The sequence below is a fragment of the Xiphophorus maculatus genome, chromosome 22, assembly GCF_002775205.1.
Source record: "Xiphophorus maculatus strain JP 163 A chromosome 22, X_maculatus-5.0-male, whole genome shotgun sequence".
Taxonomy (NCBI): domain Eukaryota; kingdom Metazoa; phylum Chordata; class Actinopteri; order Cyprinodontiformes; family Poeciliidae; genus Xiphophorus; species Xiphophorus maculatus.
The window spans coordinates 21,428,532-21,489,479 of NC_036464.1; the positions used below are offsets into that span (position 1 = coordinate 21,428,532).

At 40.2% G+C, this 60,948-nt stretch overlaps 4 protein-coding genes across 9 annotated transcripts; 3 read left to right on the plus strand and 1 right to left on the minus strand.

The window, feature by feature from the left end:
* Window positions 1-9,581: 9,581 nt before the first annotated feature.
* LOC102221593 (arylsulfatase I-like) lies at window positions 9,582-12,913 on the minus strand. Its single transcript, XM_014472046.2, has 3 exons — window positions 12,381-12,913; window positions 11,771-12,103; window positions 9,582-10,792 (listed from the first exon to the last, which is right to left on the minus strand). The coding sequence occupies exons 1-3, from the start codon at window positions 12,674-12,676 to the stop codon at window positions 9,709-9,711; spliced, it is 1,713 nt and encodes a 570-aa protein (XP_014327532.1). The 5' UTR covers window positions 12,677-12,913; the 3' UTR covers window positions 9,582-9,708.
* A 7,925-nt stretch (window positions 12,914-20,838) lies between these two features.
* Window positions 20,839-30,329, plus strand: synpo2l (synaptopodin 2 like). Its single transcript, XM_014472045.2, has 4 exons — window positions 20,839-21,459; window positions 23,936-24,087; window positions 24,532-25,250; window positions 26,318-30,329. Exons 1-4 carry the CDS (start codon window positions 21,358-21,360, stop codon window positions 28,912-28,914), a joined length of 3,570 nt encoding a protein of 1,189 aa, XP_014327531.1. The 5' UTR covers window positions 20,839-21,357; the 3' UTR covers window positions 28,915-30,329.
* Window positions 30,330-33,650: 3,321 nt separating this feature from the next.
* Window positions 33,651-38,795, plus strand: myoz1 (myozenin 1). Of its 3 annotated transcripts, none has more exons than XM_005807849.2 (6): window positions 33,651-33,845; window positions 35,109-35,195; window positions 36,333-36,520; window positions 36,897-37,167; window positions 37,919-38,084; window positions 38,204-38,438. In XM_005807849.2, exons 2-6 carry the CDS (start codon window positions 35,111-35,113, stop codon window positions 38,436-38,438), a joined length of 945 nt encoding a protein of 314 aa, XP_005807906.1. In that variant the 5' UTR covers window positions 33,651-33,845; window positions 35,109-35,110. The 3 variants fall into 3 exon arrangements, with proteins under 3 accessions (XP_005807906.1, XP_023183116.1, XP_023183117.1); XM_023327348.1 differs by lacking the exon at window positions 33,651-33,845 and adding an exon at window positions 34,168-34,246; XM_023327349.1 differs by lacking the exon at window positions 33,651-33,845 and having other exon boundaries at window positions 35,111-35,195; window positions 38,204-38,795.
* A 270-nt stretch (window positions 38,796-39,065) lies between these two features.
* On the plus strand, window positions 39,066-60,693 carry hhat (hedgehog acyltransferase). Of its 4 annotated transcripts, none has more exons than XM_014472048.2 (12): window positions 39,066-40,094; window positions 40,985-41,121; window positions 41,207-41,271; window positions 41,746-41,859; window positions 41,935-42,129; window positions 42,800-43,012; window positions 44,336-44,513; window positions 45,654-45,846; window positions 48,532-48,567; window positions 54,981-55,182; window positions 55,605-55,749; window positions 60,061-60,693. In XM_014472048.2, the coding sequence occupies exons 2-12, from the start codon at window positions 41,013-41,015 to the stop codon at window positions 60,144-60,146; spliced, it is 1,536 nt and encodes a 511-aa protein (XP_014327534.1). In that variant the 5' UTR covers window positions 39,066-40,094; window positions 40,985-41,012; the 3' UTR covers window positions 60,147-60,693. The 4 variants fall into 4 exon arrangements, with proteins under 4 accessions (XP_014327534.1, XP_023183113.1, XP_023183114.1 ...); XM_023327345.1 differs by having other exon boundaries at window positions 45,696-45,846; XM_023327346.1 differs by lacking the exon at window positions 42,800-43,012.
* The last annotated feature ends 255 nt before the right edge of the window (window positions 60,694-60,948 follow it).

Consider the following 60,948-nt stretch of genomic DNA (forward strand, 5'->3'; position numbering starts at 1 on the left):
GGGTGCCAGCCAACCGGGGTGGCAGCACAGCCACCTGCAAAAACATTAGAATGAGTTTGCATGTCCAGCAAATGAATGTTTTCCTGTGTGTCATGGGCAATATAGGTGCTGGAAGGAAAATAGTGCAGTGCATGACAGATTCAAAGATTCAAATCATGTGCAAAATTAAAGAGTCATTTAAATTTATTCTTGAGGAAACTGCGTTTTATGATCTACAGTCCAAAATTTGAGGTGCTAAGACGAAGGAATTGAGCCACATTGAACAGAGGTTCTTCAGTCACAATATGAGAAATGTGATATTTATTAAACCTTTGTTCTATTTGTCAATGTGTAAAAATTGGCATTTTAATGCATTAATAAAATTTTTTTTTCACTAGTATCTGCTTAGACTGAGACCAGGTTGAAAGTTGTTCCCTGTTACTTTCAATCTGGAGAGAGTCTTTCGAGAAATTAGGCAAATTGTTCGAAACACTTTTGATTGTTGAAACTTTTAAAATACACACATGAAACAAATTTTAAAAAAAGGTGATGGAGACAGGCACATCCTTTGCACATTTTTCTCTGGCATGGCTGTATTCATTTTTTTGTTTTTGTTTTGACTTCCTCTCTGTTCTGTGAAACTTGCTGTGTTTACTTCTTGCTGCCCTGCAAAGCACCGTGACCTGCCGGCTCTGATGAATTTTCCACATATAGCATTTTCTTGATCGAGCGCAAACTCATGCAAATCAGTAAAGCTGACAAACATTAAAACTGAAAGGTGTAAATTTGCCCAAAGTTATTTGGTTATAGTTGATGGTGTTTGCAGTTGAAATGGCAGCAGAGTGAGACCTCCTTCTGGTTTCCTCTCAACCAGTAGTGGCAGAGGTGGGATGTAAGCCGCGCGAGATCTTTTTCTACCAAACAGCGAGCTGCAGATCCACGTTCAGCTTTATAATAATCCCTTTAGCCCATTTAAGACCAGATGCTCAAAGGGTAAAGCTCACACCAGAGCAGTTCACAAATAAAGCATCTACCAATAAATGTGTTGATTTTTGACGCTGCACTATTTTAATTCTGGCACAAAGCAATTTTGTGCGCAAACTGCAGAGCCCAAAAAACCAGGAGGATCAAGAGGAAGAGGTGACTCAGAACATATGGTTTTCCACTTTCCAGTTTATGAGAAATCATTTCATTTATTGAAATAGCTTTAGCTGATATGCTTTTGCAACCAAGGCATCTTCAGTTTTTAGGTGATAAACCATTAAAAAGCAGCAAAAATATCATAAAGTATTACGCCTGTCGTGCGTCTATTCAGCCCCTCTAACTCTGACAAGCTAAACAAAATCAAGTTCACTCAAATGACTCCACAAATCACCCAATTAGTCAACAGTGTAACTTAATTTCAGCATAAATGTTGCTGTTTGGGTAAGTTTTGGTTGAGGACTTAACAGAATATAAAAGTTGAGATCATGGTGGAGATTCATCTTTCAGCAACAGCCTTAAACATGAGGCCACGGCTCCAATGGGACGGTGTAGATAAAAGCAAAATCTAGCAAAGTCCAGAGCTCAATTCATCATTTTTGTTCACTTTCACAAATTGGTGTTCACAGCTGCTCACCATGCAATCGGAGTTATTTCCCAGAGAAAAATTGCAGTCTGTAGACGCCGAACACTCACATTCCTGACATTCCCGTACACAAGCGGCTGTATGTGCATTGAAAAATGGCTTTACATAGGACGGGCTAAGAGGAGCCCACAAATCACACCACTTTGAATATTTGAAAATTGCAAAAAAAAAAAAAAAAAAAAAAAAAGGCATTGAAGTTTGTGTTTGGAGAAAAAAATGGAAAAAGTTATGGGGGTTTAAATACTTCTGAAAGACGTTGTTTTCCTACGGCTTTAGACGGAGTTATTTCTTTCTCCGAGGTTGCTGAGAGATTTGCTTTAGATTTCTTTTGGTTGTTGTTTTAAATGTCTCAGATGTACCGTTCAGTCCCACAACGGGAGCTTAGAAGTGTGTGACTTTTAATTATCCGTTTGCAATATCCGATGGCTGTGGCAAAGAGAGGTCACAGCCGTCACCTTGATGTGATCAAGCCTTTGTGCTTTTGAGCTGGCACTCTGCTTTCACAGCCCAGAAAAAAAAAACAAAAAGAAAACGTGGGAATACTGACAGTAAATGTTTTCACTGTGTGCTTCTGCAGAGCTCTGTGCTGCAACGCGCCTTAAACTGCCTCTTGGATCTTCATTCATCTTATGGGTCAATTATTTGTGCTGCTGTTGAAACCATTTCCTTATGTTTTTATTAGGTTAGCGCCGGTGTGGTGTGGAGCCTTGGTACAAAGAAACACTTCCTCGCTTAGTAATAAAATCTGAACTGAATCAATAGCTGGAGTTTCTAACTGTACAGCAGACTAGGACTGAAATGAAAAAAAATGAGCAAATCGTGAGAAATTTGATTGTAATCTGCTTTGGATCTTTCCCAGATTGCATTTATAGCTTTTAATTTGTATTTCTTGACATTGTTCTAAGCAAAGCCTTTACTTAACAGCTACTTATCAATACTTGGTGGATATTTTAAATATAATAATGACAGCTCACAGAGGAGCCCACGGGGCGAAAATTATCATCGTTGCCCAGAAGTGTAATGATAGGAAGTAAATGAATTCCTTGAACAGGACCAAACAACCGCCAGCTACAGTTCCATGAAATCGGGAGGTTAAAGAAAGAAAAGTAACAATTAGAAGGAAATCAGACCTAAATAGTCAGTGATGCTGGAAAATAATAATAATTAAAAAATATACATGCATATATATCCAACACATTCTGGGTTGTTGCTCAATCCCAGGACAATGCCTCTCACTGTGTAAAAATTAACAACAGATGTCTTCTCTTCCTTCTTCTTTTTCTTCTTGCCTCGCCTCTGAACTGAGCTTTCAGACAGCACAGTGGAGGATTAATGAGCTTTTCAGCGGAGAGCAGGAGCTGCGCGACCAGTTTGTGCCATAATTACAGGGAGACGCTCTGATATGAAAGCCTAATTAGCGGGGTTGCAGGGGTGCCGTTGTGTTAATTGCTGAATGGCTGCATTTCTGTCTGACGTGCATGCTGTTGGACGAGTCTTGGATTTTTTTTGGATTTTCTTTTTCTGCCATGGAGGGTTGAAAGGTGGGTGGTAGCGGTGGAGTGGAGAGCGTTAGAATTAAACTCCTTTTTCTTTTGTAAAACTCATGAAAACAGTTAAGCTTGCAAATATTACCAATCTCTAATAATGTCTAGGGTTACATTTCTCATAGCTGGATGTAAATCTAGGAGATGTCAGTAGATCAAACGTGATTTGGGGAAGAAGGAAGAAGCATCGGTCACATCCTTTGAAACCCAGCCAGCAGGGGAAGCTCGAACAACTATATATATATATATATATATATATATATATATATATATATATATATATATATATATATATATATATATATATATATATATATATATATATAGTTGTTCGAGCTTCCTTGGGGGGCATATATATATATGATTTCAGGCTTTGGGACTTTATGATGCATTTGGTGGATCACCAGGTGTCGCATCTCTGTGCGGTAAGGGCATCACAATAATTATAATATTATAGTAATCATTATTATTCTACTTAATTTAAAAACACATTTATTTAATAGGTGAATAAGTAAAATAGAACAAAGGGCTGCATGTGTGCGCACACAGACTGCATTCTCATCGCTCAACATTTGTTTCGTCACGTGTCATGGCGGCGGCACTGTGTGCGACCTGACTGCTACACTGACGCAGGCTTCATGCAGCGACAGAATCGCCGTGACCGGTGAGGTCAAAACGTTTGATGCAAATCTGATGATGCATGTATGATTTAAAGACAACCGTATCCATACGGCAAGGGATTTTAATTCACCATTCGGCCACAGCCACACGGTTCAGCCAGCAGCCAGCATTGACAGACTTCATCATCATGTCATTTGATGTCACTTGGCACAGGTTGAAACCTATATGAGTCAAAGGGCAAAGTAAGACTTTAAGCAGAAAAAACAGGTGACTTCCTGTTGGAAGGGAGGGAGGAGTGGGAGGGGGGATAAGATGATGTCATGAATTAACCTTCTGAATGTGATGAGGGCTAGTCTGTAATGAAACATGGAAAGTCTGATGCAGCTCTGACATTGTATGTGGAAGTTATTGCACCTTGATGTTTCCTGGTGAATGGTCAGATTTTGACACTAAGCCACGCCCACATGCTTTGATGTACTAAAGATCCTGTGATAACTTTTAACCCTCAATGCCTCAAGAGTGTACTGAGTGATTCTGAAGTCTGTATCTCAAGTCTGTAGGACGACTTTGATCAGATACGATGTCTATAGAAAAGAGGAAATGGCGACTTTGATCCAAAATGGCCGACTTCCTGTTGAGTTTTGACCATGGCAAGAGACTTTTTTTGTAGGTTGAGCTGTTTCTGTTGCGATTTTTGCGACGACCTTAAAGTACGTAATTTTCACACGGACTTGACAAGTCCGCCAACTTTGAGTTTTTGAATATGATAAAGCCTCCAAAAAGCTAATGCAGCTCGACTCGAAATTGGGGAATTTAGAGCCAAACGTATGGCAATGGCGTTACAGGTCACCTCGCCACGCCTACCTGTTCCTTCGAAATCCGTCGGTGTTGGAAACCCAGTCACACCAACATGTCTTCTGTCTCTGGACACAGTTTCATGTTGTGAAAGATGAAACTGTTTCATGTTTCGTAACATGAAACATTTGTGAAACAGTACGGTTACAATAGGCCTTCGCAGCTCTTAGATGTTTGGGCCTAATAAAACTCTATTATAGATAAAGTGGCTTGTTCTTAGATAAATGTACATTTTCATAAACGGGTCCACTGAACCCTGAAGATTCGGTTCCTTTCAAAGACCCATAAGTCCAGTCACTGTTATGCCCCCATACAGACTCGGCATGGCTCTGCAATCTGAGGATACTAGGGTTTTAAAAGTCGTCTTGAATTCCCTCTGCTCCACAAACCTCCTCACCGTCAAAATACTGTAAAAGGGCTGTTGTGGAACCGCGGAGGCCAAAGGCAAGTGACTCATTCAGCAAGAATGTTGTTCGTGGCTGCTCAGTGCAGCTCTCCTCCCTCTCGCTGTAACCATCTTAAGGCTTTCATGGTTTCTCCGGCGTTTATGTGTTGACAAACAGCCCGGAGTCAAAAAACCATCCCCGTCTGCAGCTCAGCCGCTGTGAGAAAGTTGGTTCGTCTTCTCACCTTTTGCAGCTTCCTGGGGATCACTCTGTCAACGCGAGAGCTTTCCAGTAAATCTATTTCCTTTCCTTTTTCAATTAGCAGATGGTCACACTGTCCCAAGGAAGATTTGTGCAGTGCGTCAGGGAAACATCAGTGCTTGATGTGTGTCAGGTTACGGGTGCCGGAGGCTTTTTTTTTTTCTTTTCTTCAGCGTCTTATTCAAGTCGTGACACCCCTTACATTGACTGATAACCCCGGATGAAAAGTAGCCACTTTCAGCGAGCTACGTTACACGGATAACAGCTTTCATCAGATGGGAATGTGTTTTGGAGGCATTTATAGACAAAAAGTTTTCCAGATCTGAAGTTAGCCTCACATTTCACTGATAATTAACAGTCGACTTGACAGCTCCCTCCTACGGAGTAGATAGCTGTGTCTGTTTGCATGTGTGTGTGTGTGAGGCACCTCCTACATAATATATATCCCCTGATGGTTCTTTATTTCTGGGGGCCATCAGGGTTTATGGGAATCAGATGTGTGGGCGACTACTGATTGTCTTCAGCAGCATTCCACATGCACAGGAATCATTAAAAAGTCTCATCTTTTTGATTCTAACACCCATTGTTTTTTTTTTTCCATATTTGCTATAGGCTGATATAAGAGATGAGTTCTGCATTTTGATATTTCTGAGCGTTTATCAAAAAGCTGACATTTCTGGATTTAGCCATTTGAGGAAGAGCTGAACAGATCGAACTTACAGAAGAAAATGTGAAGGTCTGAACTGAAAGGTTTCGAGTTACCTGATCAGTTTGATCTCATCGTCACATGGACCATCCAGAATTTTCTTTGGTTAAAAAAAATACAATAACTGCAGTGGGGACTGCTTTGTTAGCGAAGTTTACTTTCCTGATGCCATCGGAGTCAAACAGGGAGCTCCACCTGGTGTTTTTGTTCTTAAATTCTTGCTCTGGCGTGGATTTGAAACCTTTCGGTTGCAAGTTTGCGTTTAGCTGTATAATTTTATCATTCCCTGAAGAATGGAGCAGTTATTATATATGCGCAGTTACTGACAAAACATACCGTAAGAGTTGCATACTACTGATTTACAGTTTGCATTGATTTTTTGGGGATGAGCAATACTTCTACACAGAAATGATGTAGCATGTTTTAACAGCTAAATATGCTGTGTTGTACATAGTATAGCTAAACTCCAACCAATCTTGAGTCAAATGAATTTACAAACTTTTTTTCAATTTTTTTTAAGATAATGTAATGCAATATATTCATTTTAATTACTAACTTTTCAGTTTTATGTTAACTTATACAGGCAATATATGCTAATTTCATAATTAACAAAATGTAATTACATAACATCCACACAATTAAGATTCATAAACAGCAGGGTAAAAGCATGCACTGTTAAAAAAGTCACTGTATAATATACAGTAACTTAATGGCAGCAGGGTTGCCAGCCAATTGCTGTAATTTTTTACAGTAAAAAAAGAATTACAGTAACTTTAATTTTTCTACAATAGCCATACTATAATTTTATTAGTTTTACTGTAATTTCATTGTAGTTATAATGTAGATTTGTTAGTCTTACTGTAATTCTATTACAGTCTTACTGTAAATGTTTTACACAACTGAAACTGTAATAAATGAGGCTGTCAAAAACACTTTATTCACACCAATGTTCACTAAACCATTTTCAAAGCTGAAGTCTGATGTACAAAGTAATTTTGAAATTTAGCAGAAAATGACAACTTAAATAAAATATTCCACACTCATTTTTTTCTATTATAGCTTGTGTCTGTGTGTGATAGATGCACTGAGAGTTTCACTGAACAAGGCTTTAAGCTGATCACAAGCACGTTTGCAAGCACTCAAAGACACAGTAGCCCCCCCTCCCCCCTTATGCATCCTCTAAGGACGCCTTCCCTTCCTCCTCCACTCTTCAAATTTAACTGTACAGCACAGATCTCCCAGCAAAACACCACTTCAGTTTGATCTTCCAAATGAGCACCAACAAGTGAGTGGGATGCACATAAGAAAAAAACCCCGAGGAGGGTAATTCGCAGAGGGACTGAACAAATAGCCGAGGGAGACGGAGAGAAAAAGGAGGGAGGAGAGGAGAGCGTGGCAGATGACCGTGTCGAGGGGGGAAACGACATTGAAGGACAGTTGAATATTCGTCGTGAAGGGAAACCTGCAGCCCTGTTGCCGGAGTGTGTGGGATTGCTGTCAGAAGCATCGCGAAATCAGTCCGAGACACACACGCACACACACGTTTGCGTGGCTATCTTGTGGGGACTTTCCATTGACTTCCATTAATTTCTACAGCCTAAACCTTATCCTAACCCTACCTATTACATACCTAACCCTAACCCCATCCAGTGCAGTTCATTTGTGCATTAAAAGTTGTGCAGTTAATCCCCACAACGTAGTATGTGTCAGGAAAATGGTCATTTATTACACAAGGTATTACAAACGCACACACATACATACCTGAAAATTTGGGTCAAACAGTGAGCTGCAACAAGCTAACCATTTTGGAGCGTTTTGTTGCGGTGGATGGGGCAAAAGACCAACAGCACCATCTGTGATCCGATCCCATCACTTTGCATTACAGAGAAAGCCTCACCAACAGGCTAAACATCACAGCGGATCAGACAGTGCTGGTAGAAGCTGCGGGTTCCCCAGACCGCTGTCCTGGGGACGGATGTTCACACTGATAACTCAACTGCATAAGCAGATATTCTTTCCTATGTGGTGAGATGGAGGTAACGGAGGCTTTTACAGAAAATGTAGCTTTATATTACAAAAGAAAAGCTTGTACTGCTGTCCTCTTGTTTTTCTATGATCAGATTTTGATGGACGTCACAGTAGAATTTTTTATTTATTTATTTATTTTTTTGTATTTTTTTCTCTTAGGCTAACATGGAACCGTGCAGATCTATGAAGTGATTTCTGATACATTTGTTGAATTGAAAAATCTGAAAAGTGTGGCCTGCTGCTTATCTATTCAGCTCTCTTTACTGTAATACCCCTAAGTAAAGTCTAATTGTGTGTGTAATTCATGTAATCATATAGTAAGGCTTCTGTTGAAAGAAAATACATTTTTGGCCTACATCCAAACTGCTAGATGTGGTAGAAATCCTGGGCCAAACATAGTGGTGGCAGCATCATTCTTAGCAGCAACATCAGGCTTTTGAGGTGTGCCTTTCTCATTTTCTAAAAAAAAAAAAAAACCCACACATTCTGGTTGAATGAAAATAATTTTCATGCAAATAATTTTGGGTTTGAATTTGATATCAAATTATTTAAATCCAAGGAGACTTATGTGGTAGAATGGCCTAGTCAAATTTCAGACCTAAAAAGTCCTGAAGTGTCTATCGCGGCAAACTCTGAAACAACTTATTTATTTATTTATTTATTTCTGTATTTAGACTAATTAAATACTAGTCTAAATACAGGCTACTTCACGCTGGAGTAGTACTCCAGACTGAAAAAAAAAATCCTCTCTGTGCTTTTTATTATGCAACACATAGAAGCATGTAAATATTCACAAAAGTCTGGCTGTATCGACTGCTGAACTTTTAGGGCCACCATAAATAGACAAGTAGAGGTCAGAGGTCTTTGAAGGCCAAAAGAGAGAACTGCAATCAGACTTGTATGTGTCCCCCCACCTCCAAGACTAAGAGCACAAAATGACATTTGACAGCAGCCCCCCCGGTGGGTATCTTCATGTCAGCTTGAAAAAAATCCTCTCGGATGATTAGGAGGTCACATCAGGCCTCACTTCCACATGCGACCACTCCTGTTCCATCTGCACAAATCAAACCGTTTCTTGAGTTTGGCTGCAGGACAGAGAAGGAGTCATCGTCTTCAGCCAGGCACGCAGTCGTGTCTGCTTGTCGGTTTTTTTATCTGACGACCTTCAGGATTCGGGTTTGGGTTTTCATTTATATGATTTGTGCTATTTTATTTATTTTTTACAAATTTTTTTACTGCTCATCAAGACTCTGTATTTCTTTCTTCTCTGTTTACCTTCTATTGGACTCGAATTTCTGATTCTGGGCTTTATTTTCCTTTTCAGCGTCCCTAAGATGACTTCTAAACATGTTAGCTGTTTAACTTTTCAAATAAATTGGTAACACTTGTTATACATATATGCTGTTTATTTACAGTAACTACAAAATGTATAAATTCTGTCTTGCTAAAGTATTTGCCCCTCTGGAACTTGTTCACTCTGTGTCACATTGCAACCAGGACTTTGAATTTATGTTATTGGAATGGTTTTCAATTTTTTTTTACAAATTCATTTTAATAATTTGTATTCAAAATAAAATTCAGAGCAACATTCAGTAGTACTCCAGTTTGTAAAGAGAGTCCAGCTGAACTCTCAGAGGTTTGCAAACGTCAACATGAAATAACCTAAATTCTTTTGGTATGTACTGTGTGTACATTTGTCAACTAGAAAAGGGTTTTTCTTTCCAGACGTGACTCCACTTTTTTAAATAGGGCTTTTAATTTGCATAATTTGCAGTGCCTAACCTTTGGAATCTTCCCCTTTTTTCCATCTTTATCTTTCTCGTTTCTTCCCCACCCCTCCAGGCCCAGCCATGGGCTCCATACTCCCCCATGTAGTTCTGGGTCAGCCATAGGATCATCGGGTGGGTTCCTTGCCATCACAGCAGTGTGGTTGTACTCCGCCAGTCTAGCCAGCAGATGTTTCACCACCTCTGGACGAACCTCGGCGAGGTCGAACCTCTCGTACGGGTCAGCGCTGACGTTGAACAGCCACACCGACTTCCCCAGCCTGTTGCGCCGCTTCTCAAGCTTCTGCCAACGTTCCGGGCCGACTGGAAGAGCCTGCGGTGGTATCCAGTCTCCATCACCCACATTTCCTGTCAGAAGCTTCCAGTCACCCACCCTTAGCGCGGCTCTCACAGCTGTGTCCCAGATCCCGAAGCCATTGAGTTCCAGCGCCTTGTCGTAGGGCTCCCCGGGTTTCCTGGACACAGGGTCAATGTTTAAAAGGATTTCTGTGCGGGGGCAAGGCAAACCTTCGCTGATGCTAGCCCAGACATTATGGCCGTCCAGGTTGTGGTGGGATTGCAGGGTCCCTGCAAGCCAGAGTAATGTGGGATACCAGTCAGAAACATGGATTAGGGCTCTGCTTACGATCCCCTTCCTCTTCAAAAGGGGACTATGGACAAACCCCACCGCCCGAATGCCTCCTTCCCAATAGGTCCCCTTCCCTCCTCTCAGTGGCCAGTTGCTCCCGCCTGAGAGCGGCTGTCCGCCGTTATCGGATGAGTAGATCAAGACGGAGTTTTGATAGAGACCGCTAGTCTTCAGCTCTTTGACAAGCTCTGCAATCCCCTCGTCCAAGCAGCTAAGCATGGCTGCGTAGTGACGCCTTTGACGATTGCTCTGCGCGTCATAGTGGTGCAGAAAAAGGTCTGGTGCCTGCAGAGGAGTGTGCGCAGCCTGCAGCGACAGGTAGAGGAAGAGTGGCCTTTGGGAATTGTGGCTCTGCAAAATCTTCTTGACTCTGGATTGAAAAACAGAACTTTGTAAGATTCAACACCTTTCAAAGTATCTTTCTTTTGTTTACATTTTGTCATGTCAGAAAAACAAGCTTCAGTTTGTTCAGTGTGACATGCTGGGGGGACTATGTTTGGGAACACCTTGGGAAGTCTGGGTCTCCCTGCTTAGGTTCTCTCCCGACAGATAAGTGGAATTAACATAGGGTATTCATTTGTATATGTTCCCTCTATTCTTGCTATTCCTAACTAAAATCTTGCAGTGTTAGTTTTCTTCAGAAATGGAAAGAGTTTGGGACAACTGCCAAACTACCAAGACATACTGCAGAGAAGTAACCTAGACTCCATTGGTATCTCTAGAGGAGTTGCAGAGACCTGCTGCTCAGGTGGGGAAATACGTTTCCCATATTTCAACGATTTGTTGCTTTAACTAATCGTTGATTACTCAAAAAGGCATGGCCATAATAAAGACCTGTAAGTCGTAAGAGGTCCTATTGGTGAGCCAGATTACATGAAAAGTATATTAGCGCTGCACCTTCACCGGAACATACCGTCCCCGCCTTAAAACATGGTAGTAGCAGTATCATGCAGTGGTGATCTTAAAGAAGATGAAACCAGTTGCTATCAATCACTAGCAAAGATTTTAGAAACTATTAAACATTTTTGTCCCACTTAGCAATTTTGCACTATTTTTTGACACAAAATATCAACATCCTTTTTGTTACTTTCCTAAACTAATGGCCACCTTGTTCTTATTTAGACAAAAAAAATCACTTATTTTGTCTTTTGGCTCTTATTTTAGGAAGGTGATGATTTGTGGTTGTAATAGTAATAAGTTAAAAAAGTAAAGGTTTGGATGCTTTTGCATGACATTGTGTTAGAGACATGGATGCATGTTAGAGGCATCCATAACACAGTGGATGCTTTTGCATGACATTGTGCTATGCTTTGCTTCCTCTTTATGGATAATTTTGTTTATTCCTCGCCTTTCAATGTAGAGCAGCGTAGAGTAGTTCCCTCTCATCTCCCAGGCGGGTCTGTTCCCATCATGCAAGTCAAATCCACAAGCTTCAGCCCCATCGCAGCTCCGATAGGAGAAGTGGTCGCCACTGCCGGTCAGGGTTCCCAGGAAGCTCTGAAATCCGCGCCGTGTGGGCAGGCAGTTTGGCCTGGAGAATCCCAGGTGCCATTTCCCAACCATGTGCGTGGCGTATCCAGCCTCAGCCAGGCGCTCGGGCAGAGTGGGCATGTCTGGGGGCAAACAGAGCGGCTGACGCGGTCGGATGATCGAATGCTGTAGTCCAGTGTGAATTTGGTAACTGCAACCACCAGAAACACTACATTAGATTGTTTTAAACCAAGATAAAACTGCTTTTAAGGTGAGTTACTTACTAAACTAACTTACTTGTAAGTTAGTTTAGTCTTATTTCAAGTGTACTGAAATATTTACACTAGAAACTTGACCAAAAATACTAAGTAAGATTTTGTGCTTTTGCAGGCACTATTGTCCTTTCCCTGTTATGAGTAATATATATTGACAAAAAGCCTTCTGGTGCTAAGTTAAAAGTAATCAGATGATAACAAGTAGAAGCCTACCGTCCTGTCATGAGCTGACTGCGAGAAGGAGAGCAGATAGGCTGGACGTAATAATTTTCCAGCTTGACGCCCTCTGCTGCGAGCTGGTCCAGAGCAGGAGTGTGGATGTCAGAGCCGTGATAGCCAATGTCTCCGTAGCCCTGGTCGTCCACCATGATGAAGATCAGGTGAGGGGTCTTCGACTGTCCAATGCCTTCTGTGCTCACTTTGCCATCATGCTCACACAAGCAGCCAAGACCACTCAGTAAGATTACACCTGTCCAAAAGAGAAACACAGAGCAGAATGCCTTCCTCATGCTCTCAAATAGTCTGATATTCTCTCAGTGTTTTATGTTATTCAGCAAAGATAACTCCTGCTGTTAAATACATTTTAAATGACCTGTATATCCCGAAAGTTCATCCAGTATACTTCTTTGTGAATTCAGGACGAGCCAGAGGGGCTTTTATGGAGGCTGCTGCAGTGGGTGGTGCAAAACTGTCTTTGTGAGCTGAGAAGCTGGCAGAGGTCAATGTTTGGGAAAGGAAGACTTACTTTCTTTCATCAACTCGCAACATTCCTATGGAGGGTTTCAGGTGCCTCATAAGGATAAGTCTGGAAAGTAGAATTTTTGCTGTGGAAATCTACTTTACAGTACGCTGTAAACTGTGTGTAGATGTTCTGGCATTTAAAATCATAATAAAAATCCTATTATATTCGCAACAGTATGATAAATTGACAATAATCAGGACATTTTTTTTCAGATACAATGGCTTTTCAAAAACATAAGTCATGTCCTTTCACCCCCTTACATTACTTCTTGCAATTCCTCATTCCCCATAACAATTCAAGTACACGTTCTAAAAATAAAGCTGGTGAAGAGCCAGTCCAACTTTGACGAACAATCTCAATAGAAAAAAAAAAAAGTACGGTGCTAGAGATTTATGGTCTTTTCAGCTGTTTGCTCAGTTTCTGTTGCACTCGAAAAATGGCAGTTTGCAACGACGTAGGAGGTCAAGTTGAGATCAGGGAGACCAAAAAATATTTCTAGGCTACTTGTAGGACTGCCAGGCAAGCAAATCAGAATTCATATTTGACTGCCAAAGATCCACAAAGGACTGAGTTGTTCTGAGTAGCAAAAAAACATCTACAAATCTTATCATAGTCTGAATACAGCACAGAGGAATCTGTTCTGCACCATCAAAATTCAGCTTTAAAAGTCTGAAAAAAAACATTTGTTGGAGTTGAACAATAATAAAAAACAACAACAACAACAAAACAACAACAAAAAGGTCATTTTAAGCATAAAGGGGTGATATATGTAGCTACTATCTTCCTGACAGTAGGTTTTGGTGTCTTCATTTAGCATAAATCCGGATTAGTTGGTCCAGTAGCTGAAGCTAACAGCTAGCCATAGAAGAACCAAGATCAAAGTGGGCATCTAAGTCTTAAAACAACTCCTGTCTCAAAATGTCTCGTAAAAGCAAATGTTTTATTGACCTTTATACTATTTACACAGAGGTCACTAATTATTTACGCAAGAAAGAAAGCTAGAGGTGTTGCACTGCCACTGAGCTTCATGTGTGAATCACAGCATTGTGAAGATTAATGTCTGCCACAAAGGCACTGCACACGGCGAATGGCGAAGTATAAATATTTTTCACTCTTAGTTGTCTTAACATTACTAAAATCTGCTGAAAGGGGGTCCTCTGCTCTGAGGATTCATTCTCTTTTCTCTTTACTTACCTTTTCATTAGTTTTGCTGACTGGAAACACTACATATTCCATCCATGGCACATGTTGGTGTCAGGAACATAATTAATGGCACTGCTTTCTGCCTCCATTTCATGTATGAATTATTATTACATTTGGTGTAAATACCCTTTAAATGCAAACAGGATTAGTGGTTCAAATGAATGCTCACATAAATATCTATATGTCTAAGTCCTCTTTGGTCACGGCTAGTCTCAGACTAGCCTTTAGTTTCGGCTTCCAGAACAAATTAATCTGGATTTGGACAAAATAAAGATATCAATAGAGTTAGAGACTATGAGTGAGAAAAGTCCTTTAAACAAAATCTTCTTTAAAAATCCAAAAACTATCCCATTAAGTTATGTTTGAAATAAGGTTTATGTTTCCAGATTCACCACAAACCTACATCAGCAATGTCACCGTTTTTGTAGACTGTGAAGAGAAGATATTTTAACCATTTTTTCCAACAATCAAAATTGTTAGAGTAACAACTAACAATTTTCACTGGGTCTTTCTTTCATTGTATTCAGGGCTGCCATTCCCACTAAAGAGACACATTTAACATGCCCAATTTAGCTTCCCGCACTGCACATTTCAAATTATTGCCCACATCCATAATGAAAATCAAATAATCTCTGTCATTTACCTTTTTTTTTTTACCTTGTGGCTTTGTTCTACAAAATTAATAGAGTTACCTGATCAGAACTGCCGCCTACACTGTATGGGTCACTGAAACCTATCAGGAGAACATCAGGCATTGTGATGGGAATATGCATCGACCACTGGGCTCTTAGCCCTCACCTCACCGCCATCTTCTTCCCATTATGCTCAGAAGAAATCAATGCCTCGGATGCGAGTCCATTTCCTTCGCTGGAGAAGCAAGCAAACTCGTGTTGCCTAGCCCTGTGGGAAATTTCACAGGCCTTTTCTCCCCAAAGTGCGAGTGGGAGATCGGGAAAGGCGACGATACGTAAGACTGGGAGATGGTGGGAAATGAGAGCAAACAAGAGAGGAATACAGGGCATTAGAGGCGCGACAAAAACAAGATGAAAGCTGGAAATGCGGACATATTAGGGATCAGAAAAGATTTACTGTTCATGACAAGTGAATGCAACGTAAAAAAAAAAAAAAAAAAGACACAAACACCCATACAGCAAGGATGGATGTTGGGGTTTCGGGGTTTAGCCATCAGTGTACCTAAGGGAAATGTAGGGAGACATGAACCACCAGGAGAGTGCAGGATTGGCGAGTGTTAAAAATGGAAAGTGACAAAAGTCTTCTTGAGGTGTACACCAAGGGATTGTACTTTTTCAACAACTGCCTGAGCTGAGAAATTAGAAAAAAATATACATGGTCGTCTCTGTGTTTTCTGTTCTGTGGAGTCAGGTTTTTAAAGCTCATAGTGATGATCGATTGTGCCAGAGATAAAGCATTTCATTTTTCTACTTTTAAAGCACCTTTCAGATCGGTCAAATAAAAAAAAGAATAACGGCAGACTCGTAAAAGTTTTTGTTCTTCTGGATCACAGCACAGAGGGGGCCTTCATTTTATGAATTCAAGATCAACAGCAGTGTGTGTTTGTAGGTTTGTGTTTGTTTGTGGGTTTTCGTAAAGCCAGCACGGAAGAGTGGAAGTGTGTGATTTATTCATGACAACGAATGAATGAGTCACTCAGAGGCTGCAGTAAAGGTGAGCAAGGACGTTTGTGCCTTTTTGTGACTGGACTGGAGCTTCTTTTTTTTAGCCAAATTCCAACATGAGAGGGATTTTTGGAGTCTTAGTGAATCCTACATTCACTGTAAGCTGATCCTTAATACAGAGAAGAACAGTAGTCAGTAAACGCAGCAAAAGCAATATCGTCTTATGGATAGTTACAGGTTACATTGCCTTTCAGTAGTACTTATATCCATTGAATATTTTACATTGGTCACATTAAAACCACAATCTTGGTGGGTTTTATTATTTCAGCAAATAAAAATCTACAGAGTTATATTCGTTTGTTTTCCCAAGTTGCCTCTAACATGTCTTTATTTCTTTTTTCCTCCTTCTTACCCACAACATGGTGGCGCCACCGCCATGTTTCGCTACGACAGTGGGGTGTTCAGAATGATGTGCAGCCTTATTTTCCCCTCACACATAGTTGTTGTTTTTTTTTGTTGCCAGTAACAAAAGAGGAATCTTCTGCATGTTTGCTGTGTCCTCTCTAAAAGGCTCATGTAACTTTTCACAACTTTCTGCATGGGTCTTCCTAACTCTTTCATTAAGGCCAGATTTGTGGAGTGGACATTGAGTATTAGCTACTCCCACCTGAGTTGTGGGTATGTGCAGCTCCTCCAGAGTTACATCTCAGTTGTTTCTCTGATTAATGTTCTCCTCCCCTGCCCGGCCAGTTTAGTTCATGTTTCTTTTCTGATGCTCTCCAACAAACCTCAAAGAGTATCTGAAACCTCTGATATAACTGTCAGCAGGTTTAATTTTGCTTAAAATTGCTTGAAATTAAATTGTACTTAAATTTCTGCTCCCGCCATTTTTATATATTGTGTAATCTAAGACTTACTGATGGTCGAGGTCAAATTTGTCTTCTCTCAGACGGACAGCAGAGCCTGACGGATCGCATAGACACCCATCAGACTTGGAGGTGACACTGACAGAGACCTTAGCCCGGCTTCTCCTCAAATACTTGAGGATCATCTTCCAACCAGCAGAAACTCTATCCACTCCTTATTCTCCTCGCTTCACTCTGTGATGGATTGACAGAGATGAGGCCGAGTGGGTGAGGGGACCGCTCACGCCGTAGTGGCCACTGCTAAACTTTGCAGAAACTTTTTCTCCCACTTTGTCACAGCGGCTTCACGGTCAGGTTATTTCATCTCACCAGACGTCTCCCGTCAGCGGCATCATGCTGGCTTAGATGCAATAAAAACAACGTCATGAATCGCAAGTGCTTGTGTATTTTTATTTTTTTTTTTACCGATAGTGGAGAGACACCAAGGGGATTTCACAAGTACTGCAAGCACTTGTGTTAACCAAAACCAAAACATTTGGCTTTTGTTAACTGAAACCAAAACACCTGTTTTTGTTAAAATTACAAAATTTGAACAAAACCATGAAAATATTATTTTGTTTCACAGTATAGCATGATGTCCAGCTAATACTTTATTTTGTCTGACCAACTGAGTTTGGGTTGCTTTCTAATCTAGCTGCTGCTCTAATCCTCACATATCAAATTAAATTGTGATTTTCCTTCTACTTCACAATCACCACATTCTGTTGGCCTATAACATTTAATTTTCTTAAAGTACATTGAAATTTGAGTGTTGGAAGTTTAAACCATATTTCACAAAGCAATGTACTCTGGTGTGTTCTAATTCAAAAGCTTACATTTAGAGTTAGAACCCTGAGTACAGATTCAGTTTGACTTCAAGGCATGAATGAGTTGTTTATAAGTCAAATATTTTCTTGTTACAAAAAAAACACTTGCATGCTATTAGTTCAATCAGTGAGTACACACTAAAAAATGCTGGGTTTAAAAGAATCCAACCTGTTTCCCAGAGCTGGATCGAATTTGAACAAACGCAACGCTGGGTAGTTTGTCCCAGAATATTATTGGGTTATAGAAACTACCCAGAGGTTGGGTTAGATTGACGATTGCTTAAAGCTAAAATGACGCAAAAATGTGTTGAAACTCAAAACCCAGGACAAGGGTTATTATACCACAGTATTTAGTTTTTTTTAGTTTTTTTTTTAATTCTTTCTCCTTTTCTCCTTGTGAAGTCTCTTAATACGCCAACTCATCAGCTACAAATGGTAAATACACTAAATCAATTGCCTATTTTTAAATAACCTTTTTCTTACCTGAGTGGAAATACCTTTGTCACTCTTCATCCCCAGATTACAGTTTCACTAACAATGTGAGGCATCTCTGGACTGTTTGCAACCGTTTCCCCCCCTCCAACCCTTGCCCTCATACTGACTTTTCTTTTATTTGACGTTTCCAGTTTGCCTCCCTGTCATGTGTTGAACTCGTGACCCCGGTTTGTGTCCAGATTGACCTGCATCCCTCCCAGGACTCCCACTGCCCAGGGAGCGAAATGTTCATGTAGCACCTGCTGCTTGAGACAAACACTGAGCCAGGTGGCCGCCGAAAACCTGTGTATGCTGCCACCGGTGAGTCAGGCGGACATGCTTGCATGCTCATCTGAGTTCACACACAAAAACAACAATTGGGACCATCTGTCTGAGAAATATGTTGCACAAGAGATGGCTCTGAACAAGCCCAGATTGGTCGAAGGCAAAACCAGGTCATGGTTTTTCTTCAGTGTGTCACAATCTTTGGGTGTTTGCACGTTGGTTCTCAATTTAGGTCCTTTTTTTTTTTTTTTACTGGTGTGTCTCGGTATTGGTTAATTTATTTGTGTTGAAAAGTAGTTGTCCTTTTTTGTGTGTTATTGTTTGGACTCTGATATCAGTATCAACCCTTAGTTTTTGATTAGTTTGATCTTCTGTTTCCTCTGTTTCAGTTTCTTATGTGTCCATTATTTCACCTTTCTTAGTACCAAGCTTAGCGTCTTCTGCAGTTCTACTTTATTCATTGATTATACTCACTTGATCCCACAATCACATCTCCACAGGATATAGGCTTCTTGGTTTCATTCATTTACTGCTGGATTCTTCTATTAGTTCCTTCTCTCATGTTCTGTAAGTTTATTCAGTTTCATCACTAAATTCAATTCCTATCATGCGTCTGCCTCTGTCCTGCTCTCATTTGGGTTGAAACATGACATTAATTCAGCTGTGCTGCACCTGAAATGATTATTTCAACCTCCCATTTGAGGGTTTATGACTAATAAGCTGTTGAAATCAGGGTAAGCAGTCGAATGTATTTACTAATGATCTGTGGCCATGACAGGAAACCTCTCATGTAGCTCCACAGTATCGTCTTTGCTGTCATAATCACACCAGTAAAAACCCTTTGGGACATTGAAGATTCAGTAAATTAATAACTCACTTAAGGAGAAAGAAAAGCTACACACAATACTGTGGGAAGCTTATTTGGATTTCATGTATGCTAATGAATGAAGCTCACATTTTTGAGGACTTGAAACTGAACAGTACTGGTTTTTTTACAAGCTGAACTTCCTAAATGCGGATAAAGCAAATATTTACACTGCAGTTTTTAGGTGTAAGCATGGGGCTTTTGTGAAAAACAAGCAGCGGATCCCCCCCCCTCCCCGTAGACACAGTGTGTGCTGGGTGACTTTTGAGTTTTAGTGTGTTTACATGCAGGCAGTGTTAGCAGTCTTTTAGAGGACCCAAATTGGTCATTTAGGCCTATGGCTTTAAGCTCGACTAGATTCAAGTACATAAAAGTAGTAACTGAAAAATGAAGCAACAACACTAAAAACTAATAGATTATACTAAAAGTTTATTGTAGCCTGAATTCATATGTTACGTAAATACAGTGAAGATCATAAGCTGCAGCTACATTTTGTTACATTTCTACACCTTCCCTCAGATTATCCTACAGGTATGAAAAACCTTTCCAAAGCCTCCAACAAGTTTTCTTCTAGAATTGCCCTTCATTTAAAATCTAATAAAAGATGCAGAAGGAATGCTGAAAGTACTGTATGATAAATATCATTCAGAAGTAAGCAGAGGAGCATGAGCTGACAAGTAGTTATTCTGTTCTTTACCAGTAGGGGGAGTAGGAGGACGAAGTGGGTTTTATTGTTATTGTTTTTTTCAGCTTAATACTGAATATCGTGGCGCTTTTTGGTGAATTCATACAACAACAACAAAAAATCTGTTGTCATGCAGTTCTCTTATGTGTGGTTGAACATTTTTCTGAAAACAAAAAGCAAACAAACTACGACTAGCGGACTGTCATGTTTTAGAGTGTGTGTGACCCAGGGCTGATCTTGGTTACCATCCTGAGGTCTGGAGACAGGTGCAGAGCACGGCTGCCAAACGGAGCAGCTATCAGTAATGTATGCCTCATTGGTAATAGCAGTGTAACCTTCATGAACACATTTTTTCTAATGCCAAGAAAAAGTCAGCATACTTAGATTTATTTAAGTTTTCTCCATTTTGTTTTTTTATTAATCAATTATTTTATGTTTTTTTGAGCTTGACGTTTAGGATGAAGATTTGGAAGAGAATAAATTGAAATATAACTTTGGAGTAAAGTCAAATACATTTATTGTTCGTGTAAATTAATTTTAATCTAACCGCATGCTCCCATAAATTATGTGCACACAAAGAGAGTAGTGCAAAAGCCAAAACACACTTTCACACAACTTCAGCATTAACATGGTCAAAATCTGATAATCCTGGGTTTTATTGTGCTTATTTGTTGCAGTATGGATGTACAAAAAAAGCTTCTTACACAAGGCACCATTCTGATACTTGAAACACCCAAGAAAACAGCAGTGGAAACTGATAGACTCCAAGGAGAACAACATGCAGTGAAAGGGCCCAGACACACAATCAGTCTGCAATTTCTCAACATCACTCATTTCTATCAGCACCCTTTGGCATCATTTCAAAAACTATGTGATCGTAATTGTCTGGGATTAGTGTGCCCTTTCGCCGTGAGTCTCAGACGTGAGATTTGAGAGACTGGCTGAGGGCACACTGAAGGATCCGTGATGGCCTCAATGTCAGAAATGCAGCACCATTAGGATGGTTTCAATGCTAACTTTACCTTGGTCTGCAGAGAAGATGGTGGAGCACAAGAGGTGGCAGGATCCTATTTTTGGAGGGGCTATCATCAATCCAGAGGCATGGGTCTGAGTGACAGGACAAGTGTTGGGCTGGACCTTCCCCCTCGCTCAGTTGGTGCAGACATTCTTCAGGGTAAGCAGCATCAGGACACCCCCTCCCTCCAAACACACACACACACATCATGTATCCCTTTCCCTCTCCTCCCCCCTCTACTGAAGCTAAGATGGAGGCAGCACTCTACGTATGGGTGGATTGCACAGGAGGGGTGTGTAGGCGTGGATGTGCAGGCGGGTGTGTGTGTGTGTGTGTGTTTGTGCAGGTGTGAGTACTGGCCGGGGAGCTCAGGCGGCAGACGGTCCGCCAGAAGAACAGCAGATCAGAGCTCTACGAGGGGGCCCTGACTGCTAACCATGGAGCCACAGCACTGAGGGGCCGCCCTAAAATATAATATATATAAAAGCCAAACAATATCGGATAAATAAACAAGAAAAGAAAAAACTTTAAAAAAAGAAAAAAGACAGAACAATGGTTGCAGAAGAGGTGATCATCACCCTGTCCGGTGGGGCACCTTGGGGCTTTCGTCTGCAGGGAGGCGTGGAGCATCAGAAACCGCTCCAAGTGGCGAAGGTAAGCAGGTGACCCAGAAAAAGGAAGCAAAATCTGTTACATTTTGCTTTGCTGGAAAAAAAATATAAGTTTAAAACTATACCTTGGAGTCTGAATGAAGTCATGTAGCAACAGTAGCTGAGATATATCTGGCACTGATTTAAAGAGCCGTGAAGTGGAACATTGGCTGCTGTGCAGGTTGGTGCTGGGCCTGAACATGAGTCATGATTTGATTTAAGACGAGGCTTCACGCAGCGGCGGATTGATGATTGATTAGGCAGAGTCTAATCTTGCACTACAGAGTGTTAGAATATTTCACCATTGTACCTTTATTAAAGATTATGCAAAGTTGAACTCATGCTGGCCCAGAACTTAGAACCGACTTTATATTTATTTGCATGTAATGTGCACTAGAGGTTTCTAACATGAGGTCAAAACTGTAAAGGCAACACCACATATCTGTGCATGAGTCATATTTTAGTTGGGAGGTTGCCTGAGGGTTATTTGGAAAATATTAAATGAAATTTGTCTGATTAATGTGATGTACTGGAGAAAATAACATGGATGGGGAGCAAAAAGAATACTGATCTTTATTTAAAATTTGATTGGCTAGATTATCCAAAGCAATGCATCCGTTTTTCTAGAATTTTAAAAACTTTACAAGAAAAGTAAAGTTTTCTTGTAAAGTCTTTTAATCTTGGTATACTCAACTCGATCTGAGTTAAGTCTTATTCTAATTTCTTCGAAGTTCCTCCTCTCTAAAAATTCAGTACAGAAATTGCAGAGTGGGTTAGATAAACTTTTATCAAAAGTCACTGGATGAAACTAAAAACACATAGAAACTGTCCTCATTCATGAATGAAAATTGATCCCAATTTATCATTTAACTTTAATCAGATATGCTTGTCATAGTCTTTTTATGAGTGATAGTCCATCTGTAACATATGTAGTAAATAAAAATCCATGAATTTATGAAGAAAACGTTTACTTTTGGGTTTAAAATGAAATACTTGATTATTATTATTATTATTGGTCTAACTCAGATAGTGTTTTTTTTTTTATTGCGTCTTATATCCTTTTGGCAGGTAATCCTAAAATGTAAGATATATAGATATCCAGACATTCTCTTGGGTGAAGATTTAAAAATATTGCTCCCATTAACCTATTCAAAAACTCCTTACCATTATACTGTAAATATTCTCAATTTGCCTTTCCAAGCATATTTCATAAGGCGTTTCTTGAAATTATTGGCTAATATTGCAGACAGATGACCTTTATGGTAGTGGACAGCTGATTTGACTGACCATCCAAAACCGCCTACTCCTTCACCCCCGCAAGCGACGAGGCACAATCATTGCTTGTCAGGTCTTGTACTATATGGTTTTAAACAGGTGGAGCAGCCTGGAGTTTCAGTATGTCAGAGTTGGGTCTGTGATTGTTAGCCAGCATGCAGGTAATTGTGCGTGTATTTCTAAGACTGAGTGTATTTCTGTGTCGTTTCGTGTGGCGCATGCAAGGAAGCACGCAGGGATATTATGAGTGTTATGATTTGCAACCACAAGGTGACTGACTGAACAAATAACTTGACATCCTGGGCCACAAGTCGGCACAGATCACTTTGAAAGGCTTAGCTAAATGGGGAGGTGGGATTTCATTACAGGCAAACCAGAATAGCTGAACAAAACTAATTAGGGAAGCCAAAGCCTTAGGCCACATTTAAATACAAGATGCTTAGTGAAATAAGTGCTGAATTACTTTTTAAAAATGGTCAAAATTTTTAAAAAAAAAATCTACAAAGAAACATGTTAGTCAGTTTTCTGTAGGCTAAACGCTATGTTCTTCATAGATGTCAGGCACAAATAGCAAAAGAACCCACATGAAGATAGCCGCTGGCACGCATTTCCCTGCCAAAGTGTGTGTGAGTGCTGCCACTCGAGTTATAATTTGTGGCATTTGTCCACAGCAAGACCAGGCTGTCATGCCAGAATCTGTTTCCTGTCAGTCACTGTCAAAAACCAAGCCAGGGCAGAAGCACAGCTCAGGTCAGCCTTTTATTTCCAATCTCAGCTGTGAAAACCTAGAAATCCTGGGGAAATAATAACCTTTTCAATCTTTTGTCTTTTACCTTGACAAAAGACAGAAACATTGTCATGTGACAGAAACATTGGTCCTTCAAACAAAATCCTTACACCTTAGAATTGTCCTAAAGTGACTTTAAGTAAAACTGAAAACATACTGGGAAATCCATCCACATCTGCACACAGTACAAATGTTTAATCATTTGACTATAATGAGAAGATTTGTTTTGGACAAATAAAAGAGCGTGCCTATGTTCTTCTGGTTTGTATTCAGATGTTTTATGTAGACTTCATGTCAGATACTTGAACGTGTTTTAAGAGAGTTACCCCAGACTTATCCCTTAAATATAAAAAAAAGCCACATTTGCTTGTAATCAATCAAACTTTAAGATCTGTATAACATCTTTCCTCCTTTACAGGTGCGTAAACGTAGCAAGGCCTGCCGGGCTGGGCTGCGGGAGGCGGATGAGCTGGTATCTATCAACGAACAACCATGTGGATCTCTTTCCCATGCCCAGGCCATGAACCTCATCGACAGCTCCCCTGGGATACTAAACATCCTAGTCAGAAGGTAATGGTGTACCAACACTCTAAATGATGGGTGACAATGGACATCTTTTTAATGTTGCCAACAACTTGTCTCTATTTAGCCCAGAATAATGTGTATTGAAAACTAGGCTTGCTTTAGCCAGTACACACTGTCCTGATTTAACCTAAATAAGGACGCATTTGATCAACTGCAACCACTTTTTAAATAGTTTACATTTAGATGTCAGTGAACATTTTTGTGATGATGTCTTTCATTTGAACCTCACCTTGTTTTTCTTTCTGTGCCTAATTAATACAGAACATTATCATGCAGTTCAGAACCCGTAGAGAAAAAAAAGCCATATATCTCTGAAAACATCAGCAAAAATCACTAAGGCATTCAAATATTACTGTGGCCTGTACTGAGATTTTATAAAGTGAGCCTCCATTACCAGACCACTGGGCTAACAACTTTAATTGTTCACAGGGCGCCTGCTGCTTTTCAATCTGTTGTCCTTGTCACCCGTGCCCCGTCTCCACGGATAGATAAAGAGTACCGTGCTGCTCTTAAAGCCATGTCCCCAACCCAACCCCACCACGCGCCTGTCCGCGAGGTCCACCGTAGTCGCTCCTCCTTGACCAGTGGATTAACTTCCCCACCTGGCAGCGAAGCTTATTACGGGGAGACAGATAGCGACGCAGATGTGGCGGGTTATGAGAGGCAACGGCGGCAGAAACGCAGAAGCCCCAGCAACTCCAACTCCGGGAAACCATCCGGAAGGACATCTCCCGAAGGAGGGGAGACGTCGGAGATGAGTGGCTACGACAGTGCTCCAGATGCCCAGGCTTTCCCTCGTTCACTGGAAGGACGTGGCGGAAATGGAGATGAAGGAGGCAACCTACCTGGGGTCACAAGAAAAGAGGTTGTTTACAAACCGCCAGGTCCAGGAATGTGGTCCTCCCAGACGTCCACTGAAACTTCCTCGATCATCTCCTCAGCAGATGACCAGGGGCCACGGGATGGAGGACAGGAGGAAGACAGTGGTTTTCTAGAGCTGGCCAATGTGCCACTGGTGTCCCCAGAGAGGGCAAAGGAGGCTCTGATGTTGGGTTCTCGCAGTCAGCTTGTGCCCATGGTGGGTCCTGTGAATAAACCCATTGATGAGGAACTTACGACAACCTACATGGAAAAGGCTAAGCAAGCTAGTAAGTAAAGTTGAGGAGGGCCACTGGTGTAGACTTGCACTCCAAGCTAGATCAAGAAGTCATAATCATTTTCCTATCTCACATCAGATGCTATCAGCATAGAAATTTATTTTTTTTTTACCTCCACTCTTTAAACTTTACCTGAGGATCTCCAGGTAATAAAAAGATTCAACCTTCTTCTATCGTGGAAAGAGTAATAAAAGTTAATCTAACCTGTTAAACAAAATATAGACACTATAGTTTACTATATTTATCTCAAGCTATGTCTTTAAAAAAACAGCAATCAATCTGTGAGCACTGAAAAGCCTCTGCAGCTGCTTTCAGGAGTCAAGTGGCAATGCGAAGAGCCATATTTTTCCTACTCTTAGGGTTAGGATTTCTGAAATGGAGCTAAAAATATGAAAGAAAAGATTAAACAAATAACAATTTCTCCAACTTTGTTGCAAATGTCAACATTTCAGTTGGTGACAGGGCATAATAAAATATAGCTGAAGAAAATCTGCTCAAATTGTCCATCCGTAGAAATAAGCCATAAACAACTGAGCTGCGCAATCAGCTGTTCTTAAGAACTTAAATGAATTTACTCTGAGAAATCCCTTAAGTCATCACAAGGTTCAGGTTTAAATATAATGTCCTACCTTAGCCAAGATAAATTAAGAATACTATTCAAATGACAGTAACTTCTAAGGAAGCAGAATAAGGTTGCTAATGATTGTTATTATTACAGTGCCAAGTTAAACCATATGTGGGCCTTGTCCGTTAATGTTCACATCACCGTACTTCATGTTTTTCCCACATAGATGTCAGAGTGTATGAGTGTAATAATGTGCAAATTTATCTTTCCCCAGCTAAATTGGGGAGTTTAAGACCTGCCAGGAATTTTTTCCAGAAGTGCTTCCTTGGCAAGTCCAGAGATAGACACCTGATAAAGGCATTTTGGTCAGGACAGTTTTAGATACTTACACCAGAGTCAGTTATGAGTTTGAAGGTTAAATCTTTTTGAGATTTATTACACTTATGTTACACAAATCTGATGTTCCTAATATTTATACTTTTATATTCTGCAGAACTGAATCGAGGGGACACACTTCAGGACAAGCAAGTAAAGGAAGCCAAGAGCAAGTGTCGGACAATTGCATCTCTGCTGACAGATGCTCCAAACCCTCACTCTAAAGGAGTGTTGATGTTCAAGAAAAGAAGACAGCGCTCAAAAAAATATACCTTGACAAGCTTTGGGAGTGTAGATGAGGACAGGTTTCAGGACTCACAAGAGGATGACGGGGTGTTTCCTGGCAGCGAATCTGAGTTTGATGAGGAGGGCTTCTCTGGAGCTCCAGACCCAACTTGGGATAGCGACTACCTGGATAAGCTGGAAAAGAGGGCGACGGCAGGCACAGAAGGTCGTGAGGTTGGAGCAGAAAACGCTTTGAATCCTGGTTTGAGTGACACTGTCGGAAAGGGTGCTCAGTTGTTTGAGCAGCAAAGAAAAAGAGTGGATGAACTTGCAAAGAAAGGAGAAGCAGCACATTCTCATGCACCCCTTGAATCTCAAGTACAGGAGCATTGTCAGATGCATCCATTGCATCTTGAAATTCCTGTACAAGTGCAACCAACACAAGGACCTCAACAGTCACCATCTGGTCCTACACCTGCACAGGCAAGTCAGCCTCAAATTGTTAATTCCCCCCATGCAGTACCTCATGGGAACTTAACTAATTCTACAGTGAGTGCAGTTAGCACGGTGATGGCACCTCCTCCTGTAGCACCCAAGCCAGTCACAGCCTTAGTTACGGTTCTGAGCAGTTCTGCACCCCCTCCTGAAACCCCGTTGCCTGAACTGCCTGCAAGCAATGTTCTAAACAGAACGGCACGTCCTTTTACCCCTGGCTTCATCAGCATTCGAGCCGCAACTGCTCCTGTAACGTTTCGACCAGCTGTCTCAAAGAAGACACAACGACCTGCCTCAGCAGCTGTTGTGACCCCACCATTTTCCACTGCTTCTGAAGTAGCCAATAATGCAACACCCGTAACATCACAGCAACCCCCTGGTCCTCCACCAGTGGTTCCCCCGCCATACTCCTTTCCTAAAGATTTCCTACCCCTGACACCAGAAGCTCCTGTTACTATTCACACTCCTTCTCTTTCTGCCCCTTTTGAAACAATGCAGTCATCACCAGGATTAAGTGGTGTTCATCATTCTCCATTTTCAACTATGACCCCAGTGTCTATGCCTTCAGTACCTAGACCCCCACAAACATCTGTTCCTTTTCCTCCTTTGTCCCAAATTAATGGCTCAGCTGATCCTATTGCCTCAGTACCTCCACTCCAAGTGCCAGCAGCTCAGCCACCAGCTCCACAAGTTTCCATACCATCAGTTACTCAAGAATCTGCAATCACAAAGCCTGAAACTGTTGTCGCAACCGCTGTTCCTGGTCCGACAGGTCGTACAGGAATCTTACTTGAAGCAAGACGGCGTAGTGGCAAACCTAAACCTATGTTTAATGTGCCAGAAGTGGTAAAGAAATCCCCAAATCCTGACTTATTATCATTGGTTCAGAACCTAGATGAACGGTCTACCAGACACAAATATGGCCAAACAACTGCTGACGACGTCTATGAAGAGGAGGAAAGTGATGAGGCTGGCACAGGAAGGGCGCCACCCCCAGTTGCACCAAAACCTCGGGTCATTCATGAGACCCCACAGATTCTTCAAGCTGGGGGCAAAGGGGCTCAATTGTTTGCTAAAAGACAGAGCCGCATGGGTATGTATGTAGTCGACACCCCATCTGAGACCCCTTATCAGCCGGATGTGGCCATGCAAATTACATCTCAACAGTTTGACTCCTCTGTCAATTCTTCCCATCCCTCTCAGTGGAAATACTCTCCAAACGTCCGTGCACCTCCGCCTATCGGATATAACCCGCTGTTAGCCCCTTCTCTTCCCACAGGCCCTCAGAAAGATGCAAGCAACCCAGACAACAAGGCAAGAGGAAGCTCCCAAAAGGAAGGCATCAAGACTGTGGATTTCATGAAGAGGCAACCTTATCAGCTCAACTCTGCCATGTTCCAGTATGGAGGCAGTGTCACCAATCTGTCAGCCATGCCTTCATACCAGGCCCAGCAGAACAACTATACAACAACAATGGTGGGAAGCTCACTGACCTCACCTCGGCAAATACCCCTCAAAACAGCCCGTGTCTATGAAATCAAGCGCTTCTCTACCCCAACACCTATGTCAGCTCCAACTATCACACCTAAAGTCATTGCTCCTCGCTCGGCTACTACTCTTGGAGAACGTTTGACTCGTTCAGGCATGACATCCCCACCTCCTGTTGCCTTTGCTCCAGCTTCAGCTCCACTCCAGTCAGTCTGTACTTCGAAACCAGTTTTTTCTTCCTCCCAACCGACACGGCTACCCAACCTGCCAAAGTTCTCTGCCACCCCCATTCCATGCTCTGTACCTCCTTCGGTCCCCACACCTTACACTCCAGCCTCATACTCCAGTGGGCTGCAGACAGCCAAGCAGTTTCAGAGTGCTCCAGAACTTAGCATTCTTGCATCTCTGCCCCCACTGAAAAACAACCCGGTTCAGGCCCCCAAACCACATTTTGTTGCCACTAGGGGCGGTGCGCAGCCCCATGTCTGGAGACCAGGGGCATTTTAAAAAGGCAACACACCTGTGGGGTTAGTAATTATCAACATAATTACTGAATAATTAATATTCAGTAATTATAAGTAAGCCATAATCAGTAAGTCATAATTAAGGCTTCTGACTCATTACATGCAGACTATTAGTATCAACTGTCATAACTGCTTCTTTGTTTAGTCACAGCACAGTTTTTCCTTTTAAATAACAAAAGGAAAGTTTTTGCTGGCTGCAGAAACAAAGATAAGGATTTTGAGGATACTAATTTTGGAATTTTTTTTTAACATTTTACAATATGTTGAAATACCAAGGTATTAAAAATGTATTTCCTATCTGGTAAAGAACAAAACGTTAGGCAATGTTTTGCCAAAAGAAATGATTTTATTATGAAGTTCAAAAATCTTCAAATGAACAAATACCTATGTTCAAAATACTGCATTTTTTATATACCTTTGCTTTTGACATATAACTTGATACTAATGGGGTAAAGCAGTACCCTGGGCCTAGTTTTGATTAGGCATTTGCAGGCTTATGCCTTTCGTTCAGACGGAATATAAACCCTAATGCTCACTTTAGCCTGGAAGGAAGGATTTCTCATTTGCACAGGTCACATTATGTGAGCACAGTTAGAGCAATACTTGTCACTTGGCTAATTTTAGATGCCATTCAGGTACAACACACTCTCATTTTGCAATGTGGTTGTTTGCAGATATATGTACATTGTTAAATTTTATTAAACAAATTCTAAATATGAAGGATGTGTATTTTACTTTATTTTTAGTCTTAGAGGAATTAATGGAAAGTTGACGCTGTTCAATTTTGTAAAAAGGCTTAAGGAATGAGAGAAGCTGTGACGAGACAAGAGGGCGATACATGTAATGGAGTCTTAGGCAGATCGTTGTCCATTTGTCTGAAATGGACGTGGTCACATCTTTTAAAATTAAGGCTTCTGACTCATTACATGCAGACTAAAATCTCACAGACTGTAGATGTGAACAGGATGGCCAGGGAAGTATGATCAGGCAAATTTGTGGTGGAGCTTAAAGAATTGATGGATGGAAGACAGAGGCTTTATTGGCATCTTTTGTCCCACAATAGTTGTGACAAAAAGCTGAAGTGTAATGGAAATGTACCTTGAAACCGATGTTTTGATGGAAGCAAGTAAGGCATATCTACAGTTGTTTGTTCTTCTTTTATTTTTTATTTTTTTTACTAATGTTAGATATAATTTCTAATGAATGCTTGCATTTATAATACAACGGCTAAAGATACTAAAATTTTGCATATAGTTATGTTGAGGTGTAAAATATGTTATTCAAGCAGCTGGATAGTTAGATTAGGTGTGAAACTGTTTGTCATTTTTGCTGAGTTAGAGTTTATACTGAGTAAGAGAAGGCAAATATTTTGGAGAAATAAAGTTAGATTTGAAAGAACTTTGGTTGTCTGAAATGTCTGATTTCACACCACTCTCTGTTGTTCTGTATATGAGCTTACATTCAGCTCGCTTTTGGTCCCTAGACATAAATTTTACTGTACTGTATCAACACAGTTCTTAACTTGAATTAAAAAAAATGCTACAGAAGAATTAAAGAAAAAATAACACCAACATTTGGCTAAGCTTATAAGAACAAAAAATGACTTGATCCTTAACAACAACACGTATGAAATTAAAATTAGTGTTCAGACATAAAATTACAAATACAACTAATGACTTTGAGACATGTATTTATCAGTTTAACAGTGACTGAAAAGGAAATAAATGCCATAGCAGTTTTTAAAGGCAATGTATATCCATGCAGTATTTGAACATGATATACAATCTTCACATAAAAATATGAACTGTACTCTCTCTATCCTTAAAAGAGCAAAGGATTAGTGTCCATTTGGAGATATTGGGAGAAAGTTAAATGTGGTGGCGTGTCCTGGTCAGATCAGCCTTCAGTCCCAGAATGGGGATCTGGAAGCCAACATAGCCACTTTAAAATAACCTCTGATGCAGGTTTATGAACTTCTGGGGTGCCAGTGATCAGGGAGGTATTCAAACACCTATAAAACATTCAAACAGTCACAGAAATAAATACAAACTCGCATCAGAAATGTCTCAGTCACGCAGAAGGTTTGAAATCTGAAACTCCTCGAAGACAAGAGATAAGAACTGCACATCCATACCGCCCTCTACAGGAAATAATGTGGAACAACAACTGACCTCAACCATCAAGCAATCTGGCTTTAAAACTCACAGCTGGCTCATAAAATGCAATATCACAATTTTATTGGAGCACCTTTTATCGTTTGCCAGCATAATTTTCACAAGTCTTTTCAACAAGTCAGAACATTTATTACAGCACGGAGTTGCATTAATTCTTAATGCGATAACAGGAGAGCTGGACCTCTGCTATGTCCTGTGGTGGGACTGAGGTTCTGATTCCTTTGAGATAGATTGATTACTGAAAATTAAGCCCAGTGATCCCTAAGCCGACCTTTCACCATCTAGGCCTCATGGTTAATATTGTCTTCGTAGAAAATATAAAACATTGAACAGAAAAACCTGATCTCTCAATATAATTGTACCTAATGAATTATATTGTAAAAAATAACTTCAGTCAAGTTATTGAATGGACAAGTTATTGTCCATTCAATAACTTGTTCTGACACAAATAGCAAATCAGACAATCACAAAATGCATCAGACAACCATCTCTGAATGCACAATAAATTGCATTTTAAAGCAATTTAACTGACTAAAACGTCTGTCCCTTTAAAACCACGGTGTACCCATCCAGCAAGGACTTTTAGGGTTCTACATGTGACAATAATCTCCTGTATTCCTCATGAGCCATAACTGAAGGATACGCATCACAATCACAGAAGTAAATCTTACAGAAAATCGCTGGGCTCACCTGAAAACGCCTCTGAAAAAGAGAAGTGATTTGAGACTAAAAGGTTTGAAGAAACCTTAACAGGTAGAGTGACCAAATATTGTCTTGTCAAGGCATGCGAAGCTGAGAAACTCCAAACAAAGAGGTACTGAATGAATCAAAGATAACACCATCATAAAAGGCGTTCCTGTTCAGAGTGCACATCAATGCAACTGACCAATTGCAATTGTTTTGCCCTGATTTCTAGTTTGATTTCATGGGTATATTTCACATTACATAAAATTATATACATATGAATGGTGATTTTAACTGACTTATCATTTTTTTCATAAAAACAAACACTACTGTGACCATTATTTAATGCATTTGTATTTCAAAGAAAACTGTCTTACACATACAACTTGGAATGTCATCATAGAAAAAGTTGTGAGTAATTCCTTTCAGTCATTTATTTTCTTTCTAACTTGAACTGCAGCCACTGCGTGGTGCTGTGGCACCAGACAGATGCACTCTCCCCTGCCATTTACATTCACACTGTGCCTAATAATAGAGTTGTCAAAATCCAAACCAAATACTATTTATGCATGAGGGAAATTACATGGCTATAATGAATTAAGTGTTAATGTAACAGCCAAAATTAAACTGAGCAAGAAATACAACCGGATCATGTTTTTGGGGAAGCTCATTTTTGAAAATAGCACACTTTGTAGTTTCCATGGGTAGACTCAATATGTATTATTATTTTTCTTCATATATATATATAGACCTTGTTTTCTACATTGGCTTTCGAAAGTATTGCTTTTAATGTTATTATGCCTACACAACCACTAACGTCAGTGTATTTTATTAAAATGTTATGTGACACACCGACACAAAGCAGCAAACTATGTTGCAGTTGAAGGGAAGTCCTGCAAGTTCCTCAAGACGCACTGAAGCTTGTGGTTGTATGCATTTCATGGATGCTTTGTGCAGCATCAATTTCAACTTAAAAAACCAAGTATGTAGAATCCATCAGTAGTACGTTTTTCCAGAAGTTTTCCCGGCAGTTCTCAGGCAAAAGGTAGGGTCCACCCTGGACAGGTCACCAGTCCGTCGCAGAGACACTTTGGGACACACGGGACAAACAACTACTCATGTACACAATCATACCAAAGGACAATTTAGAGACCAAATGACCTAAAAGTAATGTTTTTGGACTATGCGATGAAGCCAGAGTGTCTGGGGAGAACCCATGACATGGAGAACATTCAAACTCCATGCAGGACGACCCTAGACTGGGACTCTGGAGGTGTGTTGCTGCAAGGCAACCCTGTGCAACTGCGCCACCGTGGATATAAGATATAAGATACATCTACTACTTTTTTTAACTTTTTTTTTCAGGACTCTTTTTCTACATCTCTGATTTATATTGCGATTGAAACTATTGAGCTTGTGATGTTGGATGTCAGTATTATTCCACAATTACCTATGACTGTTAAGGACATGAGCAGTCCTTTGAAACTCAAACTGATTTGGCCTTCATGTGTATCCACACATGTTCTTAACCTTTGACTTGCTCTCTCTGCACTCACTCTTAGACCCCTCCTGTTTCCTCCATGTCTTTCTTCGCACCCCAAACACGCTTGAGAGTCCCCCTGAGGCTCTGAAGTCCTGTTCCCCTCGTTCTCCGCAGCTAAATATAGGCTGCGGAGCCATCTGCAAGAATGATTTTGTTCCTTTAATATCGCCATCAGCGATTTCGACCGGCCAAGAGAGACTTCTCCACCCCGGCTTAATGACCCCCTTTCCATTCCGTATTCACACTCCTAACTTCAGCCTCCTCCTCCCCATCTTGACATCAACACTCCTAACGCACCCCCCTGCAAATCCCCACCAATCCTCCCCCCCAACCGAACCTTTCTGCAAGATCTGGTATCTGAGTGTTGCTTTGCACTTTCCGGGACCTGAGTCCAGTCATACGTGGGGTCAGAGGCACTAAGGGATTTGTACCTTTTTGTTTGAGATCAATATCTTCCTCTCTGTTTGATATTTATAGGTCCTTCTCTCCTCACAGGATTACAACAGAATCCCGGTGAGTGGATCTAAACCTGTTGGTGTGCTTTTTTTTTCTTTCTTTCTTTTTCTGTAGATTACTCGACTGAACCTGCAGCCTTTCAACTCTGGATGTTGCATAGTGGCAAAAAAAAAAAAGGTTTTCCCAAACATAAGCTACACAGGCTATTCGGCTAATGATGGTGGGGGAAATAGATTTCTTTGTAAAGCCTTAAAAAGCTAAATAAAGAGCTGAATGTGCTGACTGTTACAGAAGTTTTATATAGTGTTATCAGAGCCGCCTTAGAGGTGGGCACCAAATCTCCACAGCTCTCCTGCCATGAAATTATAGCACTGCATCAAAAATCCTCCTCATTAACAAGCACCCCAGTTCTGACTCTTGTGTGTCCCAAACGGACACTTCCAGCTGATTTTCTGGAGGTGTGTTTTGTGTTCTTCGGAGTTTGCTTCAAGCCCGTTTGATAGCCTTATGACGCCATTGCATGTCGCTAAAATGTCTTGGCTGGAAATGGCTTTTAAAAATAGCCGCAGCGGGTTCAGTTACAGCCAGTAGATGTGATGTGATGTTTTGCCACTTAACATGGACCTTAAAGAAGATGTTTATGGCTGAGTTTGCAGACATTTAGAATCAAATCTGCATGTGAAATGTAAAGTTAGGTACATATGATAAAGTAAGATGCTTATTAGAGGATGGGTCAAGTGGTAAGGCTGGAAAGTGATGTTCATTAGCTTCAGGTGGGAAAGGCCTTGCCATACGAAACCGCGGACAGTATTCCTTCGTTTTTACCTGCAGAAAAACCTGACGAGAGGTTCCTTGGTGAACCTCGGCATACTTCCGTTGACTCTGTCAGATGTGAGAACAGATCTTGTATCCCCAAAACAAAAGCTGGAGCACAGATTGAGCTAAATGTTTCTTTTGAGGGGGAAGACGTGCGTCCCACGGGGGAACGCAAGGAATCCAGAGGCTCTGACACTTCCCGTGAGTGTGAAGCATTAGGGGGACGTGTGTTGTCTGCAGGTGTGTTACATTGATCTCCTTTGAGCTTGCAGGGGTTGGCGGTAGGCTATGGTGTTAATGATCCTAAGTTATGCTCAGAAGCTGGTGGAGATCAGTTGTAAATTAAGACCATTTCTAACCCTCCTCGTCTCCTCAGAACCGTCTGCATTTCAGATTTTGAAGCTCTTTTTATTTTTCTTGCCTAGTAAATTTCAAATGCAGGAATGCTGTCCTGCATTTCTGTACCCGCGGGTAACGTTCTATGGTTTCTCCCTCTCCCTCCAGCTATGCCTCTGGGAACACCTGCCCCCCTAAACAAGCGGAAAAAGCCCTCCAAGATCATAACCGACCTATCACATATCAGTCAGGATGGTAAGGCTGACGTAAAATGATGTGACTATGAAATTACCGCTGCTCAGTAAAAGCCTTTCGGGACGTGAAACGGGTGTACACAGGCACAGAAGAGGGTTGTACACTGCAGACGATGTACTGTCAAACAATATTAAAGCCTTAAAAACTTTGTTTCAGTCTAATTCTAACTCTTTTCCTGGACTTCTTCCGTTCGTTACAGTCATTTCACAGTATAAAACAAAGATTCTCTAAGAATTTAGATAGGCAGGGTTGGAAGTGGGACACAAACAAGGACAGAAACAGGACATAATGGAGGAAAGAAGGACCAAAATGGTCGAACAAGGAAGGAAAAAATGACAAGACAGAAGGAAGAAGGAAGAGAAGAAGGAATGAGAGAGGTTTTAATGAAAAAATGGCAGCGAGACTTCATGGAAGAACCGCATGAAGACACAGAGGAAAAAGACACAAAAAGGATAAGAAGAAAATGAACAAGTGACAGAACAAGGGCAGAAGGAAAGGACACAAGGAAGGAAGAAGAAAATGACAAGAGAGACGAAGGAAGGAAGCCATTATATAAGGAAGGAGCAACACAAGGAAAAACAGAAGGATGCAAAGAGGGAAGGACAGAAGGACATTGAACAAAGTCTCAAAATAAACCTATTTTTCATGATCTCACTTTCATTTTCAAAACTTTTCCAGACTTCATAGGCAACCTGGCCACTATATGTTTAAAATAATAATATTGTAAAAATGTTATAAACGTTGGTAAAAATGTTAACTGTATTACAAAGGAAAATGATGTACAGCATAATTAATTAAACTGACATCCTAAAATAAGCCTTAGTAATAATAATAATAATAATAATAAAACGGAAGAAGTAATAATAATAATAATAATAATTTATTCAACATTTGTTATTTCTTTTGCAATTTGTTTTTTATATTTATCTTTAGTATTTAGAATTTACTGGTTATATGATTTGTATTTCTTATTGATTGATTGATTGATTGATTCATTCATTCATTGCAAAACATTGACTGATAAGATGCAAGAACTAAAATGATTCACAAATGCTGTCGGGAAAAAAACAGCTACCAAGTAAATTTAGGGTTGCTGTTGCTCAACTGAAACCATTCCCGTTTCCACATCTTCTGTAGAGTTTGAGCTGGAGCCGGAGGCATCCGAGTTCGATCTGGGAACAAAGATCAGGACTCCCAAAGAGATCATGCTGGAGGAGCTTTCCCTGATGAAGAACCGAGGCTCCAAGATGTTCAAGATGCGGCAGCAGAGAGTCGAGAAGTTCATCTACGAGAACAACCCGGATGTTTTCACCACAAACTCGATGGTGAGGCAAAACCAGAAACCGAGGATTTGTCTGTTCATTTCAATTAAACATTGATGCAGTTTATAATTCATGCAACATATTGAAATCTCTATGAATCTTAAAAAGAAAAAGAAAGGTCCCACGCCTATATCGTTCTTATAAGCATTTAGTTTAAGTAACATTAAGTAATTTTCTAAGGGCTTGAAATTAACATTCCCAAAGTTAACCAAGACTGTCCAGATTATTACGTGTGTTCATGATGATTTTCATTTTCTATATTTTTTTGATTAGATTCCAACTGAATGTGTTACAAAATACTTAGAAAGTGCAGCATCACTAATGGCTCTGTCCTCCTGCACTTTGTGTTCTCCATATTCATCGAACTCTCATTTTTCAGGACGACTTCCAGAAGTTTGTTCCATCTTTGGGGGGTCAGGTGGGAGGTCAGTTTATCAATGTCGGAGGGCACCATGTAAGCAAAGAGACTAGACATCTGTATTTAGGAGCTACACCTATGGAAGGAGGAGCACCGGTGCCTCCACCCAAGCCCGGAAGCAAAGGAGCAGGAGGAGCAGGAGGAGCAGGAGGTGCTGGAGGTGCAGGAGAAGGAGGACTGGCAGGAGTCGACAAAGGCATCAAAGGAGAAGCAACGTGGTCATCCTCAAAAGGTTGATACGTTTTGTTTCCATTAAAGAATTGTTGATACAAGCTTTTTTTTTCCAAACAGGCAATTCCTTCCAAAATATTGATACGTCTTGAAATGTTTCAAGTTGTGTCACTTTACAGTTGGCTTTTATTAATTTATTTTTCTTTGATTTATTTATTTTGCCGTTGCTCCATAAAGGCCAGTTTTTCAAATTCTCCCACCTGAGCTGTAGATTTATGCAGCTCTTCCAGAGTTAACATGAGCGCCTCAGCTGCTTCTCTAAGCAATGCTCTGTCCGGTGCGGTGGACAGCCATGTTTTGGTCTTGACTCTGTTTTGTTTTTTTTGTTTTTTTTGCTAATGTTCTCTATGAAACCTGTGAGGCCTTCACAAAACAGCTGGATTTAGACTGACTGAACTACACACAAGCAGATTCTATGTACTTAATAGCGTACTTCTGGAGATAATTAGTTTCACTGCACTAGAGTTAGCAGGGCTAAATATAAACGCACAGCACAGTTTCCAATTTGATGTTCAAAAACTCAACAATTTTTTGTGTTTGTCATTAAGTAAAACATATTTAAGTTTGCGGTTGTAATGTGTCAAGATATGAGAAACTTCGAGGGATACGAGGACTTTTGCCAGGCACTGTATGTGAAAATGTTTACATGCATTTTTCCACAAGAAAAATAATTGTTTCTGATTTTAAAAAAATAATAAAATTTAAATTATTTTTTTTTTTGTTTGATTGAGATGTATGCTTTTTTTATGCAGGAGCTGGAAAAGACGGCAAGGGTAAGACGCTGGTTGTTGTAAAGACGTACATCTCACCGTGGGAGAAGGCCATGAAGGGTGACCAGGGCCTACTAGCCACTCTAAAATCTGAAATGCCTGGCCCCATTGAGCGAAAAGACTTGCCCAAATACAAAAGCTTCAACAGGTGGTTCCCTCAATACTAATTATTATTATTATTATTATTAAAAAACTATATCTTTGTGTTGCTTTGCGACGACAAGCTGTCACATTAATCTGTCTCTTCTCGAAACCTCGTCTGGCTAGGATGGCGATGCCGTACGGCGGCTTTGATAAGGCCAACCAGCTCATGAAATTCCAGTTGCCAGAAACCGAGGTGACCAAAGAGGAGCCTGAACCCGCGGTGGTGTACCAACACGACATCAGCTGCCGTCCCTCCTTCAACCGTACCCCCATCGGCTGGGTGACCAGCAACGAGCCCAGCAGCATCCACATGGAGACGGATGCCGTGCCCTTTGACGGAGAAACAGACGAGCTGTGAAAACCCGATGCTGTGATTGCGATTACTTCCACGTTAGCCTGACTGTATGGATTAAGTTTAGCATGCACACACACACACACACACACTCGCGCGCTGTAGGTGAGCTAAAAGGGGTTTTGTAGAACTGATCAAACTGAGAGACTCGGTGTGAATAACAGAAAGTGTAAATGCTCGTCATTTTCTCTGTATTGAGTTGCAAAGGAAAAGCCGCAGACGCTACTGAGAGATAAAACGTCGACTGTCAAGCCTAAATGATGAAACTGGCGGAAAAGAGAAACTTATGGATGGAGATTGAGATTTCACCTATGTGATGTCTATGTGTGCTCCCTCAATGTTAAAATGTTTCTTCACTTGTTATTTCCCTTTGCCTTTTTTGTTGTTGCTGTTGTTGTTAAAAACCGATTCTGTGTGGTGGTATGGACACAGCCTGCAATGCTGTCTGATTTGGAATGGAAGCTTTTGTTGAACCCTAGTGAAGCAACATCATTTTTGCCAAAATAAACCCTCCTCTTGTTGAGCGATGAAAAGAAAACTTAAATCCATTTTGTGGACTTAACAAACAATTTCCACTCTTCTTTAAAGAAGTTGATTCAGACAGGGAGCTTTGAACTTGAAGGCATAATCAATCACACTCTGGAATTTAAAAAAGTTTGCTTTAATTTCAATTTGTTTGTTTAGCGGGGATATATATATAAATCAATGTTAAAAAATAAATTTAAAAAAGACACCATGTATGGTAAGACAGGCTATAACAAAGTTTAGGAAAAAAACTACCTGTAAGAGAACTGTAGGAAACATCTATTAAATGAAATCCTTATGCCAATTAGTTGGAAATGAAACATAAACTTTCTAAAAGAGCTTTGGAGAAGGAAATAACAGAACTTATCCCCCTGGAAAAGGGGAGGGTAAATCAATAATTAAGAAAAAACAAATATAAACGAGACAATATGCAATGGAGGTAAGAAAGGAAGAAAACTAACGACAAACATTTACAAAGAAAATATTTATGGAGAAAGGAAACAGGAGGGAAGATGTAACAACGACAAGATGGAGAGTTGGTCATAGCTACTTAAATGAATCTTTATTTATTTAATAGTGAAATTGAAAAGTACAATAACAGAGAATGAAGGGGAAAAGTAAATAAAATACAGAATGGAGTCTAAAAGGAATTTTAGGAACAGAAAGGGATAAAGAGGAATCAGGATTATAAATAAGATTTTTTCATTTTCACATATCAAATGAACACAGAAATTAGTAGTTGCAGGCTATGAGGTTGTACAGTAGGGGGCAGTGTGCCTCTGTGACGTTGTTTGCAATCCGACAATAAAACAAAAGAAGAAGAACGCGCTGCTGCTCAGTGTTGATGTTGTGAAACCACTTTATAACCGAGCAGTAGTTTATCAATGACCAGTTATTAGGTTAATACGGTAACTTCATAACTCAGTCTGCCTGCAGCTCACGGAGTGAACAGCTACATTAGTTTGTGGAGGCTTCCGGGTTCAGTTAGCGATGCGAAAACAATGTAAATTTTTATACAAACATTAAGGTATCACAGGTATTTTTCAAAACATAAAATAGCAGCACCGAACGAAAACCTCCCAGTTCGGAATGCTGGAGCTATTAAAACCTTTGTGGAAGGTATTTAAAAGATTTACGGTAAGTGGGACGCTTTTACAAGCTTTCTGCGATTTTAAATGATCTAGTAGTGAAAAACAGGAAATATGGTGTTTAGTTTATTTAAAATCCTTTTCATATTTGAAATGGACGTATTATTATTCATAAAGGCATTTTTGGTGTTTTAGATTTTTGTTTTACATCTCATCTTCGCAAATAGTCACAATTCAAATATGTTTGTAGGCTGAAGTTAATATTTTAATGCTGTATTTACTTCTGGATTTGTTCTAAAGACACAGAAAGCAAGTTGACGAGCACCAGTTAATATAAAAGAATTAATGAAATAGTCATTTTGATTACAATATTCGTATTTTCTTCAATATTTAATGATAGTTTTTTGATTCATGTACTGCTCGTTTCAGTCGCAAAGTAACTCGCAGTGCTTTACAGTAAAATAAAGGATCAGAAGTTAATAAAATCACATTAAAAACAAGAGAACGTCAAATGAAAAAGTGAAAGATTCATTTTTAAATGAATAAAAATGAGCTGCTAAAATTAATTTGACATTGGGGAAAGTGTCTTAAACAGCAATGTTTTCAGTTTTGATTTGAAGGAACCAGCAGGTTGTGCACAGCCTCAAGCTGAGGAGCAAAGATACTAAATGCTGCTTTTACTGGTTTAGTTCTGATCCAAACAGGTTTGTGAAACACACAGGAAGGCAATGGTCAGGTTAAATCTACATGGGTTAAACCTGAGATGTTTTTCAGCTTTAAACAATTATTGCCTCACAGACTAGAACTAAACTGAGCCTGATCTTGAGCCTATCCTTTAGCCTACTAGGTTGACCCTCACTGAACTGGCAGTTGCTGTGTTGTAAAGAAATATTTGGATAAATCGGACTAAATCTGTGTATCTGACTCCCTCCGTTTCAGAGGCATTACAGTAGAGTGACGTTACCCGATGCCATCCCAGCTGTCACCGCTGCCATGGCCTGAGATTTTTGTCTACTGGCTGCTCTCTTTGGGCTCTCATTTTTACTCTTTTTACCAGCTGCACAAGTTCTCCAAAGGTAAAGTAGACAGCAGTTGTTACATTGGATTCGATGAAATAAGAATAAGAAAGATGTCACTGTTCTCCTCTGATTTCCGCCTCAGAGCATGAAGCTGGTTTACAGAGAGAGTTCCAGTTGGAAAATGGCCTTTTTAAGAGCTTCAAAAGGGTAAGTTAAGATGTGAATTTTAAAAACACATTGTGTCGATTGTGAAAAAGAACGCCTCTTGATTTTATTTTTTTCTGTCTTGTCATTATTTAATCACAAACCTTAATTTGATCTCATAGACAAACACAAGGTTGCACATAATTTGTAAAGGGCATTGAAAAGGTTTCATTTTCTTTACTAATTAAAATCTAAGTTGCTTGGAAATATATTCTGACCATCTGTATCAATAGGCTACTTTGTAAAGCCACTTTCTCTGCAGTTATAAAACAAAATGCATTGAAGTGACTGTAACAAGGGAAAATGTAAAGAGTTCAAGGGATATGAATCCTCAATATTAAATATCTGATTATAATGTTAAATAATAAAACACAAGTTCCTCTCTGTTTTAGTCCAGTAATATAAGATCAGTGTGAGAGAGGCTTATGTTTGATGAAGTGGATTATTATTATTTATACATATTTTTTTTAAATAAAGGACCCGTCTGACTTTGAGTGGAGTTTCTGGACTGAGTGGGCCAGAAAGTCTTTACTGTGGACTCTTGTCGGTCATGGCGTATTATCAAGACTGGCGGCCATTTTTCACCCCAAGGTGAGGTGATCCTACGGTACACTTAAAGCAAATAGAGTATGTTGAAAGGTAGCTGTATTTTTTTTGTCTCGGCAGCTTAAGGTGCTTGCGCTCACAATGTTCGACTTCTTGGCAGCCAGCAGCTTGCTGGGCTTTAAGGGTGTGGGGGTTCTGCTTCTACAGCTGTCCGTTGCCTTCTCAGCGGCCCAGCTGCGAAAGCCTTCTTTGGCGTGGATCACTAACCTTCTGCTGCTCTCCACAATTCACATTCAGCCACTGCAAGACATCCAGGTGAGCCGTGTGTCCCACACTGTAGCTTTTTCCTAATGTTTGAGGTGTTTTGTTTGTTTGTGTTTATACCATAAATAACATCAAGATAATTACAGTTATATTGATTTTGGCTGAGTGGAGGTGTAGATTAAAACAAAAATGCACGTCGGTTATCAAATCAAAAGCTAAGACATTTAATGAATCTTTTTTCTTTCTTTTTTTTTTTTACCCGGAACAGCATTTCCACGTTTTTTTTTTTATTTTCACTGAACGTTATACCCCCAAAGAACACAAGAGGGCAGAATATACTAGGACGATGTTGAACCACTGAGGCTTTCCTCTTCGGTTTTGTTGAATTTCTTTTGGCGCACCCTTCCTCACTCTGAGCCTTATTGCAGTCTGAATTGATTGACTTCAACATTTTATGACATTTTACGGCTGGAAACACAATATCTGAACTAGCAAGCCATGCTACAGTGAAAAATATTTATGATTTAATTATGAAAACAATAGCTTGGTACTGAAGTTAAGCAAAGCGACACAGATCTAAAAAGAAACTCCTCAGTTAAAGATAAATTTGTAAAGAGATGCCCTAACTTTTAAACTTCTCCTTTTGAGAAGCACATACAATAAATGTACTGTAAGACTTTCATCACAATTGCCAGAGAATGTGAACCGTTGTGTTACTCAGAGAGGCTGGTACAGCACAGAGGAGGAGTACTACCTGCTACTTTTCAGCGTTGCCGTCTGTGGCCTGCGATTCATCAGCTTCAGCCTGGAGCACTGCTGGAGCCCTTTAGAGTGCAGTCGAGTCGCGCATCTCTTCTGGCTGTTTTCATACACCTTCTATCATCCTTTCTTCTTCAACGGACCCATTATCACTTTCAAAGCCTACGCTGAGCAGGTGAGGGTAAAATTGCCTCTTCTGGTGTTGCAATACAGGCTCGGGGTTCTGGTTTTAAAACCACTAAAACACATTTTGGTTGCAGTTGAGCCATTTCTCATCTCTTTATATTGTGAACCTTTTATAATCTTTAAACGTGCACTTTATAAATACGTTTGTTTAGATACGATATGCTGCAAAATCATTTTTATGTTTATCTTTTGAGCTTCTTCTACATTTCGTCACATTACAACCACAGTGCATTTTATTGGGATTTTGTTACTGACCTATGGGTGGATGATACTGACTTAGGGTTTTATCATGATATTTTGTGGTACCGTTATAAAAAAGATTAAAATGATGATTAAAGAAAAAGCTTTTTTAGGAACCTGTATGACTCTTGACTGCATGGTACAGCATTCATTTTACCACTAACACAAATATTGTTCTTGAAAAACATTTCCATTTTAAAGATGTTTCTTCAGCACACCATTTACTTAAAGAAGTGATTAATAACACTAACCCCCAAACTGTAACGGCATTTAATCATATTTTTGCATTTACTGATATTTATTGATGCTGGGTAGTTGATGATAAAAACAACATTTCCAGTAACACAGTTTGGGTTTTTTAACTTCATTAATTGGAATTTATTGGGACAACAATAAATCCAAATTCTTGTATAAGAAATTCTTCACGATAAATGATTCAATAAATGCCCAGCATTACAGCAAAACCAATAAATAAAAGTGAACCCAAACAGTTGAACTGGGAGATCAATACATACTGTAGATACAATCCTCTGCAAAATCATTTACTTGAATATTTTTCATCTTTTTCCATGTTGTTGGAGATTTTATTGGAGTTTTGTGAATCAGTAAATCAATCAAGTTTATTTGTACAGCACATTTAAGCAACAAGGCATTTTAAAGTGCTTTACGTCATAAAAACATTTTTAAAAATCCCATCTTACAGTAAGAAATTTGAAACCAGTAACAAATGTTGCATTTTGTAGAGTGCAATCATTAAGACATCAATACAAGTATGTTTGCCACAATTTGGTTTCACAAATTGTGGCAAACAATTTGTTTGCCACAATTGCCACAATGTCACAATTTGGTTTCACAAATTGTGAAGCCAATTGTGAAGAATATGGAAAAGGATCTGTGTACACTCCTCTGTACTCTGACACCACTCAATAAAAAAATAACAGTTCCTCCAACCGGCTGATGAACATGTCGAAATATAAAAAAAGACGTTCCATTCTACTGAAAACCCCAACATGTGTCTCATATGTTTAACCGTCCCTCCTTCAGTATGTGCTTCCTGTCTCTCCACTGCCAGATGAGGAAGTCGGCCGACGAGAACAGCGGGGAGGAATCTGTCTTTGGCTACGTGCTGGTCAGATCAGTCCGGGTCATTCTGTGGTGGATCCTGGCAGAATACATGATCCACGTCATGTACATGCACTCCATCCACTCTAATGAGACCTACATAGAATTGCTTCCTCCCTGGGCTTTGGGTAAGACTTTCCACTCAGAGCTTGTTGTGTTTCATCGCAGCTAAAACGAGGTGTTATATCCAACACGTTCCTCCCACAGAAGACATATGTTGAACAATATATAGAGATTATATCTGCAGAAGACTACTATCTGCTATTACACATTTACTAATTATCTGTGATTCATGATTTTATTAATCTGATGTGGGCGGCCTTGCTTTGACAGCCGGTCATCAGCTCATTCATTCAGACATTTTCATTTTTGCTTGGGCTGAAACGGTTAATCATGACGAATTGATTTATTGAAATGACTGTCAACTAATTTAGCTGTCGATTCTCTGGAGTATACAGACTCAAAAAGAGCCATTTGCAAAAAGAACAACACCCGCAGAACAACACCCTATCATGTGGATAAGGGATTCACATGATTCCAGTAATTAAGGCAAAGCTGTACAAAAATATACACATCTTGCATTAAGATCCCCCCCCTGCCTTTTTCTGTAAATATATTCTGCTCAAAACTCCTTAGTTTTAGCTTCACCCAGTTCAAACTCTGTAAAAAGAATCCTATTGAGCGCCTTTTCCCATCCAATTATTGATTGGTTAATCTAAAATTGTAATCAACAGATGCTGTATTGATGTTAAGTCAAGTGGAAAGGCCTGTGAGCTGTTCACATGTTGATGTTAAAAGTATTTTTTTTTAGCTGCAAATGCATCTTTCACTACAAATGATCAAGCATACACTAAAGGAATGCTGTGTTATTGCAGTTTAGGCGACAAAATGTGTATTTTGTTAATTTAAAAAGGGATGACATTATTTGTTTATTTTCATCTTTTAATGCATTTCTAATTTTGTACAAAAAATCCATAAGTGGTTAAGTGAAAAATCTGCAGAATCTGCCAATTTTTCGTCCGATTAATCAATAAACCGTTAACTGAAATAATGGGTTTTGCTTTCAATTATCTTTTTCTTCCAAGTTGTCAAAACCAAGGAGTTTATTTTAAATGTTAGATACGCTAATTCGTAATCAATAATTTAGCAGCTGTTTAATCACAGCAGTGAATCATGTTAAACCAAGTTAAAGTGCAGCTATTAATCTCCTGCTGTTGCTCCTCTGTTACATTCTCTAAATGGACGACTACTCATTGTTGTCTCTGTAGAACCTGAAATGATTTCAGCTCCGTGTCTGCTGTCTGCCTCAGGGGGTCTGGCCCTGGCTCTGGTCCAGTTCTTCTACGTGAAGTATCTGGTGCTGTTTGGGCTTCCGTCCATGCTCGCCACTTTGGACGGCCTGGTCCCCCCGAAGCTCCCGCGCTGCGTCAGCATCATGCACAGCTTCACAGGGATGTGGAGGTGAGAGCGCTCATTGTCAAGTGAGTAACAGGGGGTATCTTCATGTCAGAGGCTGGACTAAAACCCGGGACCTTTGAGGAGGAAAAAAAGGGAACTCTGACGCAAAATAGCTTTAAAGTGCAACTCTCTGCGTTAGCAGTCAGGTCCAGACTGGCCTGAGAAAATTGTCTCATCTTGAGTCATTACCTACAAGAGGACAAAGGGTCATCCTCACATCAGCAGCAGTGTGTCTCTGTGTGTGCTTCACACTATAATGGTTTGTTTACTGGGACCAATTCACTGAATTTTATTTGTATTTTTTTTTTCAAACTAAAAACAAAATAACATCAGCATATGTCAAACTACAAAGTAAATCAGAAGACTTAAATTACAGATTTTAAATTTTTAAAGAGGGAATTTAAAAAACATATTCTTATTTTGCCTTTTGAACATCATTAGCATTTATTTAAGCATTATTGTAAGATGGAGAAGACATTGGAACCAGTGTGAACTTGATTTGCATAATTCTCTGGTTATACTGAAATGGGTTTGGCACATCAATACATTTGTGATCTAAAAATCCTGCAATTCTTTATGGAATTCTGTGTTTAGTTTGAAGGTATCACATCAGCACTGCCAGGTTTTGAAACATAATGCTAACTGCTAAGCTCCATTTTGTGAGGTTGTTTTTGCCAGTGGCTTCCAGATGCAATGCACCAAGTGGGTGAAATATTGATGAAGGAGGTCTACCTCAAAATTTGTTCAACTTTACTTCAGATCGTCAAAAGTAGACGGTTGTAACTTGGATGCAAGTTGATGTTCCGACAAGACAATGACAAAAATCTTAAATAACGGCGTCGGAAAGCCGTTACGTAAATACTATTTACAGAAAAATGAATGGATTCTGATTGAAAACCAGAAAAACATCCAGTTTAAAACTTTCTCTGCCGATTCTGCCACAAGGAGCGGTCATGTATCCAGCTAGAGTTATGGCAGAAGCTCAGTCAGAGATTAGTAGTGGTGCATTTATTTATAAATGTATAAATTTGAGTCTTCTGCCAGCAACTGAATGTTAAACCACAACATCTACCAGACAAATACCACCTAATTTTAGGTGTTCTTGCTACAGAAGAGTTCATCCCTGTTTTATGCTGAAGGGGTCACAATTGCTCAAGTTAATTGAGAGTCAACAAGTGGTGCCTCTCACATGTGCATTAGTCTGCATACATAAAGACAGAAGACAATTAAATATGAAGGAAACATTAAAGAGGATTCTGTTATGTTATGTCGTGTTTTTTTTGTGACATGACACTATTTGTGTTCAGCATCTAATCTCTGAAAATTTAACCACTTGAGATTGGTCTATACCTGTTAATATGGTTTCAAAGTTTATTATTTGGTTCAGCTTTTCTAAGGATCTGCTAATTTTGCAGGATTCTGTTGTTAAATTCAACCTGTTTGAGTGTAAGTTGGCTAAATAGATAAATAAAGCTTCCTATAATCCCCTATGAAGCTGACAACTGTACTTCTCTCCAAATGCAGCTAAATTTAAACCTGGTTTTATTTGTCAGAAAGCTTCAGAATTTAGCAACTCAACTTGAGTTTTACCCGATGGCCATTTGCTTACTGCAATAAGTCCAGTCAACCTTTAAATTTGCTCACGTTTCAGATGCATACATTGTTGCTCCTGAATGTAATTAACCATGAGTAATGCTTCCTTAACTGTGAGCTAATAAAGTGGAGACTGGATGTGTTTGGCTTTGCATGATAAAATGTCCTCTCTGCAGCAGTCAGAGCCGATGTGCTGACGCCGATGCACTCCAATCCGGCTCTTATGTGCTGAGCTGGTCGATGCCGGCGACATTGATAGAATGCATAAAGCTGTCGGCCGACACCATCAAAACTCCAGTTTCAGTTTATAGACGCTGCCAGATCTAATCTTTGTTATGACAAAGCGCCGGCTCACAAACACTCGACACCGGACAGTCTGGCTACAGCACAAGGTTTACGTCGTTGGAAGCTCAGCGTTCAGGTGTTTCTAACTTTGTGTTTTTTTTATTTTTGCGTACACTGTACAGTGTCCTTAAATCGTCTTAAATTCGTTTGTCTAAAATTAAGGCCTTAAAATTACTTAATAAAAGAAAACATGTTAGCTACAGGTCTTAAATTTGTAGGTAGGGCTATTTAATGTAGTTTTTTTTATCATCAAACTTTTTCTGTCAGGCAAAATTTTGAGTCACACACAAACATTTTCATTGCATTCTATGACTTGAGGTGGTTAAGGCGACTAGAAACTAGCTGCTAATAATCCCCTGCTAGCACAAAGCTAGCTAGCAATCTAGCTAACTTGCTAGCTAGCGTTTTGGTGTCTATCCTGGATAAATGCAAATTTATCTCCAGTTGGCTGGTGCTACTTCCGCTGCCAATCAATACAAGGCTTGGTGTAAAAAAAATTAAGCTTGGCCCTGTGGGGGTTCAGGCTGAAGAGAGCCATATGCAGTGTGAGAAGCACTAAGTTCACAGTTTTTGCTATGCTTGATTGTAATGCAGCAAGTTCCCCCTACCATTCTATAGTGTTTTTTTTGGGGGGGGTTACATTTCATAGGCGAAATTAACAAAAAGTTCTAAAAAGATTTAAATTCGACTTGCTGAAACCTGCAGATATGCAAATGTGGGCCTGAAATATCCATTTGTTTTCTGCCTCAGGCACTTTGACGAGGGGCTGTATCGATGGCTTATCAGGTAAGAGACTCTTCATCACCGCTGGACTGACTAATTCACATGTTGATGCTCACTAAAGATGTGAGGCGCTGTCTATATCAAAATATCTCCGTCGGCTTTTATTGCTTTATGATCGCCAGCAGTTTTGCCTTGTGCTCATTACTCACTGCACTCTAAAGAGCGCATTTCCTGTGGGACACTGAGCTTGGCAGCGGAACAACCGTTTGAAAAAGCGTGCCGCTCGCATGCTGCCTGCTCACGTGTTTCAGTACGACAGAGCCGGATGCTGTATTTCCACGCGCGCTTGCTTTCTTATGTTCATGTGGCGGCGAGCGTTTCCACTGTCGCCTTTCTGCTCCCGCACCGTGAAGAGAGGCTGCCTTGTTTAATGTGTGCATGTAATTGGAGGAGTTTGTAGATTTCTCACTTTCACTTTGGACAACACACATTATTACTCGCTTTTTCTTTTAATGATGCACACTCGGCTGGGTCCAGCCTGCTGGGAGTTGGTGGTCTGCTTGTTAGACGCACATTTCTGCGTTACAGCGACTCTACCGCTGCACGGTTGTCAGAACACACACAAAAAAAAAAAAGTCTGTGAAAGTGGTGTTTATATTTTGCTAATTTTTTTCCTCTTTAGTCTGTTTGACACATACACTAAGGTCTGTTTTTCACGTTGTTACAACCTAGCAAACTTATTAAAGTAGCTTTAATTCATCCGCTCAAAGTCCCTTCCATTTTAATTGCAAACATACGTGTTTCCATTTTAAGCAGAGCCCTCTGGAAATGGGTTTTCGTCTGCTTAATGGCATCGCGCGCAATTATCCTTCTGTAGATGCGAGATGATACCCGTGACACAATACCTCGACGGTTCCTCTTCTGAAGATGTTTTAATGCAGTTCCAAAAAAATTCTGCCGATGTCGTCTGAAGAGGGCTGAATGAGCGTGTAGGTGTTAAACGATGTGCTCCACATGAGTCACTGGCAGCTCGTCTCCCTGGGCAGCTAAGTGCCTCATTCTTTGCCATTGCATTATGCTTTCCAGGCCTCTGTGCCACCAGGTATCAAGTACAGCTGAAAAAAAAAAAAAAGAAAAAAGAAAGCTCTTCAGGGGTGATTGATTGAGTTATTACATTTGCAACAGAGGATGGACATTCGATCCTGCAAATAATTTTTTTTGTAAATATTTCTATTGGACTGTAGGTTAAGAGGTCAACCGTAAGAATAGGTTCTGATTACGTTAGAAGTTGAGCAAAATAAAAATACAAAATCACAAATGGTTATTTGTGGGGGGGGGGGTTTGTTCTCTTTACCTGTTTCCAAACCAAGTATGTCATCTGAGAATCTGATAAAACGGCTCTAGAGTTTTTTAGGCTCCTTTTTCTTTGCCATATGTGAACAAAATCCATCATAAAGGACCTGAAATGGAGCCACTTTTCAGAACAAAATATAATCAAAAATGGTTATAATTCACTGCATTTGTTGGCAACAAATGGTACAGTAGAAATATTATATTGTCTTTTCCTGGGTGTTTATGTGACAAGTTGTAGTTGATTAGTATATAAAAGATGTCATAATTCCTATGCGCTTCCTCATTTAAAGGGACGGCAAAATGTATTTTCCAGGCATGTAGTGCCATTTTAAAGCACAATCGAGTGACTGTGCTTCAGTTGTTGAAAAAATGCTGTACATATCAAACATGACTTGATAGAAATTTAACGCCTTAAAATTGGGTCTCTGTCTCTTTAAGAAGCTCCTTCTCTTTCTGATTCTCCGTCTTTAGCACCTTGTCACAACAATGCTTCTCATTATGCCGTTTACAGCTGTTCTTAGGAGCATTGCACTAAGTAGTTTATATGGTGAGCTCAGCAAATGTTTGCTAATTGTCACGCTCCAAGTGAAGGAGCATTTTAACATGATAAAAAGCTCAAAAAAGTAGATTTTTACACAATATCACCCCTTTAAAAAACAAATCAAATGCAACGCAGATACTAAAGCTGTCCAGTTCAATGACAATCCCTAAAAGTCATAAAAAGACACTGATTAACTTGCATAAAAATCTAACCTCCTTTTTTTTCTGGGTTACATCAAAACAAACCGTCCCCTCTAGTTTGGGAGAGCCAAGCGGTGTCACCTCCTCTCAGGGCCTGCAGATCTGTCAGTCAGCCGAGGCTGTGGTCTCCTTAAAGAGTACACGGAGAAGCAGACATTTATGGGTCAGGTTTTTCTGCCCCATTGCCCCATAATATTTCACAGTTCACCAGCTGGGAAATTTTGGCCTCACAGCATGAACCTCATTTCTAATAAAATGCTGAGAAACGCACCGAAAACAAACTAATACAAACCTAACGGTACTCGATAAAGACATTATATGATTTTTATGAGAATCAGCATGTAACGCAGTATGATTATTCAACATGGAAAAACTTGCTAAAAGGCTAAATAGGTTCTGACTGGGAAATCAGGCTAATAGTTCCAACTCAATTATTGTAAATATGAATTTGAAATTCAACTTTGTTGCTGAAACAAATAAACATGGAAAATAAAAACTAATGTGACCCACCAGACCGACTACTGAAACTTTAGGGTTTTTTTAGTGTTTATGTCAGCATTTACTAATGTGAACTGAATGCCTCTTATTTTCTACTATCTTCTATTAATAATCTGATACTTCTTATCCTGAATTTCCCCATGGTTGGTCTAAAAATGGATATTTCTATTATTAATGAAGCGTCGACTGTTTTAACGGCAAATCCTCCGAGTGCAGCTGCACATCACTGGTCTGGTTCTCTTCTTCCTCTGTGTTTAGTCTGATGATATTCACCGAAGCTGTAATCCAGAGCAACGGTGACATGTTCTAGTGCAGCACACCACTTTACCTGCGACCGGACAATATAAATAGTATTCGTGTCTTGTTTAAAACGAGGTCAGGCCTGGTTTAAGCATGCGCTGACATTTCTCTGGGTAACCTTATGAAGCCAGAGTTCCCCATTTTAAGGCTTGTAGAAACGGCGGCAACAGCAGGAGCAAGAAAAACACGTTTTCACAAAACTGTATAGACAGTGGCTCAAAACCAGACTGGGGTGCACGCAAATGCTTTTAGTTATTTTATTACAGAGTCACTCAAATCCTGTTTTTCTTCTGGAGAGCAGACTGCAAGAAATTATAGGATAGCCCTGAAAACATCTGCATACTTGAAACTTTTCCTTTCTGCAAACCTCTTATTATTATATTGCACACACTGTTTGTTGTTGAGCATGCTGGAAAAATTCCCTATGAAATTTGTTGTAATTTATATTTTGTAGATGTTTAGAGTTGAAACCTATCAGAAAAATGTTTTCCAGTAACAATAACAATTGCAATCAACCCATATGTCTTGACTTTTTCATCTTCTCTTCTAACATCTCAACAAAATATGCATCTTGTTTGACCACCAAGGACAGCGGGAGACCATCCAACTGGCCAAATATAAGAACTCGACATGAACAGTGTTAATGCATGGCACTGAAAATACAAGTTCTGGCCAAATGTTTAATTCAAAGCAGCACTTTGCCATTTTATATGTTGGGCGGTTCTAGTTACTTGGCACCCTGTGCTGCGGTGATGAGGTTTTGGCAGCGCTTGCAGATAAAACACTGGGTTATCTGGTCCTTTCATATTGAAGTGTTTTTTGTGTTTTATCATTTTTCAGTTGCTCCTAAGCTTCTGTGTGTGTTTTCGTTCGGCGTCAGAATGAATTTTGTTGACCTAATCCTCGTTTTGAACAATGAAAGTAACTGCTGTGGCGTCCGGCGGATTCAGAAAGAACCCGTCCCAGTTCTTGATCACCATTTATATCGTCCTTTTTCCTACCAACGGTGCAGCCATAATGACAAAGCACTCCTCCTGTCCGATGGCTCGCTCCATAAAGCCTGACAGCACATTATTTGAACCTCCTACATTAAGTGTATTGGTGTTACATAACGGTGATTAGTCGGGCGGTCCTGTATGTCTTAAAAATGATCATATTTTAACTAACATCTGTTTACAGCGCCTATCTGTCCAATTAAATCGCTGATGATTAGCCGACGCCGAGCGTGTTCAGGTATCCAGTTTTCTTGGGTCCTGACGCTCTCCATCTGTTTTTGCTCCGACTTTCATCCGGCAATATGGCCGAGCTGGCCGCTCTATTTAGGGCTCAGAAAATGCTGGCTCATCTTTCACAAACATTGATTAGCCACAGGGAGGCTGAGATAATTAGTTTCCAGCGCAGGCGCATGCCGCACACACACACACACACACAGCGAGATGTTTGTTGAGTGTGTCAGAGTGGTGTGTCGCGCTTTTCAGGCTCTGGCAGCTCCTCGCGGGACAGATGAGGTGCTCCCGGTATATGAAGCCATTTGTCACCGATTGGTGTTGCATTATGCACATAAAGTGGGGCTATCCCGGGAGCATGGCGCTGCTATTTTTACACCGCATACAGTTCAGTCTCATGCATGAATTATGCACTAAATTTTTAATGTTTGATAAAATACCACAACATAAATACTGCTTTTTCATCTAACCGCGCGTCTTGTTTATTACCCCAAAGGGCAAACTTACCCATGGAAGAAAGGGTAAGAAAAACAATAGAACAGCAAATCTGTGTCAAGGCTTTGGTGTGAAGCTCAGGTTTTCTATTTTTGGATTCATTAACACAGTCTGCTGTGTTGTTAACGTCTTGGCAGGGATTTCTGTTCCCTGGAGTGCTGCTGTGCTTTCAGTGGACATTAGAGCCACATTTGACTGTATGAAATGAAAAGAAATCGTGAAAATGACACGACGGTTTCTGTGTCGGGGCTTCCTCACAATTCAGCGCATCGTTCCGCCTGTTAGTGCCAGCAGAGATTTCATCATTCGAGGTGTAATAGCATTTTTTTTCTAACTTCTGGAATGTTTGGAAATTGAACAAATGCTTCAAAATGTCCAAAGTAAAATGAAACGATGATTTTCTCCAAAACAACTGAAAGTTGCATCACTCTGCATCACTGGAAATCTGTGTTTACAGTATAATGCAGCTCATCTCCTTTTCTCTTTTATAAAACAGATATGCCACTAGTAGTATTTTTTTGCACTCCTCAAAATATAAAAACACACCATATTCACACGCATTATATATTTGTACCTATCCAAAAAAATAGTATAAATAATATGAGAGATGAGGTTTTCTTCCACCGACTCTATAATTAGTCATTACAAGTGTCTGGGTGTATTCACAAGAGTAAGTAGACATTTCTGCAAACTCTTCAGATTTCTTACAGTCAGCATTTTCAAGTCTGTCATGTTCCTTGACAGACAGGCTGAATGATCAAAAAGGGTAAAACAGAGCGACATGAGGTCCTACGTGGTGTAGTAGCAGAGCGAGCGCTTTGTACACACAGCCATCCTGCGTTTGATTCCCGACCCAGGAAGATTTGCTGCCTGTCTTTCCCCTTTTCTCTCATCAATAAAAGCCTCTAGTGCTGAAAAAAATCTTAAAGGTGGGATATTATGTAAAATCAACATTTTTGAGGTTTATATTATGTTCTAATGTTATACCGTCATCCAAAACATACCTGGAAAGTTGCTTGGATTCTTTCATTTGTATTTGAGAAATCCTTGTATCTCCCATGGCAACCATTCGGGGATGTCTATACGTTTGCTCTCACAAAGCTCCATCTATTTCCACAAAACTCCTCCTTGGAGTTGTAGTCTCCAAGCCGATCTTCCACCTCACAGAGCGACCCTTCCCCCACTCAGCTCCTCCAGACTAGCCGCAGCAGCAATTAGCAAACGTCTGCTGAGCTTATCGTACAAACTACTTTTGAGTCCAACACACCTAAAATGGTTGTAAATGGCTGAATAGAAACTGATTGTTGTGATGGCACGCTGAAGGCGTAGTATCGGAATGAGCAGCAGATTCTTTGCCACTTTCAAGGCAATACATTGCGAAGTCAAATTTCTTTTAAATCATGTTTTGATATATTTAGCATTTTTAAAGCGATTGAAGATAATATAATCACTTGGTTGTGCTATAAAATGGCATTATGATCCTGGACAGGACAACACACACAACAGCAACTTTGCTATGCTACATTTAGCCTTTCTTTTCACATGAAAGCAGCAGCCTGGCTGCTCAGGAAATGGTTTTTGTTTTTAAATGGCTCTTCTGCTTCATCTGGCATTAATTTTAAATCATTTGTCTGACGGCAAGAATAGTAAACTTTCCACAGTAATAACTTCCACTCCGAAGATTATTGAAGTTATTGAAGCTTTGCTGACACTGATAAGGAAAATGTTGAAATTTTTATTTCCTAACCGCCAGCTGATATATTGGTGCATGCCTAATTTTTATTCACGTTTGTTGTCACATCTGTAATATTCCCAGTATTTTCTCTTGTGAAACCCTTTAGTTTTCCTTTTTATTTTTCCCAGATACATCTACGTGCCTCTGGGTGGTTCCCGCCACGGTCCTCTCTCCAAAGTGTTTTCCACCGGCGTCGCCTTTGCGTTCGTCTGCTTCTGGCACGGCGGCCAGGACTACCTGCGGTACTGGGCCCTGATGAACTGGGCCGGCGTTCTGGTGGAAAACGCCATCAGAGCTCTCTTTGCCTCATCCCGCCTTCATTCCGTAGTTGTGAGTTTCTAATCAAGGCGTTAAATTCCAGCTGTGCAGCAGCAGCAGCTCCAACAGATCAAATTTCTCCACTTATTTTACAAGGGAGGAAATTATTAGCAACGTAAGTCGTGTTATTACATTTAATAAAGCAGACTGTTGATCGGCTTTACAGAGCGCAGACAGCAGACGAACCCATTGGGCCTCGTCTAATTGGCACGACATCACTGTGAGCCGTTTGCATTCCATTAACGGGACTTTCTTCGCCGGCTTCCTTTGGGAGTCGGCTCATCCTCAAAATAGTCCTAAACTCTGATGGGGCGCCGTGTGATCCTCCCAGTTTATGGTCACATGGATCATTTGTTTCGGCTTTTTGGGTTCTCTCGCAGACTTAACAACGACAACGTCTCGTGGTCTTGCTTATTTATTTACTGATTTCCCAGGAGCAGAATTTCTCCTTGGCGATGCGAAGGCGCTGCGCCGCCCTCCTCTGCGCCTTCTCGACGGCCATGCTCATCCTGTCTAATCTGGTGTTCCTCGGGGGGACGCACGTGGGCAGAATCTTCTGGAAGCGCGTCTTCATTCAGGGTAAATTGCACCTCCACAGACATTGCATGTTTTAATCCCACCATGTTGTTGGGATGATTTTTAGATTATCAGTACCGAATCTTTGTTTATAGGAGTCGGAGACGGCCCTGAGGTAGATGTGAATTAAAATCATAAAACTGTTTGACGTGGTGCTGCTTTATGCTCAGTCTAATATTTATCCGCACAGGTGCACAGAATAGCCTCCCGCTACTTTGAGCGAAGACCCGAAACTAACAATTAGAGTCGTGAACGTCGGAGGGGCACATCTGCTTCGTGGATGTGCCAGGGTCTATTTTGCTCCCTGCGGTTGTATTTGGTCCATTTGGTACCTAAAGAGAGATGGCAGGCCTTCCTGAAGCCTGTCCATTAATGATAAGCAGTCTAATGTGCATTCACTGCTGGGCCAGGTGCTAGGGGGGGGATTCAGAGCGGAAAATTCAACCCTTCGCCTCAAGAAGTTTGATTATTTTAAACCTTTCACGTGTTTAGGCTTTAGAAGACACTAAATCTATTAGTGACGTAATAAAGCCTCTAAATGTTTGATGCACATTTTTAAAAACTGTGTTTCTTGGTGTAAATTTAAGAATTTTAAAAATGCTTATCAGTACTTCACACATTCCTTATACTGCGTGTCAAACTCGAGGCCTGCGGGCCGAATCCGGCCCGCCGTGGCCATTTCTGTGGCCCTCAAGACGCTGGAAGGCCACATAAGTAGAACTTCAAGACATCAGTTGTGTGCTTAAATGTTATTGAATATAGCAAACCAAATCAGTTTTTATGCATCTACATTATGTTGATGTGAAAAGAAGTTTTTGTAAAATTATAGAATTTTAAGAATAACTCACTAAAAGCCGTGTATTTGCAGTTTAACAGGTGGTTTTTGTCAATACGTTTGGCGCTTTGAGGACATTCATGGTCTTAATGGGACGCAAAATGAAAATATACTGATAATTATGATGAAATGCAGCAATAGGAACCACAACTTAAATATGCACAATATTTAAAACTTGATTAAAATAAAAATACTTATTATTTTCCATATTGTGAAAATCATTTTTTTTTTATGTTACGGGTTTCTTTCTAGTAAAGATCAGAGAAATATAGCTATGGTGTGACAATATTTTCCTGGTGTGAAAACTTTTTGTAGGTAATTTTTGTAATTAAATATCTGTCAAAATGTCACTATGTCATGATAGTAATATATGAGCCAGATAATCGGTAAAAATCAAGCTCCTCTGCCTACTTTTTATGGATCTGCTGTCATCTGCTCCTGGTCAGAACCAACCAATCAGAGGCAGGAGGAGAGTCTTAGTGCTGTCAATCAGGCTCTTCTACACTCCCCCTTGCTATCACTGCAGCTAATTCTCAACAAGGAAGCTGGCCGTGAATGGCAAGGCTAGTTAGCATAGCCACCAATAATGGCGGATGAATAGTTTTCCTGTAACATTAAGTTGTTTCTCCGCCTTTAGCACATTGAGCAGCGTGTACACAAGGATTATGAACAGCTCTAAGAGCCTCCTCCTGGCTCTGATTGGTTGCTTCTGTACCTTTAATTCAGTTAAGTATTTTTTTCCATCTGATTAAAGTTTTGAATTAATACCCCAGTAACAGCTTCAAAGAAAGAAATGAGAAATCTTAAATGTTGACATGAAAAATCAGTAAGACACAGCCTGCAGGCAGCCTCTGCTGACGTGTTGCTTGTTATAATTTTCTCTCGCTTTGCATCGCCGCGCATGACTTCCACCTCGTGCTCCTTCTGCCATCGGATAAAAAAAATAAAATAAATCTATAAAAAATTGCAGAGTAAGTGTGAAGATGCTTTGTCGCCACCATTTTGCAGACCTCAGATAAAGGTTATATTCCAGTCGCGAGATAAGTTGCGTTGTGACAGTAATAAATTGCTGGAAAGCTTATAGGAAATGGTGTCTTGCCTTCTTCCTCCTGCTCTGTTTTGAACTACTGTAGAGTTAGAAAGTAAAATAAAATAAAGTAAAACAAAACCACTCGTGTTTGGAAAATTTTTCTCTTCTGAATTATTCGGATTGTTGGAAATAATTTCAGAATCCACTCGGGTGATTTAGGACTACAATAGACGTACCCGCCGCCTGCCGCGCGTCCGACGTGTTCTCAAAAAAAAAATCATGGAACCATCTGCTTAGTAACCTTTCTGCTTTTCTTCTTCTGCTCTGAATGTAACTGATCCAGCACTTTTCATGCCCTCTGGTGTCGACCAGGAGGATGGGGGGGATAGTTTGATTACCATGAGATCAATGCTTTTAAATCAACTCGACTGGGATTTTCACTTGTTCTGACAGCGGCGTAATTGCTCTCTGACCTCTCTGGGTGAAGTCTGCAATTTCCTACCTGCACTGTGCGTCTAAAGTTGTTCTTGTTGCCCGTCTCTGTGAGCCGAGCCCATGAACAGAGTGTGCATTTCTTCCGTGTCCCCTTGGGGGAAGGACTCTAACGTTACAGTCAGTGTGAAGGGCTGCTATGATTCTTCCAGAGGGCAGAATGATTATTAAATTTCTGCTGGCCCAAACGAAAGCTGTTTTGACAGTTCATCGGTGTACGCCTAATGAAATATTGGCAGTAAGATTTATTCCCTTGGTATACAGACTGTCTGTACAACAGTCCATCAAATAGCATCTGGAGATTATTGTCTGGAGCAAAAATTATGAACTAATTGACATTCAGCTCAACTCCAGCAATGAGATGAGAATCTCTGTTATTTATTTTTTTGTAAAGCGTGCATACGTTTGGCCAATGTTTAGAGAATTAAAACAACAGTAGATGTACTTTACTGGTTTTCTTTAGTATTTTGTTCTGGAGACTGAGATGACCATGAGAGACGGTTTATTTTGAGTCTGGGGAAAAGTTTCTTTGTCGATTTTCTCACATGGTTTGGATCATTATCCTGCTGAAAGACCCAAAGATGACCCATTTTCACCTCACCATACCAGATTTAAAACCTCCTGGTATTTCAAAAAGCTCAAGGCAACAAATGTGTCTTCCACTGCCTTTTTTTATTTATTCATTCTTGAAAAAGAAAACTGCAGTTTGAAAGGGTGTTTTGGCAAATCCAAATATTACTGTTCCACTACCTGACCCTTCCTCATGTTTAACAAAGTTTGATTTGGAAACAGGAGTTTCAATGGTTGGCTACAACCTGATATGTAGAAGGCATCAAAGGTTTTGTAAAAATTGTCTATGATTCAACACAACATTTTATGAATGAACCGCAAATTTGCTTACGCCAAGTCAAATAAAGGTTAGAAAGTACTTTTCAGTTGAAAAATAAAATATGATGTGAATTACTTTCTTGTTACTTGCTCAGCAATAAATTGAACATTCAATAACACACAAGGAAGGAAAAAATAAATTTTAGGTCCAATAAAAAGGGTCTCTGATGTTTGTCTTAATAAAAGAAAAGTTGTTTTCTATTTAGTTGGTGTAAATAAACTTTCAGCAAAAATAGCTCCTGTATTTAGCCAAGTTTAATAACCCCAAATATGTATTTTCTGTAAAAAAGTAACGTATGTATGACCCTGCTTGCTACGTCATTGAGAAGATTTACATTTTCCATTGAAAATGTCATTCTGAAAATCACAAAAAGCATCCATCTGCATTATCTCCATTTGCTGCAGGGCCAAGTTCGGAACCACTCAAAACAATTCTGACTTTAGCGCAGTTATTAAAGGATTGTTACGATTATTGTACCTTTATTGGTCCTGCTAGCGCATCTCTGTAAAAACAATTATGCTTAACCACTGAATACATTTACTCAAATTTTAATGTGACATTTTACAACTGCATAGTTTTTTTTACCCTTATTTTCCAGAATTATGCTCAATATTCACCTAGATTTCCAGGTAAAAGATAAAACTTAGTGAAAATAAAACGTCTTCTCGTCATTCTCCTGTTTTAACTGTTCGCTGTAGAGAAGTGGCTGACAGCTCAGCTGAGCTTTAAGCAGCTCATGTGTATGTGAATTAGATTTTGACATGAATAGAAGAGAATAGACCCTTGAAAAGCATTGTGGGTGCAGGTGCAGGTTACTGAGATAATTTGGACGGAGGCCAGCATGGGAGGAGGCGCAGACGGCCGTCCTTACCTGCTGCCTGCGCTCCAACTTCCAAGAATTGGCTATAAATAGCAAAACAGGAACAAAAACGCGTTATTGCGCCTGAATGAACTGAATATAAGTTGAGCTGATCAGCATTTATTTATGTTGAGGAGGAATTATATGATACTGTAAGTCGTTGTGATTGTAATCACCAGACGTAACGAGTGCGTTGCTTCTCGTTTCAGGGTGGTCCACCGTCGCTCCGCCGATGCTGACCTTCCTCTACTGCTTTGCTCAGGTTGGACTTGAGCGAACTTCTTCCCCACCGTGAGTCACCTTGACTTCCTGGAAAACTGAGAATCCCTGCTGCCGGACAAGCAGGACAACCCGTTGGCCGCGGAGCTGCGGCGACCTGACCCGACAGCCACGGCGAGTGTCCAAAACACAGCCCAAGTTCTGCTGCAGAGCAGAGCTGCACCGCAAAGCAAAAAAAAACAAAAAAACGCTGGACCCCAGAGTCTGTCTTCATTGTACGGCTTTGATAAGATATTGCTCAGTGGTGCAGTAAATCGGAGAAGTGAAATGTTTACTGCTAAAAACCGTTGGTCAGTCAGACTCCAGAGGGCAGCAGCAGAAACCTGACCCAGACTCTGTTCTATACACATTTAATCAGGATGTAGCAGACATGTGAAATCACAGTAAAGTATTGGTTATTTTTCTTCTGCATTACAGACACGATGGGAAAAGAAAACGTCCCCAAACTCACCTGTCATTTATATAGATATTAGTTTGTTCCTGGTAAGAACTGCTGAAAATGTACAACTATCAATGTTCCAAATGGCAATGTCCATAATTTTAATAAAGATTACAATTTTTTTAAAAAAGCTATTTTTGCTGTTTTATTAATAGTTTTTACATGTTCAAATGACAAGACAAATGAAATGCGGATTTTCTTTTTTTTAGTAGTAGCACTTAATGCTGACAAGAAAAAGAAGGACGGGTCATCATAAAGTATTAAATGTTTCATACACGCCTCACAACGTCCGTCAGTGAACGTGACATGTTTGCTTGTATTGTTAATAGTAGTTAGTATAACAACAGAGGCGAGCAGCAAATCTGGTTGATTTTTGAAT

What these genes read in the sequence shown, in the direction of transcription:
- LOC102221593 (XM_014472046.2), bottom strand. Translation starts at nt 12,676, where the DNA reads ATGAGGAAGGCATTCTGCTCTGTGTTTCTCTTTTGGACAGGTGTAATC. An exon ending in AGTCAGCTCATGACAGGACG is followed by an intron (nt 12,104 to 12,380) that starts GTAGGCTTCTAC and finishes TGGTGGTTGCAG; the next exon opens with TTACCAAATTCACACTGGAC. An exon ending in ACGCTGCTCTACATTGAAAG is followed by an intron (nt 10,793 to 11,770) that starts GCGAGGAATAAA and finishes TTTTCAATCCAG; the next exon opens with AGTCAAGAAGATTTTGCAGA.
- synpo2l (XM_014472045.2), top strand. Translation starts at nt 21,358, where the DNA reads ATGGTTGCAGAAGAGGTGATCATCACCCTGTCCGGTGGGGCACCTTGG. An exon ending in AACCGCTCCAAGTGGCGAAG is followed by an intron (nt 21,460 to 23,935) that starts GTAAGCAGGTGA and finishes CCTCCTTTACAG; the next exon opens with GTGCGTAAACGTAGCAAGGC. An exon ending in GGAAAAGGCTAAGCAAGCTA is followed by an intron (nt 25,251 to 26,317) that starts GTAAGTAAAGTT and finishes TATATTCTGCAG; the next exon opens with AACTGAATCGAGGGGACACA.
- myoz1 (XM_005807849.2), top strand. Translation starts at nt 35,111, where the DNA reads ATGCCTCTGGGAACACCTGCCCCCCTAAACAAGCGGAAAAAGCCCTCC. An exon ending in TTTTCACCACAAACTCGATG is followed by an intron (nt 36,521 to 36,896) that starts GTGAGGCAAAAC and finishes CTCATTTTTCAG; the next exon opens with GACGACTTCCAGAAGTTTGT. An exon ending in AAATACAAAAGCTTCAACAG is followed by an intron (nt 38,085 to 38,203) that starts GTGGTTCCCTCA and finishes TCGTCTGGCTAG; the next exon opens with GATGGCGATGCCGTACGGCG.
- hhat (XM_014472048.2), top strand. Translation starts at nt 41,013, where the DNA reads ATGCCATCCCAGCTGTCACCGCTGCCATGGCCTGAGATTTTTGTCTAC. An exon ending in CTGTATCGATGGCTTATCAG is followed by an intron (nt 48,568 to 54,980) that starts GTAAGAGACTCT and finishes TATTTTTCCCAG; the next exon opens with ATACATCTACGTGCCTCTGG. An exon ending in GAAGCGCGTCTTCATTCAGG is followed by an intron (nt 55,750 to 60,060) that starts GTAAATTGCACC and finishes TTCTCGTTTCAG; the next exon opens with GGTGGTCCACCGTCGCTCCG.